General features: G+C 44.2%; 6 protein-coding genes across 12 annotated transcripts; 3 read left to right on the top strand and 3 right to left on the bottom strand.

Annotated features, from left to right (window-relative positions):
- The first annotated feature begins 23,015 nt into the window (after positions 1-23,015).
- Positions 23,016-25,612, top strand: LOC124699881 (auxin-responsive protein IAA30-like). Of its 2 annotated transcripts, none has more exons than XM_047232108.1 (4): positions 23,016-23,599; positions 24,578-24,904; positions 25,001-25,110; positions 25,142-25,612. In XM_047232108.1, exons 1-4 carry the CDS (start codon positions 23,271-23,273, stop codon positions 25,390-25,392), a joined length of 1,017 nt encoding a protein of 338 aa, XP_047088064.1. In that variant the 5' UTR covers positions 23,016-23,270; the 3' UTR covers positions 25,393-25,612. The 2 variants fall into 2 exon arrangements, with proteins under 2 accessions (XP_047088064.1, XP_047088065.1); XM_047232109.1 differs by having other exon boundaries at positions 25,001-25,062; positions 25,152-25,292.
- An 817-nt stretch (positions 25,613-26,429) lies between these two features.
- Positions 26,430-32,579, bottom strand: LOC124703725 (F-box/LRR-repeat protein 17-like). 5 transcript variants are annotated; one of them, XM_047235954.1, is made up of 11 exons: positions 31,974-32,579; positions 30,622-30,723; positions 29,991-30,135; positions 29,724-29,908; positions 29,497-29,601; positions 29,100-29,197; positions 28,752-28,987; positions 28,610-28,676; positions 28,440-28,525; positions 26,754-26,830; positions 26,430-26,676 (listed from the first exon to the last, which is right to left on the bottom strand). In XM_047235954.1, exons 1-10 carry the CDS (start codon positions 32,510-32,512, stop codon positions 26,801-26,803), a joined length of 1,593 nt encoding a protein of 530 aa, XP_047091910.1. In that variant the 5' UTR covers positions 32,513-32,579; the 3' UTR covers positions 26,430-26,676; positions 26,754-26,800. The 5 variants fall into 5 exon arrangements, with proteins under 5 accessions (XP_047091910.1, XP_047091906.1, XP_047091908.1 ...); XM_047235950.1 differs by having other exon boundaries at positions 26,754-26,852; positions 31,974-32,574; XM_047235952.1 differs by lacking the exon at positions 26,430-26,676 and adding an exon at positions 27,931-28,021 and having other exon boundaries at positions 26,751-26,830; positions 31,974-32,578.
- A 703-nt stretch (positions 32,580-33,282) lies between these two features.
- Positions 33,283-35,068, bottom strand: LOC124696864 (elongation factor 1-beta-like). The gene is made up of 4 exons (XM_047229530.1): positions 35,004-35,068; positions 34,706-34,821; positions 34,451-34,612; positions 33,283-33,299 (listed from the first exon to the last, which is right to left on the bottom strand). The coding sequence occupies exons 1-4, from the start codon at positions 35,066-35,068 to the stop codon at positions 33,283-33,285; spliced, it is 360 nt and encodes a 119-aa protein (XP_047085486.1).
- Positions 35,069-35,073: 5 nt separating this feature from the next.
- Positions 35,074-36,954, top strand: LOC124699878. Its single transcript, XM_047232106.1, has 4 exons — positions 35,074-35,181; positions 35,271-35,507; positions 36,044-36,133; positions 36,251-36,954. The coding sequence occupies exons 1-4, from the start codon at positions 35,135-35,137 to the stop codon at positions 36,327-36,329; spliced, it is 453 nt and encodes a 150-aa protein (XP_047088062.1). The 5' UTR covers positions 35,074-35,134; the 3' UTR covers positions 36,330-36,954.
- Positions 36,955-36,984: 30 nt separating this feature from the next.
- On the top strand, positions 36,985-38,849 carry LOC124699879 (protein FAR1-RELATED SEQUENCE 3-like). Of its 2 annotated transcripts, XR_007001548.1 has the most exons (3): positions 36,985-37,438; positions 37,541-37,828; positions 37,948-38,849. XR_007001548.1 is itself a non-coding variant. In XM_047232107.1 (2 exons), the coding sequence occupies exons 1-2, from the start codon at positions 37,787-37,789 to the stop codon at positions 38,578-38,580; spliced, it is 675 nt and encodes a 224-aa protein (XP_047088063.1). In that variant the 5' UTR covers positions 37,550-37,786; the 3' UTR covers positions 38,581-38,849. The 2 variants fall into 2 exon arrangements, 1 of the variants encoding a protein (XP_047088063.1); XM_047232107.1 differs by lacking the exon at positions 36,985-37,438 and having other exon boundaries at positions 37,550-37,828.
- Positions 38,850-47,382: 8,533 nt separating this feature from the next.
- Positions 47,383-49,131, bottom strand: LOC124699877. Its single transcript, XM_047232105.1, has 3 exons — positions 48,957-49,131; positions 48,680-48,853; positions 47,383-47,927 (listed from the first exon to the last, which is right to left on the bottom strand). Exons 1-3 carry the CDS (start codon positions 49,050-49,052, stop codon positions 47,865-47,867), a joined length of 333 nt encoding a protein of 110 aa, XP_047088061.1. The 5' UTR covers positions 49,053-49,131; the 3' UTR covers positions 47,383-47,864.
- Positions 49,132-70,178: the final 21,047 nt, after the last annotated feature.

Below are 70,178 nucleotides of genomic sequence, written 5' to 3'. Positions count from 1 at the left end.
GCCCAATATGAAAATCCTTGATCGCTCCATACCCACATGGATAACGGTATTTTTAAAAATTCATAAAGTGGATTTGAAATTTAAAACATATCCTAATAATTCCTTGATTTAATCTATCAACTTGCAAGATCTTGGAGCCAAAGAGCTTGTATTAGTCTCGCGAAAATAATACCGATAAACCCGTCGTTAACAAGAAATGAAGGTTTATCGTTCAGAGAGGATGCCATGTGGGACCCATGAGACAAGTAGCGTCCTCAACGTTTCAAAGAAAAAGGCAAGTAGCCCGAAAATAGGGGTAAAAAATAAATCCTACAAAGGAAACATTTATAGTTCATAGAGGCCGACATGTGGGACCGATCCGCCACCGCATCCTCATCATTTCGAAGTCGGCAGGGATCGAAGAAAAAGGCAAATAGCCGTAAATTAGGGGTCAAAAATAAATCCAAAAAGGAAACTTTTATTCTTCATAGAGGATGACATGTGGGACCGACCTGCCAGCAGCATCCTCATCGTTTCAAAGGCCGCAGGGGATCAAAAGAAAAAGGCAAATAGCCAGAAATTAGGGGTAAAAAATAAATCCAACAAAGGAAAGGTTTATTGTTCATAGAGGCTGACATGTGGGACCCATGAGCCAGCGGCGACCTCAATTTCAAAGGCGGCATATGATCGAAAAGAAAAAGGCAAGTTAGCAAAAATCGTGGGTAAAAAAATCTAAGAAATGAAACTTTATTGTACAAGTCCCATGAGCCAAGCACCTTACTCAACGTTTCAGTGGCGGCATGAGATAGAAAGAAAAAGGAAAGTGACCAAATATCGGGAGCAAAAAATAATCCAAGAAAAGAAACTTTTATTGTACATAGAGGATGACATATGGGTCCCACTTATACAAGCTCTTTCGCTCCAAGATCTTGCAAGTTGATTGTACATAGAGGATGACATGCGGGCCCCTTGTGTCAGCAGCTTACTCAACGTTTCCAAGGCGGCAGGGGATCAAAAGAAAAAGGAAGTAGCCAGAAATTAGCGGTCAAAAATAACTCCAAGGAAGGAAACTTTTATTGTTCATAGAGTATGACATGCGGGACCCATGCGCTAGCAGCTTCCTCAACGTTTCAAAGGGGGCATGAGATCGAAAGAAAAAGACAAGTGACAAAAATAATCCAAGAAAAGAAACTTTATTGTACATAAAAGATGACATGCGGGTCCCATTTTGCAGCAGCGGTGTCAACGTTTCAAATGCGGCTTGAGATCAAAAGAAAAAGAGTAGCCGTAAATTAGGGGTAAAAAAAACTCCCGTAAAAGAAAGTTGATTGTACATAGAGGATGGCATGCGGGTCCCATGACCCAAGCACCTTACTCAACGTTTCAGAGGCGGCATGAGATCGAAAGAAAAAGGAAAGAGACCAAATACCAGGAGCAAAAAATAATCCAAGAAAAAGAAACTTTTATTGTACATAGAGGATGACATATGGGTCCCACTTATACAAGCTCTTCCGCCCCAAGATCTTGCAAGTTGATTGTACATAGAGGATGACATGCGGGCCCCTTGTGTCAGCAGCTTAATCAACGTTTCCAAGGCGGCAGGGGATCAAAAGAAAAAGGAAACAACCAAAAATAAGAGGGTGAAAAAAATCCAAGAAAAGAAACTTTTATAGTATCGAGGATGACATGTGGGTCCCATGAGCCAGCAGCTTCCTCAACGTTTCAGAGGCTGCATGAGATCGAAAGAAAAAGGCAAGTGACCAAAAATAAGGGGGTAAAAAAATCCAAGAAAAGAGACTTGATTGTACATAGAGGATGACATGCGGGTCCCACCAATCAGCAGCTTACTAACGTTTCCAAGGCGGCAGGGGATGAAAAGAAAAAGGAAATAGCCAAAGATCAGAGGGTGAAAAAAATCCAAGAAAAGAAACTTTTATAGTACATAGAGGATGACATGCGGGTCCCATGGGCCAACGAGGTTCCTCAACGTTTTCAAGGGCGGCATGAGATCGAAAGAAAAAGGCAAGTGACCAAAAATCGGAGGGTGAAAAATAATCCAAGAAAAGAAACTTTTATTGTACATAGAGGATGACATGCTGTCCCAACGTTTCAAATGCGGCTTGAGATCAAAAGAAAAAGAAAGTAGCCATAAATTAGGGGGTAAAAAAAACTCCAAGAAAAGAAAATTGATTGTACATAGAGGATGACATGCGGGTCCCACGAGTTAGCAGCTTACTCAACGTTTCCAAGGCGGCAGGGGATCAAAAGAAAAAGGAAATAGCCAAAAATCAGAGAGTGAAAAAAAACCCTAGAAAATAAACTTTTGTAGTACATAGAGGATGACATGCGGGTCCCATGAGCCAACAGGTTCCTCAACGTTTCAAACGTGGCATGAGATCGAAAGAAAAAGGCAAGTGACCAAATATCAGGAGCCAAAAATAATCCAAGAAAAGAAACTTGATTGTACATACGAGGATGACATGCGGGTCCCATTGTGCGGCAGTGGTCCCAACGTTTCAAATGCGGCTTGAGATCAAAAGAAAATGAAAGTAGCCAGAAATTAGGGGGTCAAAAAAACTCCAAGAAAGGAAAGCTTTATCGTTCATACAGGCTGACATGTGGGACCTATGAGCCAGCAGCTTACTAAACGTTTCAAAGGCGGCAGGGGATCAAAAGAAAAAGGAAATAGCCAAAAATCAGAGGGTGAAAAAAATCCAAGAAATCAAACTTTTATTGTACATAGAGGATGACATGCGGGTCCCATGAGCCAGCAGATTCCTCAACGTTTCAAACGTGGCATGAGATCGAAAGAAAAAGGCAAGTGACCAAATATCAAGAGCCAAAAATAATCCAAGAAAAGAAACTTTATTGTACATAGAGGATGACATGCGGGTCCCATTTTGCAGCAGCGGTCTCAACGTTTCCAAGGCGGCACAGGACCAAAAGAAAAATGAAGTAGCCATAAATCGGGGGTGAAAAAAATCCAAGAAAAGAAAGATTTCAATTGGGCTGCATCTGGACATCTGGGCCTTCGAACTATCCTTCTGGGCCTCTTGACTCGTACAATTTCAGCCCACTCCAGAACATGAAAGTTCGGATTTTTCTCAAAAAAAAAAAAAAATAGGAAAGTCCTATGCTTCGCCAAAACAAAAAACAAGGAGATTCAAGATATAAGTTGTAAAAATAAAGATTTAATTTATCCGTTTGCAATAGCTCAGAGCGAAATACACTGTTTATTGTCTGCAAAATAATCAAGATATCACATGTTTCTTGTACGGGGAGGCCGACATCGGGGACCCATGAGCCAGCAGCGTCGTCAACGTTTCAAAGGCGGCAGGGGATCGAAAATAAAAAAAACCAAAAATCAGTTGGTAAAAAAATCCAAGAAAAGAAAACATTTATCGTTCTGAGAGGATGACATGCGGGACCGATGAGGCAGCAGCATCCTCAACGTTTCCAAGGCGGCAGGGGATCAAAGAAAAAAAGAAATAGCCAGAAATTAATTAGGGGTAAAAAATAAATCCACCAAAGTAAACTTTTATTGTTCATAGAGGATGACATGTGGGACCGACCTGCCAACAGCGTCCTCATCGTTTCAAAGGGGGCAGGGGATCAAAAGAAAAAGGCAAATAGCCAGAAATTAGGGGTCAAAAATAACTCCAAGAAAGGAAACTTTTATTGTTCGTAGAGGATGACATGCGGGACCCATGAGCCGAGCAGCTTACTCAACGTTTCAAAGGCGGCATGAGATCGAAAGAAAAAGGCAAGTGACCAAATATGAGGTGCCAAAAATAATCCAAGATTTATTGTACATAGAGGATGACATGCGGGTCCCATTTTGCAGCAGCGGTCTCAATGTTTGAAATGCGGCTTGAGATCAAAAGAAAATGAAAGTAGCTAGAAATTAGGGGGTAAAAAAATCCAAGAAAAGAAAGTTGATGGACATAGAGGATGACATGCGGGTCCCATGAGCCAGCAGACTTAGTCAACGTTTCAAAGGGGGCAGGGGATCAAAAGAAAAAGGCAAATAGCCAAAAATCAGAGGGTGAAAAAAAATCCAAGAAAATAAACTTTTATAGCACATAGAGGATGACATGCGGGTCCCATGAGCCAGCAGGTTCCTCAACGTTTCAAACGTGGCATGAGATCGAAAGAAAAAGGCAAGTGACGAAATATCAGGAGCCAAAAATAATTCAAGGAAACTTGATTGTACATAGAGGATGACATGCGGGTCCCATGTGTAAGCAGCTTACTCAACGTTTCCAAGGCGGCAGGGCATCAAAAGAAAAAGGAAATAGACAAAAATCAGAGAGTGAAAAAAAACCATAGAAAATAAACTTTTATAGCACATAGAGGATGACATGCGGGTCCCATGAGCCAGCAGGTTCCTCAAAGTTTCAAACGTGGCATGAGATCGAAAGAAAAAAACGCAAGTGACCAAATATCAGGAGCCAAAAATAATCCAAGAAAAGAAAGTTTTATAGTACATAGAGGATGACATGCGGGTCCCATTTAGCAGCAGCGGTATCACCGTTTGAGAGGCAGCAGGGGATCGAAAGAAAAAGTCAAGTGACCAAATATGAGGTGCCAAAAATAATCCAAGAAAAGAAAGTTTTATAGTACATAGAGGATGACATGCGGGTCCCATTTAGCAACGAGCGGTATCACCGTTTGAGAGGCAGCAGGGGATCGAAAGAAAAAGTCAAGTGACCAAATATGAGGTGCCAAAAAAATCCAAGAAAAGAAAGTTTTATAGTACATAGAGGATGACATGCGGGTCCCATTTAGCAGCAGCGGTATCACCGTTTGAGAGGCGGCAGGGGATCGAAAGAAAAAGGCAAGTGACCAAATATGAGGTGCCAAAAATAACTCCAAGAAAAGAAAGTTGATAGCTCATAGAGGATGACATGCGGGTCCCATTTAGCTGCAGCGGTCTCACTGTTTGAGAGGCGGCAGGGGATCGAAAGAAAAAGGCAAGTGACCAAATATCAGGAGCCAAAAATAATTCAAGAAAAGAAAGTTTTATAGTCCATAGAGGATGACATGCGGGTCCCATTTAGCAGCAGCGGTATCACCGTTTGAGAGGCGGCAGGGGATCGAAAGAAAAAGGCAAGTGACCAAATATGAGGTGCCAAAAAAATCCAAGAAATGAAAGTTTTATAGTACATAGAGGATGACATGCGGGTCCCATTTAGCAGCAGTGGTATCACCGTTTGAGAGGCGGCAGGGGATCGAAAAAAAGGCAAGTGACCAAATATGAGGTGCCAAAAAAAACTCCAAGAAAAGAAAGTTGATTGCTCATAGAGGATGACATGCGGGTCACATTTAGCTGCAGCGGTCTCAACGTTTCCAAGGCGGCAAGGGATCAAAAGAAAAAGGAAGTAGCCAGAAATCAGGGGGTCAAAAAAATCCAAGAAAAGAAAGAAATTTGGTTCATAGAAGATGAGAAGCGGGACTGATGGCGTGTAACTCACACGTTCGTTGGGAACCCCAAGAGGAAGGTATGATGCGCACAGCAGCAAGTTTTCCCTCAGAAAGAAACCAAGGTTTATCGAACCAGGAGGAGCCAAGAAGCACGTTGAAGGTTGATGGCGGCGGGATGTAGTGCGGCGCAACACCGGGGATTCCGGCGCCAACGTGGAACCCGCACAACACAACCAAAGTACTTTGCCCCAACGAAACAGGTGAGGTTGTCAATCTCACCGGCTTGCCGTAACAAAGGATTAACCGTATTGTGTGGAAGATGATTGTTTGCGTGAAAACAAGTAGAACAAGTATTGCATAGATTGTATGCGATGTAAAGAATAGGACCGGGTCCACAGCTCACTAGAGGTGTCTCTCCCATAAGATAAATAGCATGTTGGGTGAACAAATTACAATCGTGCAATTGACAAATAGAGAGGGCATAACAATGCACATACATGATATGATAAGTATTGTGAGATTTAATTGGGCATTACGACAAAGTACATAGACCGCTATCCAACGATGCATCTATGCCTAAAAAGTCCACCTTCAGGTTATCATCCGAACCCCTTCCAAGTATTAAGTTGCAAAACAACGGACAATTGCATTAAGTATGGTGCGTAATGTAATCAATAACTACATCCTCGGACATAGCATCAATGTTTTATCCCTAGTGGCAACAAGCACATCCACAACCTTAGAACTTTCCGTCACCGTCCCGCATTTAATGGAGGCATGAACCCACTATCGAGCATAAATACTCCCTCTTGGAGTTAAGAGTAAAAACTTGGCCAGAGCCTCTACTAATAACGGAGAGCATGCAAGATCATAAACAACACATAGGTAATAGATTGATAATTAACATAACATAGTATTCTCTATCCATCGGATCCCGACAAACGCAACATATAGAATTACAGATAGATGATCTTGATCATGTTAGGCAGCTCACAAGATCCAACAATGAAGCACATAAGGAGAAGACGACCATCTAGCTACTGCTATAGACCCATAGTCCAGGGGTGAACTACTCACTCATCACTCCGGAGGCGATCATGGCGGTGAAGAGTCCTCCGGGAGATGATTCCCCTCTCCGGCAGGGTGCCGGAGGTGATCTCCAGAATCCCCCGAGATGGGATTGGCGGCGGCGGCGTCTCGGCAAGGTTTTCCGTATCGTGGCTCTCGGTATCGGGGGTTTCGCGACGAAGGCTTTAAGTAGGCGGAAGGGCAACGCGGGGGGCCACACGAGGGCCCCACATGCCGAGGCCGCGCGGCCAAGACCTAGGCCGCGCCGCCCTGTTGTGGCGGCGCCTCGTGGCCCCACTTCCTTTCCCCCTCGGTCTTCTGGAAGCTTCGTGCAAAAATAGGACCCTGGGCGTTGATTTCGTCCAATTCCGAGAATATTTCTTTACAAGGATTTCTGAAACCAAAAATAGCGAAAAACAAGCAATCGGCTCTTCGGCATCTCGTTAATAGGTTAGTGCCGGAAAATGCATAAATACGACATATAATGTGTATAAAACATGTAGATATCATCAATAATGTGGCATGGAACATAAGAAATTATCGATACGTCGGAGACGTATCAGCATCCCCAAGCTTAGTTCTCGCTCGTCCCGAGCGAGTAAACGATAACAAAGATAATTTCTGGAGTGACATGCCATCATAAACTTGATCATACTATTGTAAGCATATGTAATGAATGCAGCGATCAAAACAATGGTAATGACATGAGTAAACAAATGAATCATAAAGCAAAGACTTTTCATGAATAGTACTTCAAGACAAGCATCAATAAGTCTTGCATAAGAGTTAACTCATAAAGCAATAAATCAAAGTAAAGGTATTGAAGCAACACAAAGGAAGATTAAGTTTCAGCGGTTGCTTTCAACTTATAACATGTATATCTCATGGATAATTGTCAACATAGAGTAATATAACAAGTGCAATATGCAAGTATGTAGGAATCAATGCACAGTTCACACAAGTGTTTGCTTCTTGAGGTGGAGAGAAATAGGTGAACTGACTCAACATAAAAGTAAAAGAAAGGTCCTTCAAAGAGGAAAGCATCGATTGCTATATTTGTGCTAGAGCTTTTATTTTGAAAACATGAAACAATTTTGTCAACGATAGTAATAAAGCATATGTATTATGTAAGTTATATCTTACAAGTTGCAAGCCTCATGCATAGTATACTAATAGTGCCCGCACCTTGTCCTAATTAGCTTGGACTACCGGATCATCGCAATACACATGTTTTAACCAAGTGTCACAAAGGGGTACCTCCATGCCGCCCGTACAAAGGTCTAAGGAGAAAGCTCGCATTTTGGATTTCTCGCTTTTGATTATTCTCAACTTAGACATCCATACCGGGACAACATGGACAATAGATAATGGACTCCTCTTTAATGCATAAGCATGTAGCAACAATTAGTGTTCTCATATGAGATTGAGGATATATGTCCAAAACTGAAACTTCCACCATGATTCATGGCTTTAGTTAGCGGCCCAATGTTCTTCTCTAACAATATGCATGCTCTAACCATTAAAGTGGTAGATCTCTCTTACTTCGGACAAGACGGACATGCATAGCAACTCACATGATATTCAACAAAGAGTAGTTGATGGCGTCCCCAGGAACATGGTTATCGCACAACAAGCAACTTAATAAGAGATAAAGTGCATAAGTACATATTCAATACCACAATAGTTTTTAAGGCTATTTTGTCCCATGAGCTATATATTGTAAAGGCGAATGATGGAAATTTTAAAGGTAGCACTCAAGCAATTTACTTTGGAATGGCGGAGAAATACCATGTAGTAGGTAGGTATGGTGGACACAAATGGCTTAGTGGTTGGCTCAAGGATTTTGGATGCATGAGAAGTATTCCCTCTCGATACAAGGTTTAGGCTAGCAAGGTTATTTGAAACAAACACAAGGATGAACCGGTGCAGCAAAACTCACATAAAATACATATTGTAAACATTATAAGACTCTACACCGTCTTCCTTGTTGTTCAAAACTCAATACTAGAAATTATCTAGACTTTAGAGAGACCAAATATGCAAACCAAATTTTAGCAAGCTCTATGTATTTCTTCATTAATGGGTGCAAAGTATATGATGCAAGAGCTTAAACATGAGCACAACAATCGCCAAGTATCAAATTATTCAAGACATTTTAGTATTACTACATGTAGCATTTCCCGATTCCAACCATATAACAATTTAACGAAGAAGATTCAACCTTCGCCATGAATACTATGAGTAAAGCCTAAGGACATATTTGTCCATATGCAACAGCGGAGAGTGTCTCTCTCCCACACAATGAATGCTAGGATCCATTTTATTCAAACAAAAACAAAAACAAAAACAAACAGACGCTCCAAGCAAAGTACATAAGATGTGACTGAATAAAAATATAGTTTCAGGGGAGGAACCTGATGATGTTGTCGATGAAGAAGGGGATGCCTTGGGCATCCCCAAGCTTAGACGCTTGAGTCTTCTTAGAATATGCAGGGGTGAACCACCGGGGCATCCCCAAGCTTAGAGCTTTCACTCTCCTTGATCATATTGCATCATTTCCCTCTCTTGATCCTTGAAAACTTCCTCCACACCAAACTCGAAACAACTCATTAGAGGGTTAGTGCACAATAAAAATTAACATGTTCAGAGGTGACATAATCATTCTTAACACTTCTGGAAATTGCATTAAGCTACTGGACATTAATGGATCAAAAAAATTCATCCAACATAGCAAAAGAGGCAATGCGAAATAAAAGGCAGAATCTGTCAAAACAGAACAGTTCGTAAAGACGAATTTTAAAATGGCACCAGACTTGCTCAACTGAAAATGCCCAAATTGAATGAAAGTTGCGTACATATCTGAGGATCACGCACGTAAATTGGCATATTTTTCTGAGCTACCTACGAGAGAGACAGGTCGAAATTCGTGAAAGCAAAGAAATCTGTTTCTGCGCAGTAATCCAAATCTAGTATGAACCTTACTATCAAAGACTTTACTTGGCACAACAATGCACAAAACTAAGATAAGGAGAGGTTGCTACAGTAGTAAACAACTTCCAAGACTCAAATATAAAATAAAATGCTGTAGCAAAATAAACACATGGGTTATCTCCCAAGAAGTTCTTTCTTTATAGCCATTAAGATGGGCTCAGCAGTTTTAATGGTGCAATCGCAAGAAATGGTATTTGAAGCAAAAGAGAGCATCAAGAGGCAAATTCAAAGCAAATTTAAGCCTAACATGCTTCCTATGAAAAGGAATCTTGCAAATAAACAGGTCAATGAAGAACCAAGTGAATAGCATAGGAAGACAAAACAAGTGTAACTTCAAGATTCTCAACATAAAGAGGGGAAACTTAATATTATTAAGATGCATATAACCATATTTCCCTCTCTCGTAATAACTTTCAGTGGCATCATGAACAAACTCTACAATATAACTATCACATAAAGCATTCTTATTCACATGCATAAAAGTATCATTACTCTCCACATAAGCATAGTCATTCTTATTAATTGTAGTGGGAGAAAATTCAACAAAGTAGCTATCATTATTATTCTCATCATCAAATATAGGAGGCATAGTATCATCAAAGAAAATTTTCTCCTCCGTGCTTGGGGGACTAAAAATATCATGCTCATCAAAGCCAGCTTCCCCAAGCTTAAATTCTTCCATAGCATTAGCAACAATGGTGTTCAAAGCATTCATACTAATAACATTGGCATTATCATGCATATAAAGTTCCATAGGTTTTTTAATTTTCTCTTCAAACACCTCATGTCCTAACTCAAGATAAATACTATAAAGATTTCTAATATTTTTGTTGTTTTCCATTAAGCCTAACTAGTGAAATCACACAACTTAGTATTCTCAACAGTACCCATTTTAACAGTAGTAAATAAAGCAAACTAAGTAAAGTAAATGCAAGTAACTAATTTTTTTTGTGTTTTTGATATAGAGAACAAGACAGTAAATAAAGTAAAGCTAGCAACTAATTTTTTTGTATTTTGATATAAGTGCAGCAAACAAAGAAGTAAATAAAATAAAGTAAGACAAAAACAAAGTAAAGAGATTGGATTGTGGAGACTCCCCTTGCAGCGTGTCTTGATCTCCCCGGCAACGGCGCCAGAAAATATGCTTGATGGCGTGTAACTCACACGTTCGTTGGGAATCCCAAGAGGAAGGTATGATGCGCACAGCAGCAAGTTTTCCCTCAGAAAGAAACCAAGGTTTATCGAACCAGGAGGAGCCAAGAAGCACGTGGAAGGTTGATGGCGGCGGGATGTAGTGCGGCGCAACACCAGGGATTTCGGCGCCAACGTGGAACCTGCACAACACAACCAAAGTACTTTGCCCCAACGAAACGAGTGAGGTTGTCAATCTCACCGGCTTGCTGTAACAAAGGATTAACCGTATTGTGTGGAAGATGATTGTTTGCAAAAAACGAGTAGAACAAGTATTGCGAGTAGATTGTATGCGATGTAAAGAATAGGACCGGGGTCCACAGTTCACTAGAGGTGTCTCTCCCATAAGATAAATAGCATGTTGGGTGAACAAATTACGGTCGGGCAATTGACAAATAGAGAGGGCATAACAATGCACATACATGATATGATAAGTATTGTGAGATTTAATTGGGCATTACGACAAAGTACATAGACCGCTATCCAAGCATGCATCTATGCCTAAAAAGTCCACCTTCGAGTTATCATCCGAACCCCTTCCAGTATTAAGTTGCAAAACAACGGACAATTGCATTAAGTATGGTGCGTAATGTAATCAATAACTACATCCTCGGACATAGCATCAATGTTTTATCCCTAGTGGCAACAAGACATCCACAACCTTAGAACTTTCCGTCACTGTCCCGGATTTAATGGAGGCATGAACCCACTATCGAGCATAAATACTCCCTCTTGGAGTTAAGAGTAAAAACTTGGCCGAGCCTCTACTAATAACGGAGAGCATGCAAGATCATAAACAACACATAGGTAATAGATTGATAATTAACATAACATAGTATTCTCTATCCATCGGATCCCGACAAACACAACATATAGAATTACAGATAGATGATCTTGATCATGTTAGGCAGCTCACAAGATCCAACAATGAAGCACATAAGGAGAAGACGACCATCTAGCTACTGCTATGGACCCATAGTCCAGGGATGAACTACTCACTCATCACTCCGGAGGCGATCATGGCGGTGAAGAGTCCTCCGGGAGATGATTCCCCTCTCCGGCAGGGTGCCGGAGGTGATCTCCGAGAATCCCCCGAGATGGGATTGGCGGCGGCGGCGTCTCGATGAGGTTTTCCGTATCGTGGCTCTCGGTGTCGGGGGTTTCGCGACGAAGGCTTTAAGTAGGCGGAAGGGCAACGCGGGGGCCACACGAGGGCCCCACACGCCGGGGCCGCGCGGCCAAGACCTAGGCCGCGCCGCCCTGTTGTGGCGGCGCCTCGTGGCCCCACTTCCTTTCCCCTCGGTCTTCCGGAAGCTTCGTGCAAAAATAGGACCCCGGGCGTTGATTTCGTCCAATTCCGAGAATATTTCTTTACTAGGATTTCTGAAACCAAAAACAGCAGAAAACAAGAATCGGCTCTTCGGCATCTCGTTAATAGGTTAGTGCTGGAAAATGCATAAATACGACATATAATGTGTATAAAACATGTAGATATCATCAATAATGTGGCATGGAACATAAGAAATTATCGATACGTCGGAGACGTATCAGGGACCCATGATCCTGCATCGTAAACGGCTCGATCGGAGAGCGTTGAACGAGATGGCGCGATCGAGAAAAAAAACAATGCTAGAGAGGCTGCCATCTGGGCCCTACATCCCTGGGCGGTGCGGATTTGCGTTGACTCGGCCGGCGAACCCGAGAATTCGCGATGCACCACGTCCCGGCCACCATACGCGACGTTTTGGCCGCTTTCGTCGGGCTAGGTGGCCTCAAAAACGAGAAAAAAAAAGTTTTGACATGCACCACGGAGGGACCAAAAATCGTCGGCCATGGTGCACCAGCAACCACGACGCGACTTCAACTTCGTCGGCCATGGCAACTTTTCTTGTAGTGAAAGGAGCCGAACAAGGAAGGTTTAGAGATCGAATTATTGTAAATCTAGTCGTACTCGGCTAGATCTCTTGAGACCTGGCCTCCTATATAAAGGCCAGGAGAGGGGTTGCCGAGGGACACGTACAATCTTAGCAATCTTAGCCACCAAAAGTCAAGAGCTAGGTCGCCGTAGCACTTAGCCTCTCGACGAGATCTCAGTCGAACCCTTCGGCACCCCATTGTAACCCAATATTCTCATAATCAAGATCAGAAAGGCAGGACGTAAGGGTTTTACCTCATCGAGGGCCCCGAACCTGGGTAAATCGCTCTCCCCGCTTGTCTGTGAACCGATGTCTCGTGTCAGCTTACAGGATTCCATCAACCCTAAGCCCCTATCGGAGGGCATTGCCGAGGATCACCCTCGACACCTGGGCTCATTACTTGTCACACTACCATCTTCATGCTCAATTGTGATGTACTCTGTTAAATCTGCATCTTATTTTACACTGTAAGCCCAAGTCTCTTCAAATCTTGGAAATTCACTCTCAATGTGACTAAGCTCATCTCCATCATATACTTGTGTAAGATCTAGATGTTTTGCTGGCTGGGTAGAATTGACATGGTAGGTTCCTTCAGCTATCTGCCCATCTTACAACTCCCCAATGCATCAAACAAAGGAACGGGCTTGGTTTTAAACCTATTGATTCTAGGGAATGAAATGACTAGGTTGTCCCAAGGAGCATCTTCTGCTTAAATCATAGACCTTGTATCATTCCATCGTACTCCACTTTGCATCTTCGCCTCTTTGAGAATTCTATATTCTCTTTTCAGTTCCTTCTCTTTTTCTTGGATTTGGCTCTTTTGTATGATAGATATGTAATTTTTGATGAAACTCCTTCACGATTTTGCTACGGGCTTTTGAAGACCATCCGTTTTGACCCGTGAACGGTGTTGTGCTCATGCAGCAGATCAACAAGAGATTTCTCCAAGAGTGATTTCCAAGAGGCTCTTTTGTTTTCTACATGAACCAAGGTAACAAGATGGTTATGGAAAGTGCAAACATGTATATACATCTAAGCGTTTATATTAAAGCGGGTGGACCACATCATGATCATCAAGGCATCATGTTCTGAAAATACAGACATCATATTAATAGAGATGTGTCTCTTATTTTTTACATGGTAGCTGGGTAGAATTGACATGGTAGGTTCCTTCAGCTATCTGCCCATCTTACAACTCCCCAGTGCATCAAACAAAGGAACGGACTTGGTTTTAAACCTATTGATTCTAGGGAATGAAATGACTAGGTTGTCCCAAGGAGCATCTTCTGCTTAAATCATAGACCTTGTATCATTCCATCGTACTCCACTTTGCATCTTCGCCTCTTTGAGAATTCTATATTCTCTTTTCAGTTCCTTCTCTTTTTCTTGGATTTGGCTCTTTTTGTATGATACATATGTAATTTTTGATGAAACTCCTTCACGATTTTGCTACGGGCTTTTGAAGACCATCCGTTTTGACCGGTGAACGGTGTTGTGCTCATGCAGCAGATCAACAAGAGATTTCTCCAAGAGTGATTTCCAAGAGGCTCTTTTGTTTTCTACATGAACCAAGGTAACAAGATGGTTATGGAAAGTGCAAACATGTATAGACATCTAAGCGTTTATATTAAAGCGGGTGGACCACATCATGATCATCAAGGCATCATGTTCTGAAAATACAGACATCATATTAATAGAGATGTGTCTCTTATTTTTTACCTTGAGTTGCCTTGTTAGCCTTCTTTGTCAATCCGACTTGTATTGCCATGAGTTTCCTACCTTGATTTGCATTGTTCACGATCAAGATAAATCTTGGTGAAGCTTTGTTAACCATTAGGGAACCCGTGGTAACTATTGGGGTAGCCTTGCATGCCTTTAGTTGCCATGTTAGCTATATAAAATATCATAAGATAAACATTAAGCATTAATACAATATTCATAACATAAAAAATCACAATTACCCAATTGTACAATTATAGAATTTTTAGAACATAAGCAATTAGAGAACTACAGAATCACACAATTTTTAGAACATAAAAACATTCATAATATCCATTACTGAATTTCTAATGCATAAAAAATACACAACTCTCCCAACAGAGCAAACACCACACACTACTTTCATCCCATGTTTCTAATATTGCACTGTTAACACTGTTGATGAACATCGATTCATGTGAACAAGGTTGCGTGTGTGAGAGAGATTATTTTAACATCCAATCTTTTATGTAGTTGTATTTTGTGCAGACCATATATTAATATATATCATAGCTAGGCAACATTGCGTTTGATTGCTGAAAAGGAGAGTACGAGTTGCCGCCAAGCTGGGATCCTTTGCCTGACCCTTGGAACCTTAGAATCAACCTAGTAAGGTAAATTCTACAAAGTTCTACAGTTTCTTGTTAGCTGCAGTAATAGAAAAATTGGTTGGTTGTGATCATTTCAAGTGATGTAATATAATCATGAGGCTCTTACTGATTCTGAGTTGCAAATGTGTGAATATTTATGTGTTTAATTTGGAGCTCGTGTGTCTATTATATTTACATTTAGTTGTTTAACTTGCAAGCTAAAAAAGTATATATTATTTTTAGTTTTGCAATGGATATGACAATAAGGGATCACATTAGAAAGAGGAAGGATGAGGAAGATGATGATATGACGATGTTCATTTTTCGTGCACTACATATGTTGGATTCTAGGGGAGGAAGAGAGAAGGAACGACGTCATACATTAGTGGTAACAGGCGAGAAAAGGTTCGAGAGCTACTTGAAGGGCATGTGAAGAATTGTAGGGTAGCATTCAGAATGGAGCCTACAATCTTCATGTCATTGGCCAATTACCTTAAGGGGACGGTTTGTTCGTAGAATTAAAGTAGAGGAGAAGTTGTCCTTTTCATGTACATGCTTAGTCATATATGCATCATTTGAGGATCTGGAACTATAGTTTTGAAATAGCAATGATAGAGATCATCACATCATGAAACATCTTTTCAATGTAGACTTAGCAACATGTATTTAAAGCTTCCCAATCCTAATGAAGTACCTTATAAAATTCAGAGTGATTCTGGGTTCTATGTTTACTTCAAGGTGCTTATCTTAAAACTTCTATCTTGTTCAATACTTGCTCTTACAATTTTGAATACAAAATCACACCTAGGTTTATCTTTGTGCAAAATTGTATCGGTGCCATAGATGGCACCCACGTACCTATCTCCATATCTCTTGATGAATCGGCTCCATTTAGAAATAGGAAAGGTAGTCAGAATGTGATGATGATTGGTGATTTTGATAGAAATTTCACTTCCGTATCTGTTGGATGGGATGGATCGACCACTGATGCCAGGGTCCTTAGATCAGCAACGAACATCGCTTTCCATGTACCTGCGGGGAAACTATATCTAGTGGACAGTGGGTATGCAAACCCATCTTCATTCATTGCACCTTACCATGTAGTATGATACCATCTTAAGGTGTTCGGTGCAGATCGTCGAAGACCTCGGAATTATAAAGTGCTATTTAACCACACGCATGCAGTACTTAAAAATGCTATAGAAAAGGCTTTTGGGGTTCTAAAGAAATGGTTTCTGATGCATGTAAAATGCATATATGAACTTTACACTTTATTGACACATATTCCCACATATTTGCAACCTATATGATGTTATTTCCATGTTTTATATTGATTTATGTGGATTTACCAATGATCACGTTTATTTGAGTTATAACTCTACAGAACACGAAAGCCCTGTTTTGTGTATTTTCCCCTTTCACGGATCTATACAGAGTCAAATTGAGCTAGGATTTCGGGGACATCAATATTCACCACGAGAAGCAGCTGGAGCACCTGGACCTCACGGGGAAGGGCCTGAGGCCCAAACGAGTGGTGGTGGCGCGCCCAGTAGGGGGGTGTTCCACCCACCTCTATTTCAACATCGAACATCCAATTCGCTTCATATTGCACCAACCGACTTGGTTTGACCTAAGAAGCCCTATATATATGACCCTCAGGGTTTCCTCGAGGAGAGCGCCGCAGAAACATCGAAACATGAAAACGGAGGCTGCATGAGGGCAGATTGGAGGGGGAACTCCGTCGGAGCCGCTGCCGGAGGGATCTCCACCCTCTCTAACGTCTTCCATATCAAAACTATGATGAAGGGGGACTATTCTACCTCTAGAACATGGGTCGGTGGTAATAGCTTGATCTATTTCTCTCTTGTTTTTCATAGATCTTACTACCATATGAGCAGCTCATATGGTAGTAAGATTTATGAAAAACAAGAGAGAAGAAGATGAAATATCATAGAATAAAGATCCACCACATAGGAACTACATATATGACCATAATAGATCAAGCTACTACCACAAGAGACAACTCTAAGCCAATTCCCCGAGAGTTCGATACAAACTCTCGAGTCACCCTTGTGGGGAAAAAATTCGCTGACTACAATACTCCGATCTGTAGTCCAAACATTGTTAAGTGCTATTAATTTCCCATCCTCAAGGTTTCAACATCTCATAAAATTTGTAACCAAGTGAAGATCCCAATGATTGCAGCCCTATTGCACAATATTAGTAAATCACTCAATGGAGATGAGCAATGGTTGGATGATCACGAATATAACATCCCTCCAGAAAGCTTTGCTGATGGTGATGAGGGAAATGAGCAAGATGACAATCAAGGCAACAATCACAGAGATGTAATAGCACAACAAATGTGGATTGACTATCAAAGGCATAGAAATCAGTGTGTGGTGTTTGCTGTGTTGGGAGAGTTGTGTATTGTTTATGCATTAGAAATTTTGTAAACAATATTATGAAAGTTTTTATGTTTTGAAAATTGTGTGATTCTTTAGTTCTCTAATTTCTTATGTCCAAAAATTGTGCAATTGTATAATTGGGTAATTGTGAATTTTTTGTGTTCTGAAAATTGCGTTACTACTTAATGTTTATCTTATGATATTTCCTAAAGGCAACATGGCAACTAAAGGCAGGCTGCTACCCTAATAGTTACCATGGGTTCCCCAATGGTTAAGCTTCACCAAGATTTAGCTTGATCGTGAACAATGTAAATCAAGGCATGCAACTCAAGGCAACACAAAGCGAGATCGACAAAGAAGGCTAACAAGGCAACTTAAGGTATCAAAGAAGAGATGCAGCTCTATTCATATGCTCTCTGTATTTTAAGAACATGATGCCTTGATGATCATGATGTGGTATGCCCGCTTTAATATAAACGTTTAGATGTATATACATATTTGCACTTTCCATAACCATCTTGTTACCTTGGTTCGTGTAGAAAACAAAAGAGCCTCTTGGAACTCACTGCATGAGTACAACACTTTTAAGTATAGGGGTCAAAATGGATGGTCTTCAGAAGCCTGGAACAAAATCATGAAGGAATTTCATCAAAAATACATATATATCACATAAAAAGAGCCAAATCCAAGAAAAAGAAGAAGGAGCTGAAAAGATAATATAGAATGCTCAAATAGGTGAAGATGCAAAGTGGAGTAGGATGGAATGATACAAGGCCTATGACTGAAGAAGAAGGTGCTCTTTGGAACAACCTAGTCATTTCATTCCCCAAAATCAATACGTTCAAAACCAAGTCTTTCATTTGTTTGATGCACTGGGGGCGTTGGACGATGGGAAAATAGTTGAAGGAACCTACAATGCCAATTCTACCCAGTCACATTGAGAGTGAATTTCCATGATTTGAAGAGACATGGGCTTAGAGTATAGAACAATATGAAGATTTAACAGAACACATCACAATCGAGAATGAAGATGGTAGTGTGACAAGAAATGAGCCAAGGATGGATGAAAATGTTGCAATAACTGACCCAAGGACAAATAAGAGATCCACTACTACAACCTGAAACAAGGAAGAGAATGAGACTAAGAAGCCAAAGAAGCGGAGTATCAATGAGATCGCAGGAAGTATGGACCGGTACATCGAGATGAGGGAAAATCAGTTTGCTATAAAAATTGCTTTGTTGGCAGGTGAGAAGAAGGGTGCCCAAAGTGGAGATTACTCGATCAAGAGGTGAATCTCTAAAATGATGACAATGACATTGTCAACCGATGAGAAGATCGCAACTATTGATACATTCAAAGATCTAGATAATAGAGAAATTTTCTTGAGCTCAAAAGAGGATGATCCCCAAGTAGCTCTAGTTTGGTTAAAGAAAGCAGTGGCCAATCTATCATAAGTGATCTGAAGGCATGTATTTGCAAGCATTTCCACCCCATTTAGTTACCCCTCTTATAGATATGCTACTGGTTCTCTTCATATCTTGCCTTGCAATCTATACAAATTAAGCAGTGGCCAAGCTATCATATTGCTCATGTCTTACCTTGCAATCTACTTTGTGTTACTGTGAGATTATTTTGGAATACCCGTACTGAGATATTTCTGGCAATGTTCGTTGTCCTTGTGATATATTTTTCATATTCAAACTTAAAGGTGCATTCTCAACTTATGATATATTTCTGAACAAATTAACTTTTATGCATATGCTCTATGGCATCTCCTAGATGCTCCTGTAACTCACTGTAATATGAAGAATGGTATCAGTCACATCAAATGATTTGGCGATGCACAACACATGTAGTTCAGTATAAGTTGTTCCTAAGGAAGCCATATTGCAGCTTACAGTTAAATGCATGACAAACACGGTTTTGTACTGACTTCTCTTTGCTGGTTTTGTCACGGTTTAAATCACCTGTTTTTATAACAATGTAGTGTTGGTTATGAAATTAAGCATTTTTGAGGTATCAATTTTATGCATCTGCTGCATGGCGTCTCCAAGATGCTCTTGTAACTCAATGTAATATGAAGAATGGTACCATTCACATCCTTATACTTGTTCTTTGTCTAGATAGAGACTATATGTATTAACTTGCACCCGTCGAACTTTTGTAAATAGGATGGTTGAAGAAAAAAATATATGCAAAGGCGCTTCATGAGTAACACTAAGCCATTGTAGGATCTTAATTAACTTCACAGTTTATTATTTTTCCATTTGCTTTGGCATGTTTCCTTGCTATTATCAAGCCTTTTGTATTGTGTAACGAAATATTGAGACTCTTACGTATTTCGTGCAGGTTAACCTATTGTTGACGTGCAAGGACGCATCAAGAACTTCTATGTTGTCATGTGTTTGGCATTCATGTATGTTGTCATCAAGGATAGCTTCATTTCACCTGATGTCTGGAGTTGTCAAGTGTCACTGAAGTAGCAGCTATATTTTGCTCAAACTTTGCTAGATGATATGAGGATGTTGAGTTTAACTACAATGCAAGGCCTAAAGATGTGTAAATGCAGTGGTGCGGGGAATACCGGGCACTACGGCAACTAGTCAAAGTCCCAATGGCCAGAAGCCGTCGGCAGAATACTCTCTCGGCATAGCCCATTTGACCGTCACCACAGGTGCATCATTTTTCAAAAAAATAATCAAAAAAATTTCAAGGAAACTTTTTGATTCTTGGACAGATTATCTCCAAACATGCTTAATATTAGGTCGAATTACTTACTAATAGTCAAACTTCACACTCGGTCACTACTCCCATCCTAGCACGATTAACTTCTTCGTTCCTTCTAAATGAGCTTTCGGCAAAGAAATTATTCTTTGTTAACAATAATACCCTATCAATCATATTAACCCTTGGGCCATGACATCACTTCTTTATTATTTGAATTCCAAACATTTATTTGACTAAGAACAATGAATACATTATTGTTTTTTAATAATAAATCTAGAATAATAAATTAAATTTTAATTTGATTTTTTCATCAAAAATCTAAAACCTGGAAAAAAAATCCTATTTCTTTTTTTATTTTGAGGATCTAAAAAATTGCAAAAGGATTGTAGAGTTGAAATCGAATGTGACTTTTTGTGTAGATACACTTTCATATAAAAACATTTTCATCAACAGCTGTAAGCAACCGGAAAAGCTTTTACCGAAACATGGCGTCAGTTTACAAAATATATCAAAAACAACCAGAACACATAAAACATGGTTATCTCAAAAGATTTTATTTTTTAAAATTTCTAACATTTTCTTATATTTTTCGAAAACTAAAAACGCGATTCCAAAAGGGTGCGTGGAGCAAAAAAAAATTGTGCCGACAGCAAATCCGTCGGCATTGGGCTCAATAGGAAATAGAAAAGATGTGCCGGCAGCTTTGGCTGAAGAGAAAAAAAGAGAATGCCGTCGGCATAGGCTAACGCCGATGCCTCGCCGTCACGGCGGAGTTCTCTAGGGCCACATCTATGTGCGAACGGCTAAACCTGTGCCAACGGTGCTAACGGCCCCGACAAAAAGCTGTCAGCACAGGATTTAACCATCGGACCCTTACGTTTCGTGTAATGAGGGGGACGCACACACGTGAACCAACTGCGCCGTTTGGACTGCGCGCTACATATTGCGGAATCACTCGACCGTGCACGCGTGCGTCGTTTGGCCGCGGGGCCGTACGCGACATTGTCGGGCACGGTACGCACCAGCTCGCTAGCTTTGCTCTGCCTGCTTAGTTACACCAAAAGGTCACGAGCTCGTAGCCGATTTCATCCGTACAGTTTTGCTACTTTGTACTACTACGGCTTTATTATTCCAGCCAAAACAGCGGCACATGCATGCGTGCAACATCGGCCAATGCCGGAGGGAGCCGGAAGCGTACGTGTGGCGTATGGCGGCGTCAGACACTCCGTACATCACATTCACATCAAGGGACACCTACAACAGTCAGTTGAGTTCAGCTCCCGTGCATATGCACCAAATCGAGTGAACCAGCTCCACCACCGGTCACGTGCTCCACAATCCGAGCGTTCAACACGGAAATTAGCATGATTAAGCTATTTGGGCATCTCCACCTCGGCATCCGTGTCCGTGATGAGCGTCTTGTTTCACTCGTTAAATTCGGAATAGAAGTTGTTGAAGTTGAAGTTTGGCAGCTCGAGCTCCTCATCGAACTACGGCGGGGCTACGGGCTCGGGCTGTGGCAGCTCTAACTCTGGTGCCAGAGTCGCGCGGCATTGTTGAGAGTGTGTAGGGGAATCCGGCGGTGGTGGGGTGGCGAATGTGGCGGAGTTGGGCGGAGAGGGCACACTAAATAGAAGGACGGAGCTAGTGTATGCATTTACGGCGACGGTATTCGAGGAGTCTCTGCATGGGGAATCGGTAGGTTCACTAAAGACAGTGACCCACCGCCGAGCATTCGAGGCGTCACATTAAAAAGGGGTCCACCAGTAATGTCGCTGCCATGTTGATCCGGCCCCTAAAATCCGATGTGGTGTGGGGTGCCGGCGCGCCCGTTCTACGCCCTATGTGAAGGGGCCGGTACGGGGTTGCCGGCGCTTCTGTTATACTCCAAAATTAGCCGGAGTAATTTAATTTAGTAACATTGAATTTCCATGTTACCCAACGTCCTATTTCATGTGTTTTATACCCTTTCATTTACCAAATAAAGTTCCTAAGGGAATTCCCGTTGCACCCTCGTGTGTCATGTACTTCTATTCTTCTAGTACTCCGTATATTTAATGGGACAACACATATGCCACCTAGTCACCCTCTTTTGCAATGATAACAATTTGGACAACAAAAATATAAGAAAAAATTCACAAAAACAATACACTGATTTTTTGTGTGTATTACTATGTCAACACACCATTATAACCTCATATAGCCAATCGAGATTGAATGTGCAATGCTCATTTTTTTCTGATATGTAAATTAAGTGTCAGACAAGGTATGAACTTTCTTCTGAATCTTTTTTTTCTGGGGTCCAATATCACCAAACTTGGAATTCTCCTACGAATAATTTCCTAAAAAATTATGAAGTTTTCTCATCCCCTTTTATCATTGAATTTTATTACTAGATTAGAAAGCAGCTTAAAATGCATATTGTCATATTGATCCTTGTATCTAACTGAAGGGTAAGATTGGTTGGTTCTCACCAAAATCGCACTGTTTTATTTATTTGGTGTGTTTTATGTGCTTTCCAAATGGGCAACTCGTGAAACTCAACATCTTCCTTTAGCATAGGTTGTGCAAGTACTAAGGAAGGTTGATTGCAAAGGTGACTATCATTGTCTTGTTAGAAACTCCATATGCAATAAGGACATAATTGTTTGTGATTCAACTTAATTGATGAGGTTGTTAAGTAGATCAGATTAGATGGCTAAGATGATTTACATATATATATACTTGCATCGCAAATACTATTGTTCTGGAAAAAAAAGGAAAATCTTGCATCTGCGTGGATTGATGCATACAACCATTTTCGCAAATAATATAGATATAAATTACTAACTAACAAGTAATATCAACTGAGGGGTATGTACATATTGATAATGACATGCATGATAACACTATTTCGGGATGGACAGTGTCCTATTTAACTTATTTTGCAGTGAAATGGGCAAAAAAGGCGGCCATACTGCATTCACGTATCCTGTCCATACTAGGAAGGCTAGTGCTTATACAGGGATCTCCATTATATACGCCACTTCCGGCAAGAGGAACCAAACTCTTCTTTAACCATCCACCCGCCATTATCATTCCTTCGCCCCCTCTTTATCTATTTGTGTTCACAAGACAAACAGCAGCACGAGGAGAAGCAGACACACGAAACGAAAGCAAAATAGCAAGGAGCCAAGAACCCAAGAGCTAGCTGTTGCTGCATTGGAGCAGGCGATCAATGGCGGGCCTCGGGTTCGAGGAGACCGAGCTCCGGCTAGGCCTGCCCGGCGGCGGCAAGGACGCCGAGGAGGCGGGCTCCACTGTGCGAAGCTCCGGAAAGAGGGGCTTCGCGGAGACCATCGACCTCAAGCTGAAGCTCGAGCCGGCGTCAGCAACCGCGCCGATGGCGGGTGACGAGCAAGTGGCCGACAGTGTTGCGGCAGCCGAGCAGCAGCCTTCTCCGGCTGCTGCTACCGCCGCCGTCGCCGGTGATGGGCAGATGAGGCGGTCACCGAGCCAGAGCAGTGTGATCATCAGCTCGGACCCCGAGAAGCCGCGCGCACCCAAGTAGGTGTTCATCCTCGTTAATCTGAATTGAATAAATTCACTTAATCTGCATACTCACATAGCAGTCTTAAAATTTAAGATCATTTCGTCTTCTCAAAGGAGATGACACGGTACACTTACAACTTTGTTGGGACGAATATGATTTCATCAACCTAAATCTTAAGCGAAGAAACCACTTGGTCTAACATTGGTTTTTAGTACGAGCAAGAATCAGCATGGTTCATTTTAGCAGGAGTCCTGTTCATTGCACGGGCCTTATTGTTATAGGTTTCTTAGATAAAGTTCATCTTCAGAAAGGAGGAATTTCAGTATCTGCAAAAAAATCTTCCTGTGATTCAAACAGGCTTCAGCGCAGAGCGCACAAATTTTAGTGCTACAAAGCAGGTGTAGTACTTTTGGATCTGCAATTTGGATCCAAACTGGATACGCTGGTGCAGTGATCAATGCAACGACGAAGAGACTACAAGAACATGTGGGGGCAATGCACTGGGGAGAACCGCAGCTAGCTAGTGCCCTGCCGACACGATAGAAAGGGTGCTCTTTTCGCCTGCCAAATGTCTCTGCACGTCCACTTAGCCATCATCGTCACCACCAGACTACCAAGAGTCTTCAATATACCGCTACTACACCGTAGGTGGCTAATTCTCGGTCGAATGAGAACTAACTTAGCTAATTTCATTAAATCTTAGTTGCAACCTATGTTGAAACTTATGACTAGCATAAGTTAGCAAATCTAACGGTAGAGAGCATTTTTTCTCAGTTGAAACCTCATTCGAATCACGATGCAATGAGTTAACTTACCACTCACTTGCTTCTCAGCTAGATGAAAACTAGCAAATCTGATTATTTATTTTTGGTACAGATTAGGATGCATACAGGGACAAGAATACGGCACCAGATTAACTTCTCAATAATATTTGATAGTATTGTTTTTCATCTGAACACAGTTAGTAATTCATTCTCGTTTGGTGCGTCCAGGGCGCAGGCGGTGGGATGGCCGCCAGTCCGGTCCTTCCGGAAGAACATCATGGCCGTGCAGGCGGACAAGTCGGCTGCGGCGCTGGTGAAGGTGAGCATGGACGGCGCGCCGTACCTGCGCAAGGTGGACATCGGCGCGTGCAAGAGCTACGGGGAGCTCTCCAAGGCCCTGGAGAAGATGTTCAGCTCCTCCACCATGGCCGGCGGCTCCCAGGGGATAATGAACGACGAGAGCAAGCTGGTGGACTTGCTCAGCGGCTCCGACTACGTGCCCACCTACGAGGACAAGGACGGCGACTGGATGCTCGTCGGGGACGTGCCATGGGAGTAAGTGCATCACTGCGAAGCTCCGTCAAGACCAATGACATTGTTGGTGTTGTTGCTAATCTCTTCTTCTTTGTCTGCTCTCCTGTGGAATTGCAGGATGTTCGCGGCATCCTGCAAGCGCCTCCGGATAATGAAAGGGTCAGAAGCCATTGGCCTAGGTGAGGAGCTTTTATTTCAGATTTTACATGCTTCACCACCGGTGCTAACTTGTTGATGCAATGCTGTTTCTTTCATCTTGATATTTCAGCGCCAAGGGCAATGGAGAAATGCAAGAGCAGAAGCTGATCGATGAAGGAAGGATGTTCATTTCAAGATTTGCTCAAGTCTGTAGTCTGTACCATAATATGATATACCGTCTACTGTCTATGATCCGGTTAAGTTCCTATCGCCCGGATCAGCGTTTTGAAGTATTACCTGCTATTTTCTGTCTTGTTGTCTGTATATGGAGTATAGTATTACCTCCCATTCCAAAATATAAGCCTGTTTAGCTTATCTTTCGGAATGGAGGTAGTAGTATGTAAGAAAGATGTCATCGGCATGTCACTGTTGCATACATACGCCTTTTTCTTTTCTCCTGCCATCTTCCTTTCGCACACAGGAAAGGTGGCAGATGTCCTTCCCATTATCAAAACAAAAAAGGTCAGATAGTGCTGCCCGTTCCACTGCAGGGATCTTGCAGTTTGTCCAACAGCAGTGCTCAATCATCATGATGCCGTTGGACAAATAATCCCCTATCGGCCTTGTTTAACTAGTATGAAGCTGCTAAGCTGTGTCCAGATTCAGTGGCGTGCACACAGGAAACAATGCCAATGTTTCGTGCGCTGGTGTGATGCCTACTCGAAAACGCACATCCCCTTGTTTAACTAGTACTACCTCTAAGCCAGCTAAAGGAGGAGACATGCCATGTGCGCAGAGATAGAGGATCGTGCTCTTGTACAAGTTTCTGTGGTTAGGAGGCATCATACGTTGTTTTGCATAGCTGTATTCTATGTCAAGGTGCAATATATTGTTCCTAAGCAATTGACTTGGTGCTAGGTTGGCAAAAATGAATTGTCATTATTTGCAGCAGCTTCAGGCTACTCCCTCCATGCTGTAGGTGAATATTATTATTGTATCCAAAAGGTATTTGCAAGTTAAAGCTATGCTACGTTAACATATTTTATTTGTCGATCTTGTGTCCCCTTGTAATAATGATGTGAAGATTTAAATAATCTAGTGATTATCAAATACTCCAACTAGACCAAACAGAAGAATCTTGCATTATTCTCTTCTAGCAATTCAACAAGTAGCATGATAGTAAGATTGTGGATATTAAAGAGCTAACCTTCTAGGTTTTCTTCCCCTCAACTGAAGAGCATTCCAGCAAGCATCTCGGCTCAATAACAGGAAAAACTTGGTTTACATGTCTGCACTAAGCAGCACAGATGAACATGCCAAGTAGAACAGCCCACATGATTCAAACCTTTATTGTCACAAGAACAAATACAATATGGCTACATACTAGGACAGGCAGAGTACACTGATGGAAACCCAAAACCAATTGATACAATTTTCAATTCCAGGTAGCAGCTTATACAACACGCAAAATACATATATTATGGGTTTGGAGGTACATGGACAAATAAATAATATTCACCGGTGCATAATTTCACAAATCAGAATGTGCAAAATGCTCAGTTCTCTAGCTATGGTTATGTCATTATTAATCAAGAATCAAGATGAATGGTGCACCCTGCCCGCCTTAATCCAATCACTCTTTTGTCCTCCGGTGACTGAAACAAACAAAAGAGTGAGCAGATGCCCTGATATGATGCTTAGTTGATACATAAGATCATGAAATGATGCTTGCCTGTTTTTCTGGGAACTCTGAGAGTTGAACCCGCTTTGAACCATCTGCTAGCCGCTTGCAAGGAAGATGTGGTTCAGCTGCAGCGAACTCATTCAGAACCTGGCAAAATTTGTGGCAACATTGGAAAACGAAAAGGCAGGGGTAATGCTCTTCCAATTTTGACTAAGTGACAGCTCAGATGCAATTTCCTAATGGTAACTTGGTCAAGTTTCTTAAACCGTATCAGTTAATTTGGTGGGTGCAATAAATACAAGTCCAGCAACGTTTGTTAAGTGTGCTTGAAATTATTGCAACTCAAAATAGTTTGTTTGCTTGTTTCAGTTTTGAGCTTTCAAACCAAATTGTATTTATATTACATATTTGTTTTACATGACCAATTGCCAATTGCCAACTGCCAGTAACATTGTGCTATCACAAAAAAAAAGTTGGCTACCAGCTACCAGCGAGTTTACCACCAAAAGTTTTGCTCTCTACTCTGAAATCCCCAACCTGATAGGAACAAAAGCTCAAAACATCAGGAGACTAATGAGTGTAGCTGGGCTGCGGGTGTACAGGCTGTACTTTAGTAGTAGCCTCCACATATGCTGTTTGGGCCTGGTAGACATAGGAAGTTGAAGGGCCCAAGATGTCACCTAAGTCCACTATATCTGTTTTAAAAGGAATATGGAACATCATCAAATGATCGCAGGTCCATATGAACCTGGGCCAAAAAACCATGGGAGTATGTTTTGGAAGATATGTGAACCTGCAAATTTTGGAGACAAATTATGATTGTTTCTATGGTTGTGCCACATATTGTGTAGATTTACGATACTATACCCTTCTAGCTTGTTTTTTTCAAATGCATACCACACAAATGGCCAGTTTTTCTGCCAAAAAAATCATGTTCGTAATTCGTCTTGCAACGTTCGTGTACTTTTATTTTCTGATTTTTATACAACATTAAAGTGGTGTATTTTGATTATTTTTAAACACACCAGCAGAATCCGCACTTAGAATGCTACTATAATGTGGTATTTTTTATGCAGGGCACAAGGACTGCTTGCAGTCCGTTAAGAGATAAAGCGTTTGTTATAAACCCTTAGGCTACAACATGGTTACATGCTACACAGGGCAGACCGTTATTATGTATATGCACCATGTCCAATAATATGATTCCTAAGCTAAAGAAGCTTACAGCCTGATGCACCTTCAGCTTCATGGCTTACTCCTTGCTAGACTCCATTTGATACACATTGCTTCATTAGATTCTTTCTGTTTATCAGTTTCTGAAGGGAAAAACCAAATCAAAAACCAAAAGCCAAAGTAAATTATTTTTCCCACCAAATCGGAAACACAACACTATTTTCTTACTGCGTTTTTCAGTTCAAAGAGTAAGAACTTTATCAGTTTCGGTATGTTTGGTACTTCAATTAAGTCTAATTATGCTCATGTTTACATCTATCAGTTGAGTCAAAAACAATGGTGAGCAAGAATCTTAAACAATATGCAACTAATTCTGTGATAACATATCCACCACTAGATGGTAAAAAAAAATCCGCTTTCTGCTTGCTCCTAGCAAACGATTTGCTGCTTAGAATTTTAAACATGCCCGTATAATCACCTTGAAATTACTGGCTAAGGTGAGAAGCTCGAGCTGAAACAAAAATTTACTTGGAAGTGAAAAATGGTTTAACAAAGTAACACCTGGTTTCTGATTGCACCAATCAACATATCTTGACATCCAAACACATGCACATTCTTCAAATTTGGGCATTGTAGTAGCAACCGCTCTGTCGAAAGTATTCAAAATTATTGACAATTATAACAATAGTTACCAACAAGACAACCTGGTGAACAAGAGAACGGCATAATACCTGGGTGTAGATTTGTACAGGAGTTGAGATTCAGATCAATCAACTCTGGACATTTCACATACAAAGCCTGCCATATGTAAAATTAGTGATGGCATATACAAGGATTTCAATGAATTCCTGCTAGCAAAATTTGAAGGCTTACATCTAATGCTGAACAGCCCCATAGACTAAGCTTCTTCAAATTCTCATGCTTTATAATAAGCTTTTGGCGCATAGGTTGCTTTTTTAAGGTGGGTAATTTTGGGCACAATCTAATCCTTCCATTAATTTCACCAAAATATGCCCCCTGTTTTTCGTTCTGCAGGTTAGAACGTAAGCTCATTCCACAGTCCATGAGCTGAAGAAGTGGCAATTGTGCTGTTGCGGCTTGGATTCCACCTAAAAAATCACATAGGTGGATTATTAAAAGTGGAGCACACAATGGTTGACTGGCAAATTCATTTTTACTGTACCAGAAATAATAAACCATGGGAAGAAATATGAGGCTTACTTGTAGTAATATTTGGGCAAAGAGCAAGGAGCAGCCTCGATAACGTGTGAGGGTACGCCTTGCAGATCATCCCAACACCATTATCACTGATGCTAGATCTGCAGTACAATCAGAACAGGTATCTGCATAAGCTAATTTGACGTAGCTCCCCATAGGAAACACATAATGTAACCACTGTTCAAAAAATCGTCCGATTCAACGATTAATCGGCTGATTAATCACTACTTGATGGTCACTGATTACCCGATAAACCCATTTATCGCCCGATTAATCGGCCAATTTGCCTATTTATCGCTAATCGCCTGCCGACCGAGTTGACACCGATAAGCGATTTCCTCAACATTGCATGTAACTCCATAATTTAGTTTTATACCCAAAGAGATATATTGGAGCTTACCCACTTAAATCAAGCATATCCAAGTTTGCGCATGATCGAACAATAGATGCAACAGCTGCATCTGATACTTTTGAACCTAGAATCAAGGATAGCATGCACAAGCCCCTGATGAAGAAATAGTGAGACTGGGATTTAGAGGACACAATTTAATAAAATTAGATTTCTAATGAGAAGACAACTAAAATAATATAAGATCCAATAAGATTATGCTGGGAGCGTGGTGGTACCTGAGGTTGGCATTCTCCAGAGCAGAGACAGCTTCATTAGATAGTTGAACTGATGATATGTGCAAATTTCTTAAGTTGGGGCATGAATGACCCAAGCCATCCACCAATGAAACCAGATCAGTACAATCATTACTTTGTTGCGTGAAACACAGCGAAAGCTCACTCATATTAGGGCAGTTTATGACCTAAAACAAATTCACGGTCCAATGAATTCATGCACAAAATATAATTGTTATTACTGTAGATAGTACGTGAACACAGCATTACCGATTTTGAAAGGGAGCAAAGGTCTGATAGCCAAAGAACCTCAAGGCTTGAAGAGCTTAGATTGATAAAACCAAGATTAGAGCAACCACCAATTTTTAGAGATGAGAGAGAGTGCTTCTCTGAAACAAGTCGACTTAGCTCCTCTCTGTTAGAATAGAACAACTTCATTTAATATGGGAGCTGAACATGGAGATTGTGCAAATATTCTACAAAATTGCACGACATTTATATTTCAAAATCAACAATATTCAACACGACTTGCATGGCAAGAAAGTGCGAGATAAATGGTTTATTGCAAGCATAACATAACATGGTGTCACTATAATAAGCAGAGACAAAAATATTAGCTACATTGCATTTCATATGTAAATTCCAAATTACAAATCATCATATATAAGATGAAACTAAAATCTTGGCTTGACTGTATCTAATCTTACAATGCAATGGATACATGAGACGCACCACTTGCAAATAAAGGTAAGACCCCTTTAAAACTAATTATTCAAATTGTAACAATGCAATCATATTTGATATAAAATAGTGTAAACTAAATCATTAAATTTCAAAATGACTATATAAGTTTCAACTATTGTTGTGAATGCTTAAGTGACGCTGGAGATATACAACATACCCAGTCATGCTGTTGACTGCCTTGTCAGCCATGGTGATCTCCAAAGTTTCTAAACTTGAGCAGGAAAATGCAAGACATGACAGCATAGTGGCATCAACATCACTGAATCATAAATGAACAAAGATACATCTCGTCAGTGGAACATCTTTTCATGGCATAGGAAACAAACAAAGGAGGACTGTAGCTACATTAATTATCACCACAGCCAGATCAAAACTATCCATTCCTGCATCGACTTAAGCGCATATGATAATTTCACTATAAATAAGCTTCGCCAAATACAAGCAAGACAGAGAAACTTATTCCAAATCACCAAAGCTAGATTAAGCATGTCACTTCGACCGTATCCAGAATACCACAAGGTGTTTACTTCTCTTTTTAATCAACTTTAAGTGCACCTAATAATTCACAACATAAGCAAACAATTGGATGGGAATCCTTCAGGAGACACTGAAGACAAGCGGTCTTGTCCTGTCGTCGGCAAGGTCGTTCTCATTTTTTTCATGTTGTGCACCAACTGCACACAGCAATGGCGCACATAGAATTCTAAAATCAAATGGTGATATACATAATCTTATAATGTTACGGATAACCATCGATGGTCGACGACCTGTGATCATCTGATCATGCTTATATATAGAATAATGGGCCTTGCAACGACAACATCAGTCAGGATAAGCAAACTTATCAATCATAAGTTTGATTAATCACAGCAAAGAAGAGTTGGAAAAGACAAAAAAAAAATTGTTTGGCACTGCGAATAGATGGATATATTCCTTGTATGCAGAGAAATTCAGCAATGACCATTATGAAACGACTGGTATGAGAAACCCATCCCTTACAAAGTTTCCTACACCTGCATGATATGAATCAACTATCCAAGCACAGCTCAAATTCAGTCTCTAGAAGACAAAGATATTTTGTCCACAAATAAAAGAAATTGTTATCTTTCACAAACAAAGCTAAAAAGGACACAAACAATAATCAGCATTTTCTATGATACCCTTAAGTTTGATTAAGTTGCTATGCCTAAACACAAATATCCCTTGGATTAGGGATATCCAGGAATAAACATCCTGCAGCTGGTATCAGACCCCTTCAACTAAGTTAGTCATTCAGAAAGTCACGTTCTTGATATTACTATGGTCAATTTTGTTTTTTAGGGATATATATACTGGTAGCAATTCGTGTTTTACTAGCCAGCCTTTAGCAATAATTAAATAGCGTATAGCAGTAGGTCATGGCCGGAGCAGCGGCGGACGAGAGATCCAGCACCGATCCCCCCGCGGGGCTCGCAGATCGCGTCAAAATTTCATCTTCCCGGGCAAGATTCGCCCAGATTCGTGCCTCACCTTTGCATGTGAAGCAGGAGGCGCGCGAGCGCGGCGCAGCGGGGGAGCAGCGCGGCGACGAGGCCGGCGCCGGCGGGGCGGAGGCGGAGCTCCTCGGCGGCGCGCCAGACGCGGGCGGCGCAGTCCCGCCAGGCGCGGCTGACGGCGGCGGCCTCGAGGACGCCCCGGGGGCCGAGCCGCCGCAGCACCTCGACGACGACCTCGGTGGGCACGGCCCGGCCGCCGAGGTCCATGGAGGAGTCGGAGTCGTCGTCCTCGTCCATCGGGTCGTCGTCGTCGCCATCGAAGGAGAGGGCGTGGTCCGGCCGGGGCTTCTTGTCCGGGGAGGTGGGCGTGGTGTCGTCGAAGGAGAGGGCGCGGCGGAGGGTGGTGCCGGCGGCGGCGGGTCCGGAGGAGGTGGATGGGGAGGGGGAGGCGGGGGCGGGGGAGGGGAGGTTGCAGACGTGGCCTTTCTTGGGCTGGCCGCATCTGCCGCAGTTGTAGCTGCCCCGCGTCTTGGGGCGCGGCGGCGGGGGCGGCTTGGTGGGCAGCGAGGACATGGTTAGGGTTTGGGAGACGGAGCCCCGGCGCGGCTAGGGCAGGGGGCGGGTGGGGAAATAGTGGGATTGAGGACGAGATTGGGTTGGCGCCATTTTTTGGGGACGGCAACGCACGGCACAAGAAGAGGAGACCTCGGACCAGATGAGGTGTGCCTGTCCGTGGCGGAGATGAGTTTACCACCACCACCAGCAGCACCACCAGTGGAGTGAATGACCACGTCGACGTGCGCCTCACGGTTGGAGGCCTTCAACTGTTTCGTCCTGGTCTCGATGGCGCTACGATGTTCGTTTCCCAAATTTAACCCGATGCAAATCGCGCCACCTATGTGCCCCTACGTTTTCGGATGGGAAACCGGTAAGGTTTCAGTTATACTTTCCTTTTCCACCCGATGCAGATCGGAGCAGCTTTGACCAACCAAAGATAGGCAGCATCTTTTTTTTTTTTGCGAATAAGATAGGCAGCATCTTGAGAAGGTAATTAAATAAATCCATAGTTTTATTTTAATTTTGTTACTGTATCGTTGGCCAAAACAAACAAGCTTTCCTTTAAATTTTCGTAAAAGATACCAACAAAGCTTTGAAAGCCAGTTTGGTCAAAGTTACATCACCCAAGGAGAGAAACAAAAACTTGGAGAGCAGCAGTAGTCACTGGGATGCATGATGGAGATGAAGAAGCTAAATCAGGTATGATCAAGCTAGAACCACCGGCAGGGCCCGATGGGTAGGCCCACATACGCATGCGAGGGTCGGTGGCTTGGGCCACATACACACTACGGGTTGAACCAACCTGCACACAAGACGAAATCATGACCCACAAAGGCCAATAGTTCGACAACCAAACCAATACCACATAAACCAGAGCACAAGCCCGGCGACGATGCCCACAGGTTCCTCAACATCGTTGACCATCCAAAAGATAGGCTTCAAGTCGGGATATCTTTATTCGATGCAGTACCGCCAACATCTTCCTGGCACAAAAACCTAATCCTAACACGTGCAAAACCAATCCGCGCTCCACCGGTTCTAGATAGGCTTGAAGCCCGGATACCAAAACCCAATCCTAACACGTCGAAAACCAATCCGGCACTCCACCGGTGCTAGATAGGCTTGAAATCGAGATGTCTTTATTCGATGCAGTACCACAAGCATCATCTTGACGCCAAAACCCAATCCTAACACGTGGAAAACAAATCGGTGGGAGGTGGAGCACCGGTTGGTGATTCGTGTAAAACCGGTACACGGGTATTTTAATAGCAAAGATTATGGTATTTTTGTCCGTTAGTAACACGTGGTCTGAATCAAATGACGTTGCCTGTTACTCCTCCGTTCAAAATTAGTTGCCGTGGTTTCTTTTTTAGCAAGTAAATCTAAATACTTAAACGTATGTAGGTACATACGGAGTGTTTTTACAATTCTCGCGAGCCATCTCGCAGCATCTGTAGAAATCGGTAGGTAGAGAGCAACTAAGCCGAGGATTCGCATGTTGGATGACTTTTCGTGCGTACAAAATCTATCAGTGGACAATGACCAAAGAACTTTCCATTGACCAAAAGAACGCTGAACACGCATGCTTTCCACTCAAAGCAACTGGTTGGTAGGGCACGAGCAATTCGAAGCAACAAAAACCACAAGTCCTCGCGGTACAGTATTGCTGCAACGATTTATTTTTTTTTGACTGTACTGCAACGAATCTAGAATTCTAGATCACAAAACTACGACCAACTATTACTAAGAACAAGTCGATAATAAAAAAACGAAACTAGGTGATCTTGTGCTGCTGCTGCTCTCCGCCATCGACCGCTTGAGGAATTTTCCTGCGATAAGAGGAGGTTTATGCTGAGGTTAGTCCTCCTTTAAAATTAAGACTGGAAATCTGACATGAGACGGTGCAGGAGAAAAGTCTTATGATTAATCAGACTAGGCACGAGATCTACTTACAAATCTTGTTGAAGCTGACAATGTCGGCGCTCTGCACGTACTCGTCGAGCGGCTCGGCGCAGAGGTGGTCCTCGATGAGGCTGTCGACGGAGACGAGGTCGTCGACGACGGTGAGCATGATCTGCATCTTCTTAATCCCGTACCCGACGGTAAGGAGCTTGGCTGCAAGAACGGGGCGATCGCTTGGTTAGACTTCAGGAATCGATGATTAACAAGCAGCGTGATTCGGAGGTGTAGTCAAATTAAACGACGTACATGCGCCCCAGGTGAGTCCCTCCATGGCCACGCCACGCACGGCCTCCTCGAGCTTGGCCATGTCGGTCTCGTCGCCCCACGGCTTCACGTCGAGCAAGACCGAAAATGCGTTGTAGCTTATAAAATGGGGCGCAGGTGAAATCGTGGCCGTCCGGGGCAGTTCCAAGATTCGCGTGCTGGCCCCACGTCCGGAAGAGTTGACCGGCGTTTGCAAGAATACAGAGAGAGCCGGACGTATACGCGTGCTGTACTGGTCCGTATATACGGTGGTGGCCCGCAGCGTGGGGTCGATTAGGACAAGCGGCGACCAGGATCTACCAGTTCGAATTCAAAATCGTCCGGCATCTCACGACCTCCGGGCATCTCGGCGCTCACAGAACACCCCAACCCAGGACCAGTCTCGATCTCCAGATTCAGACTGAGCCGGCGATGCAGTGCCATGGAGGCGCGCAAGGGTTCACCGAGCTGCTTCTCAGGTTCGTTCCATGGTTCCGCATCGTCACTTTTTTGCCGAGTTTGTTTGATTCTGCGCCGCAGCTGATCTGACCGCCGATTCCTCCTCCAGCATGGGTTATCCTGGTGTAGATTCGGGATGGATCGAAAGAGAAGAGGTAATCCCGGCGGAATTCCGCTTGTACACGGAAATCTGGAGCGGTGAGTCAAACAGCTCTGGGAGCGGCAGTGGCGGCGGAGGCTCCGGCGAGCTATATGACGGGCTGGACGGAGGTTCCAGGGCATCGACGGAAGACGGCGCTCCCAGCCGCACAGTTTCGCCGAGATCCCCGGAGCCATGGGGCAACAGGTGAGCCCTTGTTAGACAGTTTGTAACTTTACTGAACCACACCTCCAATTAGGTCCTGATTTCGTCAGTTTCGTCAGTACCGGCGGTTAAGGGGGGAGGATTTAGCCTGCCTATACCTACGGCGTTCGTTAGGTATAAACAAAATTAGATAATATACCGGATAGATGGATATCTCTGCACCCGCACGATATGATTCTCTGGTATCTCTGTATGAAGGTGCTCAATGCATCGTTTGTTCCCGAGGGCATAGAGCGAGATGGAGGGTGCAACAAGGGCTGTTAATCCATGATTTGGTATGGTTGGTACACGGCGAGTAGGAATCGAGGGATCGGGGTCAGCTTGGGGTGTTGGATAAGATGTCTTACTGATTGGGTTTTCCACCTTGGAGAGAACCGTGTAGTTCTGGTTATAAGGTTGCTTTGTATCACATATAAATTTAAACGGTGGAGACTATATATCAGGGCCACTGTCTCAGCATATGTTTGATAAGGATTAATACAGTTGATCGGGGGCACTGATAATTTCATTTTTTTCAGGGGTTGTGATTTTGTTCCAGAAGAGTTGGAGGGAGATTTTCCATCTGGTCTATACACCGAAACAAACGCGTCAACACACACGGTGATTAGGTATGTAGATTATTTACAGGCTCAAAAATCATAATCCTGAGCATACATAATGCAGTATTCTGATGTTTTCGGAGGTCACGATGTCTGATTTTGTTAGAGATGCACTTGTTTATGCAGCTCATCTGATGGGGAGGATCTGAATACACATGAGGATTATTGTTCAGAGAGGCCACAGGACACTCAGACATTTTTGTAAGATAGGTTATAACTGTAGTTTGGCATTCATTTCAACCTGAGCATCTGATGAAAACAACACGGAATGAGGCCAGGCAGTTACAAGTTTGGTTTAGGTACCCTACAGGTTGCATGGAGTACTGTTTGATCGTCCAAATGGTACTGGTAACAACCCGCATGTAGTCCTTCATGGTCAGGTGTAGAAATGCAAATTAGTAGGACAGGGGTGACTCTATTAAACAGTGAGATACACTTGGTAGGGGGAATGTATCAGTACCGTGCATACGCGCTTGAGAATCATATTGTTTCAGAAAGTACAGATACTATATACACTGCTAGTCATCGCCCTAATGGATCTCTCCATTAATTGTCACGGCATAGAGAGAGTTTCCATAGAAATGAGCAGTGCACTGTAGTTAAGATCATGGTTTGGGGGTCCTATACCCCCAGAGTACTAGATCACCATCTTACAGTTGTCTGGGGATACAGTTTTCCGATCTTTAAAGTGCAAATTTCCCTTTTCATACAGACGCAGGGCTGACTTAACATGCTGTGTTAATATTTCTCAACATAATTCAAATAGAGTTTATCAGCATGAAGTCTGCTGTTCACACCAGTTCCCTAGTGCTTTACATAAGTTTGTTTCGTAATTATGTTATGTTATGTTGACAGATCAATGCCGTGCCATGGAGATTGCAATTGGGGCGGTTCTTCCTCTGACAAAGCACAGGTGGTGCAAGTGGCATGTTTTGCACAAGGCAAAGGAAAACCTTGGGCCAGTGTATGCTAAGAATGCAGGCTTTCGGGACGAGCTACACAAGATCTGCCACCATATGCTTACTATAGATGAATTTGAGTCTGCGTGGGGAGAGTTGATCGGAAAGTATGCTCTTCAGGACCACCCATTTTTTGACCCAGATATACGATGTCCGCCAGAAATGGGCGAAACCATACTTCTCCGGAGTATTCTGCGCTAGGATGACCAGCACACAGGGTTCGGAGAGTGCAAATCATATGCTGAAGTTGTATGTGCCGCCTGGATGCAGCATGAATATGTTTGTTAGAGGTTATAATAAGTTGCAGTTCCAGAGAGATGAGGAGGAAAACTTCGAGGAGAAGCGCAGCAGACTGGTACGCTTGATGCACCGCACATTATCTTTATATAGTAGTCGGATGCCAGTAATCATACTCCTTTTTTCATGGTGTTGACCTTTTTTCCCACATGTCTTGCAGTGCTGAGTTTTATTAAACAGCGGCGGACCGATCGAGAAGCATGCAAGTAAGATATACACGCCGTCCCTGTTTGAACTGTTCGAAGTCCAGATCTTCCAGTCGGCTTCGTACACTGCGCAAGAGATCATTAGGGGATCAAGGTATATTGTCATTCACTTCGACGTGGAGAAGAAGGAGAGGTGGTCACGCGGGGCATTTGAGGTCAGAATAGATACGACAAGAGACTATTTTCAGTGCGATTGCGGGATGTATGAGCATATGGGTATGATATGCTGCCACGTTATAAGGGTAAGTCGTCTAGGGTATTTAGGCAAAGTGAAAATACCAGAAATACAGTGATGGGTGGAACAGCCTTGAATGGAGTCTTTTTATGCTAACATTTTTGATCTTCTGTTATGTGGTTCCAGGTCTTATCCTTCTTGGGAAGAACTGAAATACCAGGCTGTCACATTATGCAGAGATGGACCAGGAATGCATGCAGAGACTTGCCCGAGCATCTTAGAATGTACCAGAAGGATAGTCCGGCGTTGCAATCAACAAGTTTCCGTCACACAGCTCTGTACAGAACCGCACTCGAGATGGTACAGTTAGGCGACTCGAATCCAGAGTCATTCGAGGTTGCTATGAGCAGCATGTTAGATGCAATGCCCAAGATCTCAGAGGCAAGTAGGATAAGTGATGGTTTGGGGCTGGAACAGAGGTTTCATACATCAGGCATGGGCGAAACCATAGATGATACTTCTGATCACGGTGTTGATCCAGAACGGATTAGCTTCAGTCCAGAGATGATTGCTCCTTACAAGAAGGCGGATTTAGGACGACCCACTTCAGCAAGAGCGAAGCCTGGATACGAGGTGAGTGTGCCAAGGACTCGCTTCTGCTCTGTGTGCCGCAGCAGGCATCACAATGCTGGGTCTTGCCCCTCGGTGGAGAGGAGCTCTAAGAAGCCTAGGCGAGAGGCACGGTGCTCCAACTGTGGAGTAGTTGGTCATAAGAAGAATGTGTGTATATCAAAGGGGTATACGGTGACGAACCGGTGAGTTTAATCACTGGTTTCTATTTCAGTCTAACACATCTCGTGTTAACTGATTTTTTTTGACGCGATCCAATCATAATGTCGGTATTATTCATTGGCTCGCTGGACCTATTTTTTGTAATAGGCAGTACAGATGGCGGGTGTTCTGTCAACCATGAGATGGGTCTGGTTCATTTTTTCTGTGCATGTAACACTGCACAGAGGTGGCATTGTACCTTTGGGCTGTTACCCTTATTTTTTTGAATGAAGCAATGCATGCTGATTTGATACCCAGGGAATGACTAGGTTCTAGTAGGTTGGTTTCGGTCAGTATAACCTGAATAATTAGTGACCAGGAAATGTTTTGCTTGGTACAGCCTATATGAAGCGAGTCTACTTTGTTAAGATCTGTTTTCTTTTGTTGCACAGCATGATTTTATTTGTTAGCATATAGTCACTCAATGATGTTATGGTCCCACGCGGAATAAAATTCAGAGTTTATTGAATTGACAATAAGTTATGCCATATTATTTTTTCGTTCGTTTTGCATTGTTATCAATTAGTCGTTTCGATGTGACCGGATCCTATTATATCGAGGAGTAAAATCAGCTATGCTACAGCAGCCGGACTTTCCTTCTTCAATTTTGTAGGATGAAGGCCAAAATAAGTTTAGTTGGTCTAAAGAACACAAATCAATGTATGGCGTTTAGTGGAACAGTAGCCAGGCTCATTTTTATGTGCATTAAAGTTTAGCCAAAAATTAATGTATACAGTAATTCTTCTCAGCACACAACGTGGTACAGATCTATATTTTTTTGACATGCCTATTGTACTGATGAATAGATGGCGAAGGAATTAAACGATTGACCCCGATGTACCTTGTATGAACTTTGATAAGGACTATATGGCACTATGAGTATTACGTATGTGTGGTGTACGCTCTTTGTGGCGTAACGCATCTTGGTACACCGGCGGTCATCCAAATTAATACGCATGGTACTACATGTTTCTGAATCATGTACGGAACGACACTCGTGGCAAGGACCCCATGGGATCCATGTATATTCGGGGGGGGGGGGCATGGGTCCATGCAACGGGGTGGTTGTTGAGGTTTTACGTACGTATGGTGTACGCCTTTTGTGGTGCAAAATCATGTTGATGCATGTGCGACGCAGATGGATGCTTTGTATGAATCAGCCCGTGCTCGAGCTGTACGTATGTACGATCCTTGTGGTGCGACGCAAGTTGGTACCCCGGTGGTCATCCGAAATCGACACGAAAGGTACTACATGGTACTGAATATTATACTGAAAGGCAATTGTGTTAAGTACCTCATGTATTTCACATGTCTATGTGGGGCACGGGTCCACGCAACGGATTAGTTGTTGTGGTTTACGTATGTACTAGACCATGAAGGCGCGCTTTGCCGCGCCCGTCCATACTAAAAAAACTTATATAAATGTTCAATAGAATTTGGACATTTAGTAATTAATTTACAATTTGTCCACAGAATTACTGGAATATATTACTATTACCTTAGCAAGCGGAAAAATACCCTTGGCAGGGCTGCATTTGATCAAACAGATAGTGCAGAACAAGCCATCAACGGTCAACAAGACAACAAACCATATGATGCATCCAGGATAGGAAAATGGTATTTCTTTTCTGCAACCCCGCACACATTTGCTAGAAGAAGAAACCAAATGCAAGTTTTCAATAACTCGAGCAAAAGAGCAGTTGAATAAACAATCATCATATTATAGAATGGAAGATACCCGGCCATATGAACTCATCTAATTGAAGCCCTATCATGTTAAATCATATGATTTATACCTAAGTACACGATACAGTAGTCAATGCAATCTTCCATTTCTGTACCAAAGGCAGTAGAAAATATTCTTTTAAGATAATTAGTAACATAGGTGGATGTTTTTCGTAGTTGCATGCGAGAGGAACAATGTTCAGTGCATCCTAAGAGGGAATTAGAGAATGATAAAAAAGAACATTGAAATTGATAGGAATTCATACCATGTCTGGACATATGTGAGACATTTTTTACAAAAATAATGATAGCATGAGACGTAATTGATTCTACATGTCGAAGCTGCAATTTGATCTTACCAAAATAAGAGAAAAACAAAACAGGCTTTTTATCGCAATCGTTATGTGCAGAATTAATCAACAAATGGCACGACCAGCATCATCGATATGATCAGCATGAAAGATTTTCTCGACCTTACACATGACAATTTGAGCCATCCAATGATGTGTCAAGACAAAGACTTACAAATTACTCCTATCGAAAATTGCGACTTTATATAGCTGACAGGTTGTTATATTGTTTTTACATCCAAAGCGATTGATATGTCGAACTCTGCATTTTATAAGGGCCAAGAAATGGAAGCTTCTACAACAATAAAATCGATTTACTTCATTGCTTCTTTGAGCTGTTAATCATAAATATACCTAGATTATTGGATTTGTAATATCATTGAAATTTGTAATACAAACTGAAGTTTTGTCAAAGAAACAAAAAACATGATTTCCCTAATAAAATAACTGTATAAATATGTCCTCTGATCCCGGAAATGTGTTTGCAAGACTAAAACGAAATTGACAGCGACAACTGTACAAGAAAGATTCTGGAAAATATTAATAGACAGCATGAAACACAATGGTACGGAAATTACAACTATTTATAGAACTGATTAATAAATGTAGCGCGATTGATATCTCTGCCAGAACTGCATTTTGTAAGGGCCAAGAAAGAGAAGACTACAACAATAAAATCGCTTTACTTCATTGCTTCTTTGAGCTTTTAATCATAAATATACCTAGATTATTGGATTTGTAATATCATTGAAATTTGTAATACAAACTTAAGTTTTGTCAGAGAAACAAAAAAAATGATTTCTCTAATAAAGTAACTGTATAAATATGTACTCTGATCCCGGAAATGTGTTCGCAAGACTAAAACGAAATTGACAGCGACAACTGTACAAGAAAGATTCTGGAGAATATTAATAGACAGCATGAAACACAATGGTACGAAAATTACAACTATTTATAGAACAGATTAATAAATGTAGCGCAAGAATATATACACCACCACTGATCTTACTCATTTGTCAAGCTTCCCTTACATAGATACCATCGCTATATACTCTCTTATCTAAATATAATTTACAGTGGCTTAATACACTATTTATACAATCGGACACATTTGCACATTTGAACGTAAATTCGTTTCCTAAGATTATACCTGAAGATTATGCTGAGATGGAAGTAGGATAATGATCCACTATTACATGCCCGCAATAGGTTGGAAAAGCAAAGAATATACAAATTTTGGCATCATTTCATTTTTTTAGTGTTAGGAGCATTGTTCAAAATATTGCAGTTCTTAAAAAACATATCAAGATACGATAGTGCGTGGGAACATAACAGTTTGTTAGATCTTGAGAAAGACTACGAAATTTGAATAAATGATATAGACCTTTATGAATCAATAGGAGGAACTCACCTGGCTTCTTCATACGCACAGATCAACCACTATCCAAAGAAAAATACTCAATCACAACTGTTAAAGGAAGTATTGGATATGAGACATACAATTACGTAAGAGGGCACAACTGTTTACACATATGGATGAAAAGATAAATCATCGAACTGTTGTTATGAGTTCTGCAAAGCTTTCATCTAGAAAATTTATCCTAGAATTCCTCAAGGGTGACTGATGAAATATCCACCGTGCTCAAACCAAGCCAAAAACTTAATACGAACTGGAAGGTATGGTGGATAATCTGTAGAGATAACGATTATGTGGTTATCCATTTGCCATACTTATACCAGGTAAGTGGCCCATACTCAAAAGAAACTAAAAGTGAAAACTTCCACAGTTTGCTGATTTCCCTTGGTAATGATACATAGCCAATAACAAAATGCAAAGGATATAGCCCAAATATAATCATTGATGAGAGATATATTCTAAATAATCCCAACTCTATTTTGTAGGTTCACTCCCGGGTAACATTGCATTCTTTCCATTATTAACAATGGATCAGTAAACAAAAGAGCGGCAAAATTGCATGAGCTACTGAGTTAGTGTACCTGTCCGGCAGCCATGGTTGCAAATGAAGGTTGCACACATTGCTGTGAGCAGTCCCTAAATAAAAATCCCAGATGAAAGAGCACAGCAATCCCTGAAACAAAAACAGTAAATCATTTCACTACCTAGTGTTCATGTGATGAAATTACAGGAAAAAAGGTGGATGCCAGGCAACCCTAGGCAAGGAACATCTCTAATAAACAATGGAAGTCCAAAGGCGAGACGGATGGGGTAAAGGAAGACGATTGCTGGTTGCACATATGTATCAAGGACAGAAGAGAACTGACAATAACACTGGGATTAATCACCATTATTACAGGAGAGAGAGGGTCGAAATTTTCACCATGATTAGCACGCCGACGATTTCAGTTTGCACGCCATGATTACAACGCCGTCCAAACAAATGAAAGAAGAGGCGTTCCTCGGATGGTGGGCCTGGTTCGCCGGCGAATGGAAGAACCGTAGGCCCATATGGAGGTAGCCCACTCCGCTTCCTGCGCGCCATCCGAATTGCGCCGGCGCCGTCATCGGAGAAGAAACCACGAATCTGAGCGACCTCTTCCAAATTGACCCAAAATAGAGGAGAATCGGCAACCCATAGGCATCTGGCCTTGGCTGCATCTTCGGTGGCGGAATAGATTACATGGTAAAGAATGGAAGAACGGCGGCCAAAACAAGGAAAGAAGGAATAACGAGGTTGGGGATCCCACGAGGTTGAGGGGTGTTCGTTCGTTATTTTTTTCCCTAGACTTTTAGTCTAGCTCTAACACGGTAACACCGCTCAGGAAAATTATCAAAGGGCAGAACCAGTTGGCCTATATCACCGTTTTCCGGCCCGATTAACCAGGTGACTCCTAACTTGATATGTGGAGTAGCAGCCCAACAATGGCACGGGCCCATTTGACGCGATTAAGCAATGTAAAAAGTGCCCAGCAACAATTCAGTACTACTACGTTGTTTCTGACCGTTAGATGCTCAGATGGACGGTCCAGGACACGAAAACGGTGTGGTGGCTCCTAGTTAGTTGAGTTTTACTGTTAACTAATGGTGTGCGCCTTTTGTGTTGCAACGCATGCCGATGGATGCTATTACGAAACACCCCATGTTTGAGTATTACGTATGTGTGGTGTATGATTTTTGTGGTGTAACGCATCTTGGTACACCGGCGGTCATCCAAATCGACACGCATGGTACTACATGTTCCTGAATCATGTATGGAACGACACTTGTGGCAAGGACCCCATGGGATCCATGTATATTCGGGGGGGGGAGGGGCTTGGGTCCATGCAACGGGTTAGTTGTTGAGTTTTTACGTATGTATGGTGTACGCCTTTTGTGGTGCAAAATCATGTCGATGCATATGCGACGCAGATGTATGCTTTGTAGGTATCAGCCCATGTTCGAGCTATACGTATGTACGATGTACGATCCTTGTGGTGCGACGCAAGTTGGTACCCGGCGGTCATCCGAAATCGACACGCAAGGTACTACATGTTACCTAAGCTTGTCTTGAAAGACAATTGTGTTAAGGACTCATGGTTTCACATATCTTTGTGGGGCATGGGTCCATGCAACGGATTAGTTGTTGAGGGGTATGGCTGTGGCTATGGGTTGGGGTTAGGGATATGGGTTAGGGTTAGGATCAGGGTTGGGGTTAGGGTTAGGGTCGGGGGTTCAGGGTTAGGGTTAGGGGTTGGGGTTAGGGGTTGGGGTGAGGGTTGGGGTTAGGCATGTATGGTGTATTGTACTGAAAGGCAATTGTGTTAAGGACCACATGGTTTCACATATCTTCGTGGGGCATGGGTCCACGCAACGGATTAGTTGTTGAGGTTTACGTATGTATGATGAACGCCCTCTATGGTGTACGCATTTTGTGTTGCAACGCATGCCAATGCATGTGCGATGCCGATGGATGCTATTATGAATCAACCCATGTTTGAGTATTACGTTGTGTGGTGTACGCTCTTTGTGGTGTACCGCATCTTGGTACACCGGCGGTCATCCAAGTCGACACGCATGGTACCACATGTTTCTGAATCATGTACGGAACGACACTCGTGATAAGGACCCCATGGGATCCATGTATACTCGGGGGGGGGGGGGCTTGGGTCCATGCAACGGGTTAGTTGTTGAGTTTTTACGTATGTATGGTGTACGCCTTTTGTGGTGCAAAATCATGTCGATGCATATGCGACGCAGATGTATGCTTTGTAGGTATCAGCCCATGTTCGAGCTATACGTATGTACGATGTACGATCCTTGTGGTGCGACGCAAGTTGGTACCCCGGCGGTCATCCGAAATCGACACGCAAGGTACTACATGTTACCTAAGCTTGTACTGAAAGACAATTGTGTTAAGGACTCATGGTTTCACATATCTTTGTGGGGCATGGGTCCATGCAACGGATTAGTTGTTGAGGGGTATGGCTATGGCTATGGGTTGGGGTTAGGGATATGGGTTAGGGTTAGGATCAGGGTTGGGGTTAGGGTTAGGGTGGGGGGTTCAGGGTTAGGGTTAGGGGTTGGGGTTAGGGTTAGGGGTTGGGGTGAGGGTTGGGGTTAGGCATGTATGGTGTATTGTACTGAAAGGCAATTGTGTTAAGGACCTCATGGTTTCACATATCTTCATGGGGCATGGGTCCACGCAATGGATTAGTTGTTGAGGTTTACGTATGTATGATGTACGCCCTTTATGGTGTATGCATTTTGTGTTGCAACGCATGCCGATGCATGTGCGATGCCGATGGATGCTATTATGAATCAACCCATGTTTGAGTATTACGTTGTGTGGTGTACGCTCTTTTGTGGTGTAACACATCTTGCTATTATGAATCAACGCATGCAGATGTATGCTTTGTAGGTATCAGCCCATGTTCGAGCTATACGTATGTACGATGTACGATCCTTGTGGTGCGACGCAAGTTGATACCCCGGCGGTCATCCGAAATCGACACGCAAGGTACTACATGTTACCTAAGCTTGTACTGAAAGACAATTGTGTTAAGGACGCATGGTTTCACATATTTTTGTGGGGCATGGGTCCATGCAACGGATTAGTTGTTGAGGGGTATGGCTATGGCTATGGGTTGGGGTTAGGGATATGGGTTAGGGTTAGGATCAGGGTTGGAGTTAGGGTTAGGGTGGGGGGTTCAGGGTTAGGGTTAGGGGTTGGGGTTAGGGTTAGGGGTTGGGGTGAGGGTTGGGGTTAGGCATGTATGGTGTATTGTACTTGAAAGGCAATTGTGTTAAGGACCTCATGGTTTCACATATCTTCGTGGGGCATGGGTCCACGCAACGGATTAGTTGTTGAGGTTTACGTATGTATGATGAACGCCCTTTATGGTGTACGCATTTTGTGTTGCAACGCATGCCGATGCATGTGCGATGCCGATGGATGCTATTATGAATCAATCCATGTTTGAGTATTACGTTATGTGGTGTACGCTCTTTTGTGGTGTAACGCATCTTGGTACCACATGCATCGACACGCATGGTACCACATGTTTCTGAATCATGTACGGAACGACACTCGTGACAAGGACCCCATGGGATCCATGTATACTCGGGGGAGGGGGGGGGGCATGGGTCCATGCAACGGGTTAGATGTTGAGGTTTTACGTATGTATGGTGTACGCCTTTTGTGGTGCAAAATCATGTCGATGCATGTGCGACGCAGATGGATGGTTTGTATGAATCAGCCCATGTTCGAGCTATACGTATGTACGATGTACGATCCTTGTGTCACATATGTCTCGGATGATCCTCCTGTTGGACGCACTTTCAGTTGAGGGGAACATCGGCCACATTCCTGACAAGTACAAGCGTTGCCTAGGCGTCATGTAGTTTCGCCTAGGAATCGTCGAGGACGTGGAGAACCCATGTAATGCCCAGTCTGCCTCAGCAGCTGCATTGTGGGATAATATTTATCTAGATGTCAGTACCATGGTCAGATGACTACTGTTATATTAATTTCTGAACCAATGTTTTTTGTGGGCGCGTATCGCATGAATTGTCCAGATATTTGTCTGCTGAATATTTGCATCTATCAACATGGGTAATGCCACACATTATTCCATCTGTGTTCGCTGCCAACTAATTCTGTACCATGGGTGCGCTATTGTTTATTTGTGTGTTATAGATATACTCCTGACCTTACAGAGTTGGGAGTTCACTCTATTTTTTAAATGTTTTTTGACAGAGTTATCATGGTGTACAGCGTGCATATAGAGTACGGGTTCAACTCTCTGAACAGTCCCTCACTACTATAAATATTTCCTGGTCAGACGTCGTGCGGGTTTTGCACACACCATTAGCTCTTTTTTTTTTCTTGTAATCTCATTTGCTGCAACGTATATTATCGGATTATTAAATCTTCACCAATATATAGTATATGGCGCTTAACACGGATGACGGTCTTGGATGCTTACGCATCGTGTACGTAACTAGATTTTTATTTACATGGAGTACCATAGACTAGTCCATATTGTCCTTGCACACAAAACTATAAGGTCCCTACATGGCCATATGCTGAACTTGCCTGACTTCAGGTTGGTTCCGCACAATTATTGCTTTATTTTGTTTCTAATAGGAGAAAACCGTCTTCTGAGCTGCCCAACAGTTAGGATACGAGCTCACAACCATTTTTAAGAAGTACCACAAAAATAATTTCTCTCACTGCATTCCCCATGTTAGCAGCACTTCCACGCAAGATGAACCATCTGATGGTAACACACATATATTCAATATGTAGTGCATGCACATCTGTACTAGTAACAAATCGACTAGATATCTAATGGTAACTTTAAAACACTGAACTGCATTCCAGACACACGTGCGAATGCTTACAAGGCAACAGTCTACATTAATGATAAGATTACAACAAGTGACAAATGACTATTTTAGAAGAACAAACACTAGAACAGCAAAAAGAGTAGCGCGCAGCTACGCTGGCGGCAGATATGGACACATTGAAATAGAAGTTCAAGGAGCGTGACGCTCTGTCGCTGTTGCGGCGGATAACTTCCTTAAGCCTGAGTTCCTTAATCTTCATTTGCCGCTCCATATGCTCGACCGCATTCTGCAGGTTATTTTTCTCGGTCCATAGATTTACGTATGCTTGATCAATGGGCGCTTCCACATCAATGGGCATAGATTCATCCCTGCAATTCAAGCCAACTAAACCCCACAAGCTGATTAAAGTCCTAGTCAATACGGGGACTCCAAGGTTGGTCGATCCACACGACAAATGAGCAACGCTCCCGCCCCTACAAAATGACAAGCGCAATAGATCAGGTTCTCCGTAAAAAAAAATACCATAAATTATCGTAAGACAATTTATAGCTGAATTTGGCCATTCATTTCATTGTGAGCATCAGACAAAAATCAACACAAAAGCTGCCTAGGCATTTTCAAGCCTAACTTCTAGCAACGCAACAGGTTTCATGCAGTACCGTTTGATCGTCCGAACGGTACGGGTGACAAACCACCATCAGTCCTTCACGGTCAGGTGTAGAAAATGCAAATTAGATAGACAGTTGTTACTCTATAATTCAGAGGGCTACACTTAATAGAGCGGGAGTATCAGTACCATGCATACGTCTTTGAGAGCCTTATTTCTTCAGACAGTTCAAAAAATACACACACACGGATAGCCATCGCAATAATTGATCTCCACTACTTTTTGTCACGACATATACATGTGTTTTCGAGGTAATGAACACCTCAGTTAATTTAAGATTATGCATTGGTGGTCCTATACCCTCAAAGTCCTACCACACCATTTTTTCAGTTGATTGGGAGCACAATTTCTGTGCATCGAAGCACAAATATTGCCTTTCATATAACCACATGGTTGCATCACGAAAAAAATCTATTTTTTTATTTCAGGACACAATCAGCGAATGCTACCAGGCACGTGGTCAAAACAAACAAGTAAGATATTGTGCAGCTCTCTTGTCTGCATCAACAACTAAACAGCGAAATTGCTTCAAATCGTGACGAGGATTAATTTTCTCACCTGACGAGAGCATCCAAGGAATCTTCTCCCTGTGGCCGCCATGTCAAATGCCACCTTCCTGTGCAGGGCGTCCCCATGACCGCATCTGAGATTCGTTTTCAAATCCGGCCCCGTGAAGCACAGATCCATGGTTTCCCGAGGCAGATCCAAGTGCGGATCGAAATCGTAGATACTCTGAAGTAGGAAAACGAACAATTAATCTACGCAATCGAGCGGAAACTCGGATTGTGTGCAGGTGAAACAGGGGATAAAGGAAAGTCAAGGAAGAACGATTCACCTCACTACCCAGCTCCGAATCTCCTGAGAAACCATCCCTCTGAATAGACGAATCGGCTGGTACTCCGTCAGAGGTTGATCCGGGCCACGGGGACATGGATTGAGCTCGGATTCCTCCGGTAATGGAGGCGGCGCAAAAAATTATCCCGAATAGAGGTGGTGCGAGATAGAGAGGGTGGGGGGGGGGGGGTGGTGAGATTGACGCATGTGGGGTCTATCCTGGGTCCCGCAACGCGGTTTCTATAACAGGGTTCGCGAATAAAACCAGAATACGTGAATACAGGTGCTATACGCGGAGGTGCCACTTGCATGGTCAACGAACGGTTCGAATCTCAAAGTCGCGCATGCGGTTAAGATTTCACTTGCGCCCCATTTTATAAGCACCATCTGCGGGCGCCATTGATGGTGGGAGAAGGAACGATTCGGTCGGCGAGGTCGGTTCCGGCGGACTGGCGGCGGCGCTTCCGAGTTGCGAGGGCGTAGGGGGCTGTGTGGGGTGGAGCGGCGCGGGCTGAGGCCATGAAATAGGGATGTGTTCCATTCCATTCCATTCCACTTCATACTTGTGTTCAGTTGCACTGCAATAGCAAGGAACCTAATTAGTCTAAATACTCTATCAATTAGACCCTAATTTAATCTAAAATTTTAATTAACCTAAATTATGCCTAATACTACCTAATCCGCGTCGCCTGCACGCTAGGCTGGCCGCCGCCGCCTCCCTGGCTGGCCCCGCCGCCGCGCTGGCTGGCCGCCGCCTCCCGGCCGCCGCCGTGCCGTGCCGGGCCCCGCCGCCGCGCTCCCCGGCCGCCGCCACCGTGCCGGCTGGCCGCCGCCTCCCGGCCGGCTCGGCCGCCGCGCTGGCTGGCCGCCGCCTCTCGCCGCCGCCGCCGTGCCGGCCGGCCGCCGCCTCCCCGGCCGGCCCCGCCGCCGCGCTCCCCGGCCGCCGCCGCGTGCCGGCTGGCCGCCGCCTCCTCGGCTGGCCTCGCCGCCGCGCTCCCGGCTGGCCGCCGCGCCGGGCCGGTCGAGCTCGTTCCGCGCCGGAGGAGAGAAAAGGATTAGCGAGCCGATTGAGCTCGTTCGCGCGGTCCGGCCGATTCGGCCGGACGGATTGGAACGGCATATTCCGGGAATATGCTCTTTCGGGGAGCGAGTTGGTTCCATCCCATTCCTCAGAATTCTGGAACCGAACGCCAGGATGGGAGCTAGGCACGGGACGGTTCCATCCCGTTCCTTGCCATTCTGGAACCGAACACATCCTAGGCCGCGGCGCGATCGAGGAGAACTCCGTGTCGATCGGACGCACGTACGTCCGTGTCGAACTCGAACCCGCGGCTCGGTCGAACTCTTGGTCCGTCCGGTGGATGGATTCCGGGTCTACCCCGATCGAGAGCTCAGGTGCGCTGCCTCACCGGCCCACTTTCTGATTTACGGCGGCGGGCGGTAGGGTAACGGCAGCGGTAGGGGATGAAGAAAACCAGGAAAAACACGTTTGGAGCCTACCCCGATGTGCCTCATCGGGTAGGGATCTTTACATATATATATATGGTATGTTATACGGTTTACAATACGTATACGATACGTATACAAGTCTAATTCTAACACCCTCCCTTAATCTCAATTAGGAAAAGATTGAGTTTGCGCTTACAATGCTCATACAAAAGTAAAGGGAGAGGCTTAGTAAAAATATCAGCAACTTGATCCTTCGATGAGATAAACCGAATCTGCAGTTGCTTCCGAGACACGCGCTCACGGACAAAGTGAAAATCAACTTCAATGTGCTTTGTCCTTGCATGAAAGACAGGATTAGATGACAAATAGGTAGCACCAATATTGTCACACCAGAGTATCGGAGGCTGAATTTGAGCAACACCATCAGAACTGCAAAGACGCTCAGAAGATGCCATGGGTGTAGTCACAGGAGCGCACTTCAACATGCCAGCACGAGCAAGAAGCTCAAGTGCGTACTTACGCTGTCGAAGGAGAAGACTACCAGAGGAGGGTGAGGACACCTCTATCCCCAAAAAATAATGTAGAACTCCCAGATCCTTGACAGAGAACTCAGAGCGAAGCTGACTGATCAACTTAGGAATAGCAGCGAGCTCGTAGAACCGAGAACAATAATATCACAACATAAACCAGCAGATAGACTGTAATGCCAGAACGCCGAAGAACAAACAACGACGTATCAGTCACAGAAGGAGAGAATCCCAATGACCCAAGGACATAGCTAAGACGAGCATGCTATGCACGAGGAGCTTGCTTCAGTCCATAGAGTGACCTAATGAGCTTGCAGTAATGATCAGGCTTATCAGGATCAACAAAACCAGGTGGCTGGCGCATATATACCACTTCATCCAAATAACCATTGAGAAAAGCGTTCTGAATATCAAGCTGACGACGATGCCATCTGTGAGAGAGAGCCATGGCTAGCAATAGGCGAATAGTAGCTGGCTTGACCATAGGACTGAAAGTCTCATCATAGTCTAGACCATAACGCTGCTTGTACCCCTTTGCAACGAGACGCGCCTTGTATCTCTCAATAGAACCATCTGCATGAAGCTTCACCTTGAACACCCATCAAGAGTCAATGAGATTCACGCCAGAAACAGGAGGAACCAAGCGCCAAGTCTGATTTGCTTGAAGAGCAGAAAATTCAGTCTCCATAGCATCACGCCAGTGTGAAGTGCGAAGCGCCTCTTTGTAATCACGAGGTTCAAGAGTGTGCTTCAGTGCCGCATGAGCTGTAAGTACACAAGTCCAGGCAACTGTGCCATCAGTGCGCTTTTTAGGCTGATGTATACCGTGTCGCCGATGTGTCATAGGTCCAGCGGGCGGAGAAGGAGGCGGTAATGTGACCACTGGCATTGTTGTATCTGTGGAGCAAGGAGAACCTGCATTGGAGCAAGCTGGAGCTGACACAGGAATAATCGAGGAGGAATCAGCGGACCGACCAGGCGCTGCAGGAGAAAAATCTGTGGCAGGTGTGGACATGCAGGAAGATTCCGTGTCTGCTCTTGTTGGTGCTGCCAGGTTGTCTGACGCACAAACCTGCTGCTGCAGCGGGCCATACAGCGGGCCAGTGGGCAGAGCAGTCCCGCGCGTGCGCTGCTCGTCACGCAGTAGCAGCTGCTGCTGTGCATGCAGCGAGCCATACTGCTCAGCTGTAGCTGGGCGGGAATCTGAGGCGGAAACAGGATCGGCGGACGTGGGGCTGGGCGCAGAGCACAGGGCGGGGCGCACGGAGCCCGAGGCGGGGCAACGGCCAGGCGAGATGGCTACCGGCTCGGCTTGCACAGAGCCCAAGGCAGAGCCTATCTCAGTAGAAGGAGCTGTGCATGGCTGCATACAGCCCGCGGAACTCCCATGCAGACCATGATCGTAAACGTCCGATGGTGTTGGAGTAAAAACGTCGAGCCGACTCCCGCGTCCAATAACTGCACCATGGTCAGCAAGCAAGGGCAAGGCATGTGCAACATCCATAAAGCGGTCAGCTGAAAGTAAAGAAGACTCCGACACAGGGGGTAGATCATGAGATTTGGGCATGTTGGCAAAGGGAAAAACGTTCTCATCAAAAATAACGTCCCTAGATATATAGACACGATTAGACGGAACATGAAGACATTTGTAGCCCTTATGAAGGGAGCTATAGCCCAGAAACACACGCTTCTTCGAACGAAAATCAAGTTTATGATTGTTATAGGGTCGAAGGTGTGGCCAGCAGGCACACCCAAACACCTTAAAAAAGGTATAGTCAGGTGTTTCATTGAGAAGTCCCTGAAGAGGTGTTTTCATCGCAATGGTGCGACTAGGAAGCCTGTTAATGAGGAAACAAGCTGTAGAGAAAGCATCATTCCAATAACACAAGGGAACCCCAATGGCTCCTCCTCACCGTCTCCCTCCCCTCCGGCGAACCTGGTGAACCCCGGCCTCCTCCTTGCTGACACGATCTCCTTGATCCTCCTCAGCTGATCTTTCAGGTGATCTCCCCCATGGCTCCCTCTCCTTCCCCTCTTGGCCGTTGGAAAGTCTCTTTTGAATCTCTTCTCGCCGATGGCACTAGCAGTTCTGCCTCTGGGTTTCTTCTTTTGTGGCCAAATAATTGGCTGGCTCTAGTTAATCATAAAGATTCTCCTTTGGTTGGTAAATCCTTGCGTGTTGGAGAGGTTTTCTACACTCGGATCTTCCATTAGATTTCCTTCTCATCTGGTGTTTGTGCAAGAATGCCTCGTGTCACCTCCTGGTTTTTCGTCCTTTTCGGAACCTACTCCTCTCAGATGGAGGGTAACTTTCTCTCCCTTGGGTCACATGGATTTGAAGATCCCCATGGGTAAATCTGCTTTTCTTGTTCTCAAGCCTAAGGCTCAAAGGATTTTTCTCATTGACTCAAAAGAACAAGTGATTTCTGCTAGATCCCTTACTCAAGGTGAACAAGTTAAGATTGGGACTATTTTGGACTTCAAGGATCATTCGGTTTTAGTGGGTGAATGTATTGGATCTCCAGATTTTGTCTCTGGTAATGTTTCTTCTACACCTACAAACAAGTCTGCTCTTGGTTCCAAGAGTTTTGCCCAAGTGGTGAAATCATCAAAAAATACAACTGCTATTCCTATCCCAGAAGCTCCCCCTGTTCGTTGGAAGGTCTCTTGTTCTCATTTTCAAAAGGGCTCTCCCTCCTTTCAAGCATTCCTTATTCTTAGGCCTCAGGCCAAAAGGTTGGTCCTATTGGATATGAAGGAAGAAGTTCTTGATGCTAGATTCCTTCTGGAAAATGAAAGAGTTCATTCTGGTTTGATAATTGACCTCAAATCTCATACTGTGTTGGTGGGAGAGCGCATTATTTCAGACTCTTTGGTTCAAGGTGTGCATTTGTTGAAATCTTCAAGCTCTTCTTCAAACATTTCTCAAGACAGTAATGATCCAGGGATTTATCACAAGGATCTTGCCCTAGACTTCACAAGAGGAATTTCATTTGAAGCTGCATGCAAAAGTAAGTTTGGCCACTCTGTTACACTTGCCAACTTTTCTCATAGAAGAGCTTTTTTACTGGTGGTTTCTTTTGGAAGAGCTGCCTTCAAATTAGACATACACACTGTGGCTGTTACTTTGCAATCTTGCTTTGGAGGAAATGCTGCTTCATACAGAGTTAAATTTCTAAGGGATAGAACCTTTCAATTTTCTGTGGCTTCATCTGCAGTAGGTTTTGAAATTTACAATCTTTTGAAGATTAGCACACCTTTGTTTGAATTATTCTTGAGTCTTTGGGGTTATGGTGGTCCAAACTGGATCATAGAAGAAAAAAGATTTTACAAAGAAAGTGACTCGGAATGGCAAGTAGTAAAGAGAAAAATTCAAATTCCTTTGGAGCAAAGCGTGTGTCGGTTTTTCAGCGCATTCAGTTGCCTTCCAACTCTGTCTTGGAGCCCATGCATAATTCCGCTCTCCAAACGGATTCCTCCGTTGATCACGCACAAAACTTTCAAAGCTCCCATTTAAACTTTACTCCGCCCCGATCACGTTTACCGGGTTTGATCCCTTATTTCAAATTCCCATCTTTTAATGCTGTGCAATGGCCCGACAATTCTTACCATACATGGTTCAGGGCCCATGGGCCGGCCCCTTTAATCCAGGAGGTTTCCTCCTTTTCTGACTTCTCGGCTTTCCTTTTTGGGAAAAAAATATCACCTTCCGTTGTCGCTTCCGCCCCTCACATTCACCACCACCATCGTTTGCTCCGCAACCGTCTCTTCCTCCGACCACCGGCGCAGCAGCGTCGGAGGCACAGACCTCGACAATGGCCAACATCCCTATTGATCCAAGGCCATTTGTACCACTTGGCTACCAGATTCAGCACATCGCGGGGCGCGTGGGCGTCAAAAGAGTGGTGGTTCCGCGCCGCCCTAAGGAGCACGAGCAGTACGCCATTGCCACCATCAACCCTTTTCCTGAAGGTTTGGTTCCCTTTGCTAATGTCTCTGAGGTTCTTGAGGAGTATCTCACTGAGGTGGCTAGAGTAGGTTTCGTTAGCCTACATTCCTGTCCGTTTGGAGCGGCTTATGTTCAGTTCAGGAACGTCAGTGATAGGGACAGGCTTATTTCATCTAGTCCCAACCAGTTTGGAGATGTTAATGTATCCTTTGTCAGACATGATGAGGGTCCTAATTGGAGAGGGGTTACTTTCAATAGAGATGTTTGGCTGCTCCTAGTTGGTCCCCCCCTGGATCACATGAAAACAGAGGACCTGAATGCATGCTTTGCTGATATTGGTTCTCTACTGCTATGGGAGAAAGATCCTAACAGAAAAGGCAGAGTTTTGGTCAAAGTAAGAGTCACTGATCTTCAGGATATCCCAAGAAGCATAAGGATGACTGAGAGTTCTAGGCCTGATGCAGAATCCTGGACTTTTCTTGTGGAAGTGTTACAGCACAATCTGCTGGGAGGTGGGCCACCAGATGAAGATCCTCTACCTGATGAGGGAGTGGACCCACACCCAATGCCTGGACATGCTTTGCCTGCTCCTTTGTTTAATCCAGCTCCAGCACATCCACTAGATCAAAATGTTGCAGAAGCTGATGATGGAGATAATGCAGAAGTTGGGGATGGATGGGGACACTGGGCCATGGGAGCAGAACAGGAACAACCTCAGCCTATGGAAGTGGAAATAGAGGAACAGCTGCCTGCTCAGCAAGAGGAATTTCCTTTGAATGAAGAAGAACAAGGTCCCCCTGTTTTGGATGAAAACAGCTTTGTTAACATCTCCTCCTCAAGCTCTGAAGATACTGCTACACATAATCCCCTTGGATCTCCTGAAGATGTTCCTCAGGCACACAATGCATCTGCTGACCAACAGATTAATCAAGCTGTCTTGCCTTTGGGGGAAGGACTTCTTAATATTTTACATGCTTATTCTCAAGATGATTCTATGGAAAATTTATCTGAAAGTGTTCCTGCTGCCTCATCCTTGAATACTGAAGCACATGGCATGGATCATATGGATGAACATTTGTTCTTGCCTGACAATGTCAACATAGCATCACCAAATGTAGCACATCTACACCTTATGCTTGGCAGAGTCCAGACTCATTTCTTACCCATCCCTGAGGAGCATGATCTGACAAGGAAAGTCTCTTCAGAGGGTATGCGCCTTTGGGAGAAATATTTTGCACCGAATATGCATGGAGTTCAAGATCAGAATAATGCTGCTATGGTGGACATACCTGTGAGTTGGCTCAATTTCATAACTCTTATTCTCCTAACACCTGAAAAGTTTGATTGGGCAAAGAGTTTTCTATCATCACAGCTTTGGGACATTCTTAAGGAACCTATGAATAATGAAAGTTTTGTTCAGTTTGCTATTCCAGATAAATGTGCAACTACCAAAGCTCCTACTTGCCTCTCTCTGTCTGACATAGAAGAGGAGCACATTCCTTCATCCTTGGTTGAGGACATTCTTAGCACTCCAAAAAGGAAGAGAAGAGGAGGAAAAGCTGCTTTGGTTGAATCTGAGGTAAGAAGAAGTCCAAGGCTAGTCTTGTTAAATGATGGTTATAAAAGTCATGCAAATTGTTCAGATAGAAACTGCCTCACATGCAATGCTGCTCCTCCAATTATAAATTCTAAAGTGGTTAAGAATCTGGCAATGTCCTTTTGTAAGGTGCCAGAAGAGGATGTTGAAAAGAGAATTTTGAAGAAAAACAACAATATTGGAGGAGAAAGTCAAGCTTCAGGGACTCAAGGAGTGATAGGCACCAGAAAGACCAAGAGTTCTTCATCCTCTGCCCAGAACAAATCAAGTGAGAAGGGCCATGAGAAGGCTGTTGTCATTGCACAACAGGCCAAGAAAAAGGCTTTCAAGTAGTTATCAATGCATAATACTATATGTAATTTTGCTTTTCTTGGGACATGTTTGATCCCAGTGCCCTATCAGACTTTCTTCAGTTGGGGAACACACAGTTTGCTTTTGTATCATGTGGAAACTATGAATGTCTCAACTGCCTGTGATATTAAGAATCCCCTTTTATTCTTCTTGGTGCCTAGAGTATACCTTACTCTGGGTCTTCTATGGAAAAATTTATTTGTTATCCATGGATAATTGCAAATCTTGGAAAGTCATGAATTGGAATCTGAGAGGCATTAATTCTGATAAGAAATGGGTTGCACTCTCTAATAAAATTGAGGAATCTGGTTGTGATATTATTTGCTTACAAGAAACCAAGAGAGAATCTTTTGACTTGGCATATATAAGGAAATTTTGCCCAAAAAAATTCAATAAATTTGAATTTGTGGCTTCAGTGGGAGCTTCTGGTGGACTGATTATTATTTGGAATGGCTCTTTATTCACTGGTGAATTGGCTTTTCACAATGATTTTTCTATATCAGTGAATTTCAAATGTAATCTTTCTAATGATTCTTGGATTCTCACCAATATTTATGGCCCTTGTCAACCTGATAAAAAACAATTGTTCATTGATTGGTTTGCAAACATTGATATGCCCCAAGACACTGATTGGCTAATTATGGGGGATTTTAATTTCATAAGAAGCCCATCTAACAGAAACAAACCTGGTGGAGATTTGAATGATATGCTGATGTTCAATGAGGCAATTAGTAATCTTGGCATTGTGGAATTACCTCTGAAAGGAAGAAAATTTACCTGGAGTAACATGCAAAAAGATCCTCTATTGGAAAAGTTGGATTGGTTCTTCACTTCCTCTTCTTGGACTATGTCTTATCCAGCCACTTTTGCATACCCCCTTGTGAAACCCACTTCAGATCATGTACCTTGTGTGGTAGTATTCAATACAAAGATCCCAAAGGCAAAAGTTTTCAGAATTGAGAACCACTGGATGCAACATAGTGAATTCAAGCAAATTGTCCAGATCGCATGGAATATTCCAGTGGGATATGAAGATAGTGCCAAAAAGATTAATGCAAAATTTAAAAACTTAAGAAGAAGCCTCAAGCTATGGGCAAAGAATCTTCCATGTTTAAAAAACATTATTAGCCTGGTCAATGAAGTGATCTCTTTCTTTGATATTACAGAAGAAGTCAGAACTCTATCAGTCATTGAATGGAATTTGAGAGATACTCTAAAGACACATCTCATCACCTTGTTGCAGAATCAGAAAACCTATTGGCAGCAGAGGGGGAAGATTAAATGGGTTAAGCTTGGAGATGCAAACACAAAATTCTTTCACTCTAAGGCAACCATCAATTACAGGCATAATTATATTTCAGTGTTACAAAATTCTGATCAGATGGAGATTGCTGATCATGAAGGCAAAGCATCTATTCTGTGGCAAGCCTTCAAAGAAAGAATGGGTCAATCAGATAACCCTGAGATGCAATTTAACCTACCAGATTTCATTGAATCAAATGTTTCTGAGGAAATGAACAACACTCTGCAAGCTCCTTTTTCAGACAAGGAAATTGATGATGTTGTTAAGCAATTGCCAAATGACAAGTCTCCTGGACCAGATGGTTTTAACAATGAATTTATTAAAACCTGTTGGTCTATTATTGCTCCTGATGTTAAGAAATTGCTCTGTGATTTCCATGCCGGCAATATTACACTCGGAAAGTATAAATTCTTCCTTTATCACTCGATTCCAAAGATAGATAATCCCAGCTCTCCAGGTGATTTCAGGCCCATCTCTTTGCTGAATTCTGTGCTAAAAATCATCACAAAACTGCTTGCTAATAGACTTCAAGATATCATCCTCTCTTTGGTACACAAGAATCAATATGGGTTTCTTAAGAAAAGATCTATACAAGATTGCCTTGGTTGGGCATTTGAATATCTCTATCAATGTCATCAATCAAAAAAAGAGATTCTAATCTTGAAGCTGGACTTTGAGAAAGCTTTTGACAAGATTGAACATTCAACAATTCTGCACATTCTCAAAGCAAAAGGTTTTGGTGATAAGTGGATAAATTGGATCTCAATGATTCTCTCCTCTGGAACTTCTGCTGTTATGCTAAATGGAGTCCCTGGAAAGAAGTTTTATTGCAAGAGAGGGGTCAGGCAGGGAGATCCTTTATCTCCACTAATCTTTGTGCTGGCTGCTGACTTCCTGCAATCTATTTTGAACAAAGCTATGGTACAAAACCTTATCTCAAAACCCATTCCTTGCACACCTTGTCCAGTACTTCCCCGTGATTCAATATGCCGATGACACACTCCCGGTTATGGAAGCAAATGCACAACAACTTCTTTGTCTCAAAGCTATTCTCGCATTCCTTTGCTATATCCACTGGACTTAAAGTGAATTATCGAAATCAAGTATGATGCCCATCAATATGACTGCAGAGAGATTAGCACACTTTGCTCGCCACTTTAAATTGTCGAGTTGGTTCTCTTCCTTTCACCTATTTGGGCTTGCCACTTAGCATCACAAAACCATCTCTTGAATACTTCCTTCCAATGGTACAAAGAGTTCAAACAAGGCTAGGTGGCATTGCAGATTTTCTAAACTATGGAGGGAAGTTACAGCTTGTCAAGTCAGTTTTAGCTTCACTTCCAATTTTCTATATGTGTTGCTTGGATGTACCTATTACTATTAAAGATCAGGTCATCAAATATATGAGGCACTCGCCTTTGGAGGAAAAAAACTACGGATGTTCAAGCAAAAGGGAATGCTTTGGTCTCATGGAAAAAAATATGCAGGCCTAAAGAACAAGGGGGCTTGGGAGTCTTTGACCTAGATGTTCAGAATAAAGCTCTGTTACTCAAGAACTTGGACAAATTCTACAATAACTTGGATATTCCTTGGGTCAATCTCATAAGAGACACTTACTATGATGAAGATAAGCCACCTGGAGTTAAATTAGAAGGATCTTTTTGGTGGAAATCTCACTTGAAGCTCATTGATGCATATAAAGCCATGGCTAGATGTAAATTGGGAGATGGAAAAACTGCTCTGTTTTGGACAGACCTGTGGGGGATGCTTGTCTACATCATAAATTTCCACACCTCATAACCTTTGCTAAAAAAACTGATCTCTCTGTCAGTAAAGTGATGCAGATGGAATATCTTCAAGATTTGTTCCATCTCCCTTTATCTCAACAAGCTTTTGAAGAATTTGAACAGTTAGAGACCCTATGCGACTCCATTCATATTGAGAATCAACAACAAGCCTCTGATTCTTGGTGCTACATTTGGGGATCTGACAAATTCTCCACAGTTAATGCATACAAATTCTTGATTGGTGTACAGCATGCACCTCAATTCTTTACCTGGATATGGGAGTCCTCTTGTCAACCAAAACATCAGTTCTTCTTCTGGTTGCTTTTGCATGATCGTTTAAATACAAGGAATCTCTTAAGGAGAAAGAATTGCAATTTACAGTCATATAACTGTGCCACTCTAGAATGTAATCAAGAGGAAACACTAGCACATCTATTCTGGAGTTGCCCTTTTGCTCGAGAATGTTGGAATATACTCGTCCTCGCCTTTCCATTCAACAATCAGTATTTGAAGCTTTCTATGACATCAAGGAGAAATTAAACGTGCCTTTTGTCTGTGGAGATCATTATGTTGGCATCTTGGTCCATATGGATTGTCAGAAACAGGAAGATTTTTGAAGGCCAGATACCATCCATAGGTGCTTGGAAAATTGTTCTCAAACAAGAGCTCCATTTGCTTTCCTATAGAATTAAAAATAAGTGGGATGCTCAATTCAAAGTCTGGGTTCAACGCTTCAGATGATGGTCTAGAATAGAATAGTTTTAGTCTTTTTTTCTTTCTTTCTTTTCTTTCTTTCTTTGTACACCTTGTACATTTGTAACATTTTTTATATATTTCAATAAAAATTGCAGTGGGGATTTTTTCCCACTGTTTCACCCTCAAAAAAAAAAAACACAAGGGAACCGATGCATGTGCCAGTAAAGTAAGACCGGTTTCAACAATGTGACGATGCTTACGCTCAACGGTGCCATTTTGTTGATGTGTGTGAGGACAAGACACACGATGTGAGACGCCCAGGTAATGAAAGAAGGGATGAAGTTTCTCATACTCTCCACCCCAATCAGTTTGTACATGAATAATTTTGTGATTCAGGAGACATTCAACATGTTTTTGAAACTGGAGAAACACATCATAGACATCAGATTTATGTTTGAGTAAATAGAGCCAAGTGAAACGACTATAAGCATCAACAAAACTCACATAAAAACGATGTCCACTAACAGAGGTTTGAGCAGGACCCTGATACGTCCCAAACGTATCTATAATTTCTTATGTTCCATGCTACTTTTATGATGATACTCACATGTTTTATACACATTATATGTCGTTATTATGCATTTTCCGGCACTAACCTATTGACGAGATGCCGAAGAGCCGCTTGCTCGTTTTCTCGCTGTTTTTTGTTTCGTAAATCCTAGTAAGGAAATATTCTCGGAATTGGACGAAATCAACGCCTGTGGGCCTATTTTTCCACGAAGCTTCCGGAAGACCGGAGGGAGACGAAGTGGGGCCACGGGCGCCGCCACACTAGGGCGGCGCGGCCTAGAGGGGGCCCGCGCGGCCCTAGCGTGTGGGGCCCCCGTGACTCTCCCGACTCCGCCTTTCTGCCTACTTAAAGCCTCCGTCGTGAAACCCCCAGTACCGAGAGCCACGATACGGAAAACCTTCCAGAGACGCAGCCGCCGCCAATCCCATCTCGGGGGATTCGAGGAGATCGCCTCCGGCACCCCTGCCGGAGAGGGAATCATCTCCCGGAGGACTCTTCATCGCCATGATCGCCTCCGGATTGATGTGTGAGTAGTTCACCCCTGGACCATGGGTCCATAGCAGTAGCTAGATGTAGGATAACGTTGCATAGAAAACAAAAAAATTCCTACCGCGAACACGCAATCCAAGCCAAGATGCAATCTAGAAGACGGTAGCAACGAGGGGTTTATCGAGTCTCACCCTTGAAGAGATTCCAAAGCCTACAAGATGAGGCTCTTGTTGCTACGGTAGACGTTCACTTGCCGCTTGCAAAAGCGCGTAGAAGATCTTGATCACCGGCGCCACGAACGGGCAGCACCTCCGTACTCGGTCACACGTTCGGTTGTGTTATCACCAGATTTTGGCCAAATCAGGAGGTGGGCCGTAAGGGAGATGGGCTTGGAAGATTACACGTGGAAGATCTCTGAAGCGGCCTTGCACGAAGAATTTGGGCTAGATTGCCCGTGTATCTTTAGTTATAGTAGATCGCATCTTAGATTGAAAGTTAGAATTTGTCTCGTGCACGGTGGGGATTATTCCCACGTTGGAAAGTCCCCCGGACTATAAATATGTATCTAGGGTTTATGAAATAAACAACAACCAACGTTCAACCAACAAATCAATCTCGGCGCATCGCCAACTCCTTCGTCTCGAGGGTTTCTACCGGTAAGCATCATGCTGCCTAGATCGCATCTTGCGATCTAGGCAGCACAAGCTTCACGTTGTTCATGCGTTGCTCGTCATCGAAGCCTTTTTGATGACGAGCAACGTAGTTATCATAGATATGTTAGGGTTAGCATTGTTCTTCGTATCATATGTCTGTCGTAGTGCAACCCTTGCATATCTAGCCGCCCTACACCTATCTTAGGTGTAGGGGCGGCACCCCGCTTGATCATTATTTAGTAGATCCGATCCGTTACGATTGCTCCTTGTTCTACAAGGATTAGTTTAATATCTGCAATAGTTAGGCCTTACAAAGGGTGGGAGGATCCAGCGGCACGTAGGGTGTCGTTCGCTAGTCCTAAACAGGATGTTCCGGGATCAACCTAGTGTTGGTTTTTAGGCCTTGTTTAGGATCGGCTTACGATCACCGTGCGTGGCCGCGAGGCCCTACCGTGAGTAGGATGATCCGATTATGCGGTGAAAACCCTAAATCGTCGTAGATCTCATTAGCTTTATCTTGATCAAGCAGGACCACCATATATTCGTGCACCTCGTACGAATCATGGGTGGATCGGCTCCTTGAGCCGATTCACAGGATAACCTGAGAGCCGATCGAGGCTCGTATTTAATGTTTACGTGTATGCCATGCAGGAAACTAAGCGAGGCATCTCCATCACCTTCCTTACCAGGTATAGGTCAGGTGGCACGCCCTTGCAATCAGCATCGGACGTGTGACCAGAAGGCTTTGTGGGCCGTCGCTCGGAGGGACCAGGGCCAGCCGCAGCCCTAAGTTGTTCCCGGCTCTCATCGTGTTGCCCGTCGCTGCCCGCCGGTGGGTTTTGACCGCAACACATTCTGGCACGCCCGGTGGGACAATCGTCTACATCAACCACATCGCCATCTACATCTGAGATGGCGGACGGCACGCCAGTCACGTACGAGGATCTGACCGACGAGCTCAAGAAGAAGTATGACGAGGTCAAAACCATCCTCGAAGCCGACCTCATCGGCTCTTTTCACAGAGCCCGTTCACATGGCATCAGGTGGAAGGGGTTCTCGCCTGATGGTGCACTCGATGGGATAGACCTCTCTGCCCCGTCAGAAGAACGCACCAGGTCCCTGCGGCAGGAGATCAACTACTTGGTGGCTCACTCGCTACACCGCCACTCTGAGAACCTGGTAAACACGTTGGAGCGTGTCGCTCTTCGGGTGATCCAGGAGATCATGAGGCACCGGTACTCGCCGTCAGGACCAGCTCTCAGGACGCATCAAGGAGAGTTGCCACTCCAGTCCCGTCCAGCGCTGCCATTTGCGTTGGCATCACCAGAAGTGCCGAATTCACCGGCATTCGTCGTCTACAAGATCGGTGGTGACCCTAGTGACTACCAGTTCTTGCATGAGGCGCCTAAGGAGATCCCTCACGGGTACGCGTGCACGTATGTGCCAGATTGCGATAACTGGGCGCTCACAAACCAGGCCACAACATCAGGGACTTCTGGGAAAACAGGAGGGACGTCAGCGACAGATCTTGAGAAGCAGACGTGGCTAACTAAGTACGCCACCCCGACGAACCTCCGGAGCACGGCTCCTGCAGCTTGGCTCGTAGCTGGAAAAGCAAACATGGCTGGCTAGGTACTCCACCCCGGCGAATCTTCGAGTTCAACTCCTGCAGCCAGACACGGCGGATCAGATCGGTACCATACTGAGAGACCAGTTCGGCATGGTGCCGAAAAGGAGGGCAATCGGCTATTCCAAGCCGTACCCCGACGACTACGAATTGATCCCGCTACCACCTAAATATCGGCTCCCTGATTTCTCCAAATTCAGTGGATCAGATGGTTCCAGCTCCATCGAGCACATAGGCCGATATTTAGCACAGCTAGGACCGGCCTCAGTGTCGGATCAACTACGAGTGAGGTTCTTCTCACAGTCCCTCACGGGATCGGCTTTCGGGTGGTACACCTCGTTGCCACCAGACTCGATCCGGGCTTGGAAGCAGTTGGAAGAACAGTTCCATATGCAGTACCATTCAGAGGCTTCCGAGTCCGGCATTGCCGATCTAGCACAAATACGTCAGAAGCGTGGAGAAACTGTGACGAATACATCCAGCCGCTTCAGGAATCTTAGGAACCGATGTTATTCGGTTCGTGTGACCGAAAAGGAAGCGATCGAGTTGGCAGTAGCGGGCCTCGCAACACCGCTCAAGGACATGGCCTCCCAAGCGTACTACCCTCACCGGCGCACATGGTTCGAAACCGTCGGCATATGAACAGCGCCACTCGGACTTGTACCGGGACAAATTCAAGCGTGCGGTAGTCCTGGTCGAGGCGAGAGGAAGACGAAGTTTCGCGGGAGATCAAGAGGTAGCGGTGGCTGAATGGACTCGGGGGCAACCCCCGTGTCCCGCAAATGGGTAAAGCCACCAGGCCCGCCCAGGGGGTTTGATTTTGACGTGACCAAGACTGAACAAATCTTCGACCTCCTACTCAAGGAAAAGCAGTTGAAGATACCCGAAGGTCTCAAATTCCCCACGGTACAGGAGCTGAACGGAAAGCCGTATTGCAAATGGCATAACTCGCTCTCCCATGCCACCAACGACTGCAGGGTTTGGCGTCAGCAGATCCAAATGGCGATAGAACAAGGACGTCTGATTTTCAACCAGTACGCCATGAAGGTCGACACCCAACCCTTCCCCGCCGTTAACATGGTGGAATGTGCTTACCCTGAAGGTTGCCAGCCAGGATCCTCGTTCAGCATCAACATGGTAGGACCTGGGCACCACTCTGGCAAAGATGGAGACGAGGGCAGCTGCTCTCGTAGCAAGGACACAGAGGAGGCCGCTCCACGCGATCGGCTCCGTCATGATGGCAAGCGCTACGTCACAGAGGGAGAAGTGAAGAACATAAGATATCAACGACCCCTCTCTGATCACCTCCTCAACAAGTATGTGAGTTAGTATGACCAACGCCGACGATCCAGCGATGATGATGAAAGAGATCGTCTGGCTAGAGAAGCCAGAAGACATCGTCGGCATGATCGCGATGAGGAGGAGCATGAGCGCCGTGCCAAAGGAAAATCAAGGGAGCAAGATGACAACGATAGGCACTGGGACTGCCCCTTCTTCAGACACTGCTGGGATTCAGGAATGAGCCGATTGCCCACAATCGGCAATTGCCCAGAATGCAACCGGAAGAAGAAGGAGGCAGCCAACGTGTCTGTGTTCAAGCGCTTAGGGCCTCTCCCGCCACAAAGCAAACGCGCTGAGTCACCTCGTTGGGAAGATCTCGAGGATTCAGAAGACGAGGAACAAGAAGAAGAAGACAGGTACCACCGGCCAAGGTGGTGCCCTGACGGACTCAGCCGTTCCCAAAAGCGCAGGGTTCAGCGATTGCGCGGCCTGGAAGAAGCCGAAAGGTTGTACTTGCATACGTTAAGAAAGGCACGACCTGATCTGGCTGCGAAAGTTCAGCGAACCCTGGACGAAGAGGGTCGTCCACGGAAAATGGAGTGGCGCCCCAAGCAAAGGAAAGCCGATGATGAAACATCGGCTGGCACAAACATGGTATTCATCCTTCATTCGGAGTTCAGTGCTCCAGGATTAGACGAGGCACCTGTGACACAACTTGACTGCGGCCCACGGCCGGTTATTTTTGAGAAGCCACGAGAAAGAAGCTACAGACATCTGAAGGCCCTGTACTTGCGAGGTTATATTGATGGGAGGCCTGTAAATAAGATGCTGGTGGACACCGGAGCGGCAATCAACATCATGCCATACTCTATGCTACATCGGGCCGGGACGCTCTAGCTCAGATCTAATCAAGACCAACGTGACATTGAGCGATTTCAACGGCCAAGCGTCTGACGCACAAGGTGTTCTGAATGTGGATCTGATCGTAGGAAGGAAAACTATCCCTACAATGTTCTTCATCGTCGATAGCAAGAGCACTTATGCGGTTCTACTAGGAAGAGATTGGATCCACGCCAACTGCTGCATTCCCTCCACGATGCACCAATGCATAATACAGTGGGATGGAGATGAGGTAGAGGTCGTCCGAGCCGATGACTCAGCCGAAATTTCAACGGCCGGCATGAACGCATGGGAAGCAAGCAGGCCAAGAACCCCTCTCAGGTATCAATTTGGACGACTGCGAGCGCATCGACGTGATGAAGGGAAGGGTTAAGCTGGTTTTATCCACTGGCCTGACCATGTAGCTGAAGCAAAGCGATGAGCAAACGTGGCGAGGCCGATCCTTGTGATCGGCCCCAAAAATCTATGAAGGGGCATTACAGAACCTTCAGTTAGCGCTTCAATCAATATGGAGGCCGATCCCAGCAATCGGCCAAAATTTATCCTCACCACATGTTCTGCTTGTGTTCAACATCAATCTACTGGGTAGCGGTTACGTCGGCAAAAGAGAGTCAACACCAATCCTATCGGAGCCGACGTACAAATACAATGCCTTGGCTAATCACAAAGCCGATATCTGCAGTAACCTGCCAGATTCGGCTCGGGGGGCACCTAAACACGATGAACATGTGAACATGTGTAGGAGAACATGTGTGCAGTGAAATATTGGGGCCGATAGGAAAAAATCGCCAAGACGGTCAACCCTTTGCGTCAGTTAAGCTGTTGGTGTTTCATCTACAAACGTCGGCGCTCAGTGGAAGGAAACTGATCAATGGGGGCAAGTCTGGCTAATTCTTCATGGTGGCTATCTCGGATTACCAGATTACCTAAGGTCAGAGCCTTTTTGTTTGATCTGTGCATCCATGCCGGTATTCTCGCCTTGATTGAGGCTCGGGGGGCAGCTCGCCCTAAAATGTCTTTGTTCTGAAGAGCCGATTTCGTTGGAATCGGCTGGTTCCATTTTATAGCGGCTCTGAGAGCAAATTTGGTTGGAATCGGCTGGCTCTACATCACAACTGTCCTGAAGGGTGGTGCTTTTGTTACAGAGGTATCAGTTTTAGCATCCGAGCTGATTCAGCGACAGTTCCAGGGTTCTTGTAAGGACACCTGCTCAAGACCAGACCTCTGGCCTACTGCGATTGGCTATGCTATCGTCATCGGTGAGACTGGCTAATTTGGAGGGATGACTGAATTGGCCTGTCTCGCGGATTATCGTGAGAGACCGATGCGTTGCCATTAGTCATTTAACATGGATTGGGCTAACGGTCGACAAAGTCAGATGAGGGAAAATCGGCTGAATCAGCGCACAAGACATCGGCAAAATCAAAAGAAGTTTTCATTGATAATAAAATTTCTTACAAAGAGAAGCCGATTGTTCAACAAAAGGGGACAGATTACTACTGCCAACCCTATGCTGGTGAGTCCCTACTCTAAGGGTTGTTGCTGTCTTCGCCGTCGCTGAGGTAGCTGCCGTCATTGCTGCTGTCGACGAGTTCCTCGGTGCAGCTACTGTGACCTTCAGCAGAGGCTTCTTCCTCGTCATCTCCTCGTCTGACCAAGCCCAGCCCCGGATGCGCTTTGGTGGTGGTTCGTCGGAGGAGGTGTCGTCCTCCTGTTCCTTCTTCAGGTCGGAGGAGACGTCTTCGTCTTCGTCATCCTCTTCTTCTTTGGTGACGGAGGTGAATTTACCCCGGAAGGGAGGGTCGTCGTCGTCGCTCTCCGCCTCCAGTGCTCCGTCAACCAGGTACCGGAGGTCATCTTCCCCGTCGGTTAGGGGCATGGCCCCATCTGACCAGACGAGGTCCTCACCCTCTGGCACGAAGTCGAAGTCCCACTCCCGCTTGTCCCAATGTTTGGGAGCGCGACGGTTGTACGCCTCTATCTGGTCGTGCTCTGGAAACAACTCGCTTGAGGAAGAGGATTGGAGAGAAACGGAAGAGGAGGAAGAAGACGACATGGCTATGAAAGAAGGGGGTTTTTTGGGTGCCGATAGCTAGAACAGAGGAAGGGGATGAAGAGGGCTAATCAATCGGCACGGATAAATAATGAGAAATCTGGTGGAAATTTAATGCTATTGCAGTTTCCGAGGAGGTGATGCTAAAGCTATCGAATTTTGCAGAGAAGCTGAGAAGACAGGGCATAATGATGAAGAATACTGCAACGGTACTGCTCTGCCACGACATGACCCTTTGATGAAAAAAAAACAGAGTGGTTTTGGAATTATCATTGCCAAAACCAGGGGGGTATGTGTTATCACCAGATTTTGGCCAAATCAGGAGGTGGGCCGTAAGGGAGATGGGCTTGGAAGATTACACGTGGAAGATCTCTGAAGCGGCCTTGCACGAAGAATTTGGGCTAGATTGCCCGTGTATCTTTAGTTATAGTAGATCGCATCTTAGATTGAAAGTTAGAATTTGTCTCGTGCACGGTGGGGATTATTCCCACGTTGGAAAGTCCCCCGGACTATAAATATGTATCTAGGGTTTATGAAATAAACAACAACCAACGTTCAACCAACAAATCAATCTCGGCGCATCGCCAACTCCTTCGTCTCGAGGGTTTCTACCGGTAAGCATCATGCTGCCTAGATCGCATCTTGCGATCTAGGCAGCACAAGCTTCACGTTGTTCATGCGTTGCTCGTACTGAAGCCTTTTTGATGACGAGCAACGTAGTTATCATAGATATGTTAGGGTTAGCATTGTTCTTCGTATCATATGCTGTCGTAGTGCAACCCTTGCATATCTAGCCGCCCTTACACCTATCTTAGGTGTAGGGGCGGCACCCCGCTTGATCATTATTTAGTAGATCCGATCCGTTACGATTGCTCCTTGTTCTACAAGGATTAGTTTAATATCTGCAATAGTTAGGCCTTACAAAGGGTGGGAGGATCCAGCGGCACGTAGGGTGTCATTCGCTAGTCCTAAACAGGATGTTCCGGGGATCAACCTAGTGTTGGTTTTTAGGCCTTGTTTAGGATCGGCTTACGATCACCGTGCGTGGCCGCGAGGCCCTACCGTGAGTAGGATGATCCGATTATGCGGTGAAAACCCTAAATCGTCGTAGATCTCATTAGCTTTATCTTGATCAAGCAGGACCACCATATATTCGTGCACCTCGTACGAATCATGGGTGGATCGGCTCCTTGAGCCGATTCACGGGATAACCCGAGAGCCGATCGAGGCTCGTATTTAATGTTTACGTGTATGCCATGCAGGAAACTAAGCGAGGCATCTCCATCACCTTCCTGACCAGGTATAGGTCAGGTGGCACGCCCTTGCAATCAGCATCGGACGTGTGACCAGAAGGCTTTGCGGGCCATCGCTCGGAGGGACCAGGGCCAGCCGCAGCCCTAAGTTGTTCCCGGCTCTACTGTGTTGCCCGTCGCTGCCCGCCGGTGGGTTTTGACCACAACAGGTTGTTGATGAAGACGACGTCCACCTCCCGTTCCAGCGGACAGCGGAAGTAGTAGCTCCTCTTGAATCCGACAGCACGACGGCGTGGTGTCGGTGGCAGTGGAGAACTCCGGCGGAGCTTCGCTAAAGCACGCGGGAGATATGGAGGAGAGGGGGGCGGCTAGGGTTTGGGAGGGGGTGGCCGGCCACTTGGGGGGTGCGGCCAGGTGGTGGTCTTGAGGTGGCTGGGCCCCTCCCCTTGTCCCTCATTATATAGGTGGAAGCCCCAAGGGTTGGACTACAAGTCTCCGAATAAGACCCGAACCCAAAACCTTCCATATGATAGGAAAACCTACCCAAGCTAGGACTCCCACTAGAGGTGGGAGTTCCACCTTCCATGGAGGGGGTGGCCGGCCCCCTTTGGGGAAGTCCACTTGGGACTCCTCCCCCTCTAGGGTTGGCCGGCCATGGAGGTGGAGTCCCTCCGGGACTCCACCTTCCTTGGTGGTTTCTTCCGGACTTTTCTAGAACCTTCTAGAACCTTCCATAG

The sequence above is a fragment of the Lolium rigidum genome, chromosome 3, assembly GCF_022539505.1.
Source record: "Lolium rigidum isolate FL_2022 chromosome 3, APGP_CSIRO_Lrig_0.1, whole genome shotgun sequence".
Classification (NCBI taxonomy): domain Eukaryota; kingdom Viridiplantae; phylum Streptophyta; class Magnoliopsida; order Poales; family Poaceae; genus Lolium; species Lolium rigidum.
This window is presented reverse-complemented; position numbering and strand designations above follow the sequence as displayed.

Bases quoted from the DNA above. Each gene is read 5' to 3' on its own strand.
- LOC124699881 (XM_047232108.1), top strand. From the start codon at position 23,271: ATGGCGGGCCTCGGGTTCGAGGAGACCGAGCTCCGGCTAGGCCTGCCC. The intron at 24,905-25,000 runs GTAAGTGCATCA...GTGGAATTGCAG, and splicing joins GTCGGGGACGTGCCATGGGA to GATGTTCGCGGCATCCTGCA. The intron at 25,111-25,141 runs CTTGTTGATGCA...TTCTTTCATCTT, and splicing joins TGCTTCACCACCGGTGCTAA to GATATTTCAGCGCCAAGGGC.
- LOC124703725 (XM_047235950.1), bottom strand. From the start codon at position 32,512: ATGTCCTCGCTGCCCACCAAGCCGCCCCCGCCGCCGCGCCCCAAGACG. The intron at 29,602-29,723 runs GTACCACCACGC...TTTCTTCATCAG, and splicing joins CTGGAGAATGCCAACCTCAG to GGGCTTGTGCATGCTATCCT. The intron at 29,198-29,496 runs GTAAGCTCCAAT...ATTGTACTGCAG, and splicing joins GATATGCTTGATTTAAGTGG to ATCTAGCATCAGTGATAATG.
- LOC124696864 (XM_047229530.1), bottom strand. From the start codon at position 35,068: ATGCCCGGAGGTCGTGAGATGCCGGACGATTTTGAATTCGAACTGGTA. The intron at 34,822-35,003 runs GTCCTAATCGAC...CCATTTTATAAG, and splicing joins GTAGATCCTGGTCGCCGCTT to CTACAACGCATTTTCGGTCT. The intron at 34,613-34,705 runs GTACGTCGTTTA...CCGTTCTTGCAG, and splicing joins GGGACTCACCTGGGGCGCAT to CCAAGCTCCTTACCGTCGGG.
- LOC124699878 (XM_047232106.1), top strand. From the start codon at position 35,135: ATGCAGTGCCATGGAGGCGCGCAAGGGTTCACCGAGCTGCTTCTCAG. The intron at 35,508-36,043 runs GTGAGCCCTTGT...CATTTTTTTCAG, and splicing joins CCGGAGCCATGGGGCAACAG to GGGTTGTGATTTTGTTCCAG. The intron at 36,134-36,250 runs GTATGTAGATTA...TTGTTTATGCAG, and splicing joins TCAACACACACGGTGATTAG to CTCATCTGATGGGGAGGATC.
- LOC124699879 (XM_047232107.1), top strand. From the start codon at position 37,787: ATGTATGAGCATATGGGTATGATATGCTGCCACGTTATAAGG. The intron at 37,829-37,947 runs GTAAGTCGTCTA...ATGTGGTTCCAG, and splicing joins TATGCTGCCACGTTATAAGG to GTCTTATCCTTCTTGGGAAG.
- LOC124699877 (XM_047232105.1), bottom strand. From the start codon at position 49,052: ATGTCCCCGTGGCCCGGATCAACCTCTGACGGAGTACCAGCCGATTCG. The intron at 48,854-48,956 runs GTGAATCGTTCT...TTCCTACTTCAG, and splicing joins ATTCGGAGCTGGGTAGTGAG to AGTATCTACGATTTCGATCC. The intron at 47,928-48,679 runs GTGAGAAAATTA...GTCATTTTGTAG, and splicing joins TCCTTGGATGCTCTCGTCAG to GGGCGGGAGCGTTGCTCATT.